This window comes from Hordeum vulgare, chromosome 7H (assembly GCF_904849725.1).
Source record: "Hordeum vulgare subsp. vulgare chromosome 7H, MorexV3_pseudomolecules_assembly, whole genome shotgun sequence".
NCBI lineage: Eukaryota > Viridiplantae > Streptophyta > Magnoliopsida > Poales > Poaceae > Hordeum > Hordeum vulgare.
This window is the reverse complement of record NC_058524.1, coordinates 225,021,536-225,093,624: the sequence shown is the minus strand read 5'-3', so window position 1 is coordinate 225,093,624 and position 72,089 is coordinate 225,021,536. Positions and strand designations below refer to the sequence as shown.

General features: G+C 45.4%; 2 protein-coding genes and 1 long non-coding RNA gene across 7 annotated transcripts; 2 read left to right on the top strand and 1 right to left on the bottom strand.

Moving 5' to 3' along the window:
• The first annotated feature begins 12,018 nt into the window (after positions 1 to 12,018).
• On the top strand, positions 12,019 to 12,999 carry LOC123412205. Its single transcript, XR_006613448.1, has 3 exons — positions 12,019 to 12,109; positions 12,179 to 12,433; positions 12,912 to 12,999. It is a non-coding gene; the product is annotated as an uncharacterized LOC123412205 (long non-coding RNA).
• Positions 12,579 to 26,216, bottom strand: LOC123412203 (ABC transporter G family member 45). The gene is made up of 22 exons (XM_045105142.1): positions 25,917 to 26,216; positions 25,553 to 25,673; positions 19,596 to 19,684; positions 19,341 to 19,425; positions 19,080 to 19,239; positions 18,849 to 18,925; positions 18,722 to 18,772; positions 18,563 to 18,653; positions 17,506 to 17,807; positions 16,698 to 17,293; positions 16,451 to 16,611; positions 16,261 to 16,364; positions 16,011 to 16,170; positions 15,766 to 15,929; positions 15,340 to 15,672; positions 14,959 to 15,249; positions 14,599 to 14,682; positions 14,394 to 14,527; positions 14,062 to 14,289; positions 13,798 to 13,969; positions 13,440 to 13,694; positions 12,579 to 13,203 (listed from the first exon to the last, which is right to left on the bottom strand). Exons 1-22 carry the CDS (start codon positions 26,033 to 26,035, stop codon positions 12,934 to 12,936), a joined length of 4,047 nt encoding a protein of 1,348 aa, XP_044961077.1. The 5' UTR covers positions 26,036 to 26,216; the 3' UTR covers positions 12,579 to 12,933.
• On the top strand, positions 16,117 to 25,380 carry LOC123412204. 5 transcript variants are annotated; one of them, XR_006613447.1, is made up of 6 exons: positions 16,117 to 16,196; positions 16,316 to 16,385; positions 16,483 to 16,625; positions 17,166 to 17,233; positions 20,113 to 20,226; positions 20,721 to 21,471. XR_006613447.1 is itself a non-coding variant. In XM_045105143.1 (3 exons), the coding sequence occupies exons 1-3, from the start codon at positions 19,147 to 19,149 to the stop codon at positions 20,874 to 20,876; spliced, it is 306 nt and encodes a 101-aa protein (XP_044961078.1). In that variant the 5' UTR covers positions 19,104 to 19,146; the 3' UTR covers positions 20,877 to 21,471. The 5 variants fall into 5 exon arrangements, 1 of the variants encoding a protein (XP_044961078.1); XR_006613446.1 differs by having other exon boundaries at positions 16,468 to 16,625; XR_006613445.1 differs by lacking the exons at positions 16,117 to 16,196; positions 20,721 to 21,471 and adding an exon at positions 25,068 to 25,380 and having other exon boundaries at positions 16,293 to 16,385; positions 16,468 to 16,625.
• Positions 26,217 to 72,089: the final 45,873 nt, after the last annotated feature.

Here is a 72,089-nt window from a genome sequence, read left to right as displayed (position 1 = left end):
AGTCCACACTTTGTTCTCATACATGGATCCTATCTCGGATTTCATGGCTTCTAGCCATTTGTTGGAATCTGGGCCCACCATTGCTTCTTCATAATTTGCAGGTTCATTGTTGTCTAACAACATGATTGATAAGACGGGATTACCATACCACTCTGGAGCAGCGCGTGATCTCGTCGACCTGCGTGGTTCAACAGAAACTTGAACTGGAGTTTCATGATCATCATCATTAACTTCCTCCTCAACCGGCGTCGCAATGACAGAGGTTTCCCCTTGCCCTGCGCCACCATCCAGAGGGATGAGAGGTTCGACAACCTCGTCAAGTTCTATCTTCCTCCCACTCAATTATCTCGAGAGAAACTCCTTCTCGAGAAAAGTTCTGTTCTTAGCAACAAACACTTTGCCCTCGGATTTGAGATAGAAGGTGTACCCAACTGTCTCTTTTGGGTAACCTATGAAGACGCATTTTTCCGCTTTGGGTTCCAGCTTTTCAGGCTGAAGCTTTTTGACATAAGCATCACATCCCCAAACTTTAAGAAACGACAACTTTGGTCTTTTGCCATACCACAGTTCGTATGGTGTCGTCTCAACGGATTTTGATGGTGCCCTATTTAAAGTGAATGCAGCTGTTTCTAATGCATAACCCCAAAACGATAACGGCAAGTCAGTAAGAGACATCATAGATCACACCATCTCTAACAAAGTACGATTACGACGTTCGGACACACCATTACGCTGTGGTGTTCCAGGCGGTGTTAACTGTGAAACAATTCCACATTGTCTTAAGTGAGCACCAAACTCGAAACTCAGATATTCACCCCCACGATCAGACCGTAGGAACTTGATCTTCTTGTTACGATGATTTTCCACTTCATTCTGAAATTGCTTGAACTTTTCAAATGTTTCAGACTTGTGCTTCATCAAGTAGACATAACCATATCTACTTAAATCGTCAGTGAAGGTGAGAAAATAACGATATCCGCCGCGTGCCTCCACGCTCATTGGACCACACACATCGGTATGTATGATTTCCAACAAGTCACTTGCACGCTCCATTGTTCCGGAGAACGGAGTCTTAGTCATCTTGCCCATGAGGCATGGTTCGCACGTGTCAAGTGAATCAAAGTCAAGTGACTCCAAAAGTCCATCAGCATGGAGTTTCTTCATGCGCTTTACACCAATATGACCCAAGCGGCAATGCCACAAAAATATGGCGCTATCATTGTTTACTCTAACTCTTTTGGTCTCAATGTTATGTATATGCGTAGCGCTATCAAGATTCAATATGAACAATCCTCTCACATTCGGTGCATGACCATAAAAGATGTTACTCATAGAAATAGAACAACCATTATTCTCAGACTTAAAAGAGTAACCGTCTCGCAATAAACAAGATCCAGATATAATGTTCATGCTCAACGCAGGCACTAAATAACAATGATTTAAGTTCATCACTAATCCCGATGGTAGCTGAAGTGACACTGTGCCGACGGCGATTGCATCAACCTTGGAACCGTTTCCTACGCGCATCGTCACTTCGTCTTTCGCCAGCCTTCGTCTATTCCGCAGTTCCTGCTTCGAGTTGCAAATGTGAGCAACAGAACCGGTATCAAATACCCAGGCACTACTACGAGAGCCGTTTAAGTACACATCAATAACATGTATATCAAATATACCTGATTTTTCTTTGCCCGCCTTCTTATCTGCCAGATACTTTGGGCAATTGCGCTTCCAATGACCCATACCCTTGCAATAGAAGCACTCTGTTTCAGGCTTAGGTCCAGCTTTGGGTTTCTTCGGCGGATTGGCAACAGGCTTGCCGCTCTTCTTCGAATTGCCCTTCTTTCCTTTGCCGTTTCTCTTGAAACTAGTGGTCTTGCTCACCATCAACACTTGATGCTCTTTACGGAGTTCAGACTCTGCGACTTTCAGCATCGCAAACAACTCGCCGGGAGACTTGTTCATCCCTTGCATGTTGTAGTTCAACACAAAGCCTTTATAGCTTGGCGGCAGTGATTGAAGGATTCTGTCAGTGATAGCTTCTTGCGGGAGTTCAATCCCCAGTTCAGCTAGACGGTTTGAGTACCCAGACATTTTGAGCACATGTTCACTGACAGACGAGTTTTCCTCCATCTTGCAAGCATAGAATTTATCGGAGGTCTCATACCTCTCGATCCGGGCGTTCTTCTGAAAGATAAACTTCAACTCCTGGAACATCTCAAATGCTCCATGACGCTCAAAGCGACGTTGAAGTCCCGGTTCTAAGCCATACAAGACTGCACATTGAACTATTGAGTAGTCCTCCTTACGCGCTAACCAAGCGTTCTTAACATCCTGATCAGCCGTAGCGGGTGGTTCATCTCCTAGCGCAGCATTAAGGACATAATCCTTCTTTCCAGCTTGTAAGATTAGCTTAAGATTACGAGCCCAGTCTACAAAGTTGCTTCCATCATCTTTCAACTTAGCTTTCTCTAGGAACGTATTAAAATTCAGGATGACACTTGCGTGAGCCATGATCTACAACACAAATATATTCAAAGTGGACTTAGACTATGTTCAAGATAATTAGAGTTCAACTTAATCAAATTATATGCTAAACTCCCACTCAAAAAGTACATATCTCTAGTCATTTGAGTGGTTCATGATCCACTTACACTATCCCAAGTCCGATCATCACGTGAGTTGAGTATAGTTTCAGTGGTAAGCATCCCTATGCTAATCATATCAACTATATGATTCATGATCGACCTTTCGGTCTCATGTGTTCCGAGGCCATGTCTGCACATGCTAGGCTCGTCAAGCTTAACCCGAGTGTTCCGCGTGCGCAACTGTTTTGCACCCGTTGTATGTGAACGTTGAGTCTATCACACCCGATCATCACGTGGTGTCTCGAAACGACGAACTGTAGCAACGGTGCACAGTCGGGGAGAACACAATTTCGTCTTGAAATTTTAGTGAGAGATCACCTCATAATGCTACCGTCGTTCTAAGAAAAATAAGGTGCATAAAAGGATTAACATCACATGCAATTCATAAGTGACATGATATGGCCATCATCACGTGCTTCTTGATCTCCATCACCAAAGCACCGGCACGATCTTCTTGTCACCGGCGCCACACCATGATCATCCATCAACGTGTTGCCATCCGGGTTGTCGTGCTACTTATGCTATTACTACTAAAGCTACATCCTAGCAAAATAGTAAACGCATCTACAAGCACATATGTTAGTATAAAGACAACCCTATGGCTCCTGCCGGTTGCCGTACCATCGACGTGCAAGTCGATATTTCTATTACAACATGATCATCTCATACATCCAATATATCACATCACATCGTTGGCCATATCACATCACAATCATACCCTGCAAAAACAAGTTAGACGTCCTCTAATTTTGTTGTTGCATGTTTTACGTGGTGACCAAGGGTATCTAGTAGGATCGCATCTTACTTACGCAAACACCACAACGGAGATATATGAGTTGCTATTTAACCTCATCCAAGGACCTCCTCGGTCAAATCCGATTCAACTAAAGTTGGAGAAACCGTCACTTTCCAGTCATCTTTGAGCAAAGGGGGTTACTCGTAACGATGAAACCAGTCTCTCGTAAGCGTACGAGTAATGTCGGTCCAAGCCGCTTCAATCCAACAATACCGCGGAATCAAGAAAAGACTAAGGAGGGCAGCAAAACGCACATCACCGCCCACAAAACCTTTTGTGTTCTACTCGAGAAGACATCTACGCATGAACCTAGCTCATGATGCCACTGTTGGGGAACGTCGCATGGGAAACAAAAATTTTCCTACGCGCACGAAGACCTATCATGGTGATGTCCATCTACGAGAGGGGATGAGTGATCTACGTACCCTTGTAGATCATACAGCAGAAGCGTTAGAGAACGCGGTTGATGTAGTGGAACGTCCTCACGTCCCTCGATCCGCCCTGCGAACAATCCCGCGATCAGTCCCACGATCCAGTACAGAACGGACGGCACCTCCGCGTTCAGCACACGTACAGCTCGACGATGATCTCGGCCTTCTTGATCCAGCAAGAGAGACGGAGAGGTAGAAGAGTTCTCCGGCAGCGTGACGGCGCTCCGGAGGTTGGTGATGATCTCGTCTCAGCAGGGCTCCGCCCGAGCTCCGCAGAAACGCGATCTAGAGGAAAAACTATGGAGGTATGTGGTCGGGCAGCCGTGAGAAAGTCGTCTCAAATCTGCCCTAAAAGCCCCATATATATAGGAGGAGGGAGGGGGACCTTGCCTTGGGGTCCAAGGGACTCCCAAGGGGTCGGCCGAGCCAAGGGGGGGGGAGGACTCCCCCCCCAAACCGAGTTGGACTTGGTTTGGTGGGAGGAGTCCCCCTCCCTTCCCACTTCCTCCCTCCTTTTTTTTCTTTTCCTTTGATTTCCTTCTCTTGGCGCATAGGCCCCTTTGGGGCTGTCCCACCAGCCCACTAAGGGCTGGTGTGTCTCCCCAAAGCCTATGGGCTTCCCCGGGGTGGGTTGCCCCCCCGGTGAACTCCCGGAACCCATTCGTCATTCCCGGTACATTCCCGGTAACTCCGAAAACCTTCCGGTAATCAAATGAGGTCATCCTATATATCAATCTTCGTTTCTGGACTATTCCGGAAACCCTCGTGACGTCCGTGATCTCATCCGGGACTCCGAACAACATTCGGTAACCAACCATATAACTCAAATACGCATAAAACAACGTCGAACCTTAAGTGTGCAGACCCTGCGGGTTCGAGAACTATGTAGACATGACCCGAGAGACTCCTCGATCAATATCCAATAGCGGGACCTGGATGCCCATATTTGATCCTACATATTCTACGAAGATCTTATCGTTTGAACCTCAGTGTCAAGGATTCGTATAATCCCGTATGTCATTCCCTTTGTCCTTCGGTATGTTACTTGCCCGAGATTCGATCGTCAGTATCCGCATACCTATTTCAATCTCGTTTACCGGCAAGTCTCTTTACTCATTCCGTAATACAAGATCCCGCAACTTACACTAAGTTACATTGCTTGCAAGGCTTGTGTGTGATGTTGTATTACCGAGTGGGCCCCGAGATACCTCTCCGTCACACGGAGTGACAAATCCCAGTCTTGATCCATACTAACTCAACTAACACCTTCGGAGATACCTGTAGAGCATCTTTATAGTCACCCAGTTACGTTGCGACGTTTGATACACACAAAGCATTCCTCCGGTGTCAGTGAGTTATATGATCTCATGGTCATAGGAATAAATACTTGACACGCAGAAAACAGTAGCAACAAAATTACACGATCAACATGCTACGTCTATTAGTTTGGGTCTAGTCCATCACGTGATTCTCCTAATGACGTGATCCAGTTATCAAGCAACAACACCTTGTTCATAATCAGAAGACACTGACTATCATCAATCAACTGGCTAGCCAACTAGAGGCATGCTAGGGACGGTGTTTTGTCTATGTATCCACACATGTAAATGAGTCTTCATTCAATACAATTATAGCATGGATAATAAACTATTATCTTGATACAGGAATTATAATAATAACTATACATTTATTATTGCCTCTAGGGCATAATTCCAACAAGATGTCCACGTCTGTCGCGAACATCGAGGGAAAGTAGAACATGGGAGACCGTTGCCGCATGGGTCCCAGAAAGGCCATCGCTGACGCATCGTCGGCGTGCTCGACCAGTGACTTGTCCGGTTCAACGCAGACCATCGTCGAACCCTGCCTCGGCTTCAAGGAAGCATAGTAGGCACCCTTCCCCTCCGGGTGAATCATCCCCTTTGCTACTCCGATGAGCGACAGTGCCGGACATAGGGAAGCTACATGTGAAGAATATACCTATGGGGCTCTCGACAATCTGCCAGACATAAGGGAGATACATGGGCAGAATATACCTTAGGGGCTCCTGACAGTCTCATGAGAGAGGTGCCGGACATGGAAAAGACAAAGGAATTCATCATAGCCGACCGTAGACTAGTGTAGTATATTTATGTCATGGTAATGAAGCTCCGTACGGTCAGACATGTATATAGCTTTATTTTACTTCGGTTTATATGAAATCTATAGTGTTTACATGAATTTGGTTCGATTAATTTAATTAATTATTGAAATATATGCACGGGGCTTTGGATCATCGGTCCTGGATGGAGCTTTGAAATATCAATCTTCATGAGGACTGCCGGTTTCTTCTTTCGATGAAGTAGCCTTGCCGTGTTCCTTGCGAACTTGAAGTTTTCGTGGATGCTTCTTTTGCCGACAAACGTGTTCTGGGCTTGTGAGATTAATGATGGCAACAAAGGGAAGAGCCTAACCGCCAATATTCATGTCATGGTAATGAAGCTCCGTACGGTCAGACATGTACATAGCTTTATTTTCTTTTGGTTTGCATGAAATCCACCGTGTTTACATGAATTTCGTTTGATTAATTTAATTAATTATTGAAATATACGCAGGCGGCTTTGGATCATCGGTCCTGGATGGAGCTTTGTAGATGCCCTAAGAGCAAGTCTAGTAGAGCCCTCAAACCCTCAAACCCTCAAACCTCTAAAAATAACTGCTTTTTTACAGTTTTCGCCGAAAAAAAGCCATAGACTAGAACCTCTAAACCCTCAAACCCGTAAAAAAAATTAGAGGTCCAACCCTCAAACTGTTTCCCAACCTGTAGAAGTGAGGGTTGGGAGGAAAAACTCCCCCAACCCGCACTCCTCTTTCCTCTCGCGCGGGACGGAAATTTCATCCCCGCCTCCCCGAGTCCTCCCGCCGCCTCGCCCCGCGCCGGTCATGGAGGCCTCCGCCGCCACCGCGCCCCCACCCGCCGCCGCGCCTGCCCCGCCTACCGCCCCGCACAACTTGGGCCCCGCCCCCGCCCCCGCACCCGCACCCGCCTGGCACCCGACCATGGCCGACGTGGTGGCGGCGACCCATGTCGGGGCCGAGCGGCGGGCGGGCGGGCCTCGCACTGCCTCCTCCCGCCTCCCCGGCTCCCGCCCCGGCCCCCGTCCTCGCCCCGGCGCCCGCCCCCGCCCTCGCGCCCGCCCCCAAGAAGAGCCGGCCGAAGGCGGCCTCCCGTGGGCTGCGAGGGGCTTCCTCCAAGGTCGCCGGCTCGTCCCCGGCCGTGAAGAAGCCGCGGAAGAAGCCCGCGGCCCCGCTCGCCGCCGTCGCTGAACCTCCTCCCGCCACGCACGAGGTGTTCGAGGATTGGGTTTAAGGGTTGGGTTTGAGGGTTCTAGTCTTTGCCCCTGTTTTTCAACCCTTAAAAGTGCCAAAAACTGACACTTCTCAACCCTTAAAACTGCTTTAAGGGTTTGAGGGTTCTAGACATGCTTAGAGCATCACTAGTAGAACCCTCAAACCCTTAAATCTAAAACCAGATTTAAGGGTTGAGAACTGCCCATTTTTGACACTTTTAAGGGTTGAAAAACAGGGGCAAAGACTAGAACCCTCAAACCCAACCCTTATAACGGAATATTCCGTTATAAGGGTTGGGTTTGAGGGTTCTAGTCTTTGCCCCAACCCCAACCCTTAAAACTGTCATTTGGCATTGCATAATTTTCACTAGACAAACATAATAAACCTTCAAACAAACACGGAAATAAAGATCATTGATGCATGGTTTAATAGTTTTTACATCACACAATCATCATCTTCCCCCTCTCATCGGCACCATCACCAAAAAGTTGCACTTGGCGCCATTTCCTAGACCACTTGCACGTCCATCAAGCACCTCCATTGTCGTCGGTGGTGGAGTCATCCACACCGCCATCGCCACCACCAATCATCGGAGTGTCACCTCGAAGAGTAGAGGACGCACCACGGAATATCCTCTTCCTCTCTGCGATGTCCTCTTTGTAGTCCTTCCACCATTGCAATTGTTCTTGATACATGTCCTTCTTGGACATCATCATGTGCTCCTTCTCTTCCACCATGAGTTCTTTCCATACCTTTGCCTCTTTCACCTTGATCATCCTCTCCTCCAAGTCGGCCTTCGCTTTGCTTCTTCACGTTTTGCTTCAGCTTGTGCAAGCTTGACCTCTTTCTTCTTCTCGGTGATAAGAATCTTTGTCTCCAATGTCTTCCTTGTCAATTCCTCTCTTGACTTCATCATTTGCTCCATCTTCTCCCTTAGGCTTGATGCCTCTCCTTCCATCTTTACCCTTTGCTTGCCCTTCTTGGTTCCCTCGGGCTTGCCCAAGTTCCTCTCCTTCTCCTCATCTTCACTATCATCCATCCTAAGCATTGCCGACTTCTTGGGTGCGGTCTCTTGATCCCTCAAACTTCCACTTGTCAAAGGTTTGAAGAATTGCCCAAGCATGCTTAAATGGGAATGGCTTGCCCTTGGAAGCGGCCATCTCCTTGTACCTCATGCCGGCAATTGTCTCCTATCAACCACACATAATCACATAAGAACCCACCAATAGCATAGTACACACACATAATCAAAATAGTGAAGAGATATGTACTCACATAGTCACTCTCCACGGTTCCACTAGGTGGTGCATCCGTCACTTGGTCCATGCCCGCACTCCAACGAGCACAAGCGGGCTTCATCAAATCCCACCGGCCTTAAAGCGACCGGTAACTGCGAGAGATGAACCCACTATTCTTAGGCTTGATCCTACAATAGTTGTCCTCGATCTTGTGCCAATACCTTTTACCGGTTTGATCGGTGCCGGTGGTTGCATCCATCCCCACAGATGCCCAAGCACGAACCAAGAGGATATCATCCGCTTCGGTGTAGTTTGTCGACCGCGCGTGTGGGCGGGAAGCGACGGTGAATGCCTCCTCCCCTATCTTGGCCACCTCCTCCTCGTCATCCCCTTCATCCTCCTCATCTTCCTCAACCTCCTCACCAAAGGGTTCTAGAGGCGGAGCCCTGAGGTCCACCTCCGCGTCTTGAAGGAGGTCCATGAACGAGGTTGGGGTTGCCATTTCCTCGAACACCTCGTGCGCGGGGGGAGGAGGTTCGGCGACGGCGACGGCCGGGGCCGCGGGCTTCTTCCGTGCCGCGACCTTCTTCCGCTTCGGGGATGCACGGGCGGCCTTGGAGGAAGCCCCTTGCGGCCCACGGGAGGAGACCTTCGACCGGCTCTTCTTGACGGGGGCGGGCGGGACGGTGGCGTGGGCGGGCGCGGCAGCGGCCGGGGCGGGAGGAGGCGGTGCGAGGCCCGCCCGCCGCCGCTTGGCCCCGACCTGGGTCACCGCCACCACGTCGGCCACGGTGGCCGTGGCATGCGGGGCGGGGGCGGGCGGGGCGGGCGCGGGGGTGGGCGCGGCGGGCGCGGCGGCGGTCGGGGCGGGCGGGGCCTCCATGGCGGTGGTCGGACGCGGGAGGAGCTGGGAGGCGGGGCGGTTTTTCCCTCCCGCGCGATGTGTGAAGTGGAGTGCGGGTTGGGGGAGTTTTCCCTCCCAACCCTCACTTCTACAGGCTGGGAAGGGGTTTGAGGGTTGGACCTCTAATTTTTTTTACGGGTTTAAGGGTTTAAGGGTTCTAGTCTACGCCGTTTTTCCGACGAAAACTGTAAAAAAAAGCGGTTATTTTTAAGGGTTTGAGGGTTTGAGGGCTCTACTAGAGATGCTCTAAGAGCATTTCTAGTAGAACCCTCAAACCCTCAAACCCTGAAAACAGTTTTAAGGGTTGAGAAGTGCCAGTTTTTGGCACTTTTAAGGGTTGAAAAACAGGGGCAAAGACTAGAACCCTCAAACCCAACCCTTAAACTGTTTTAAGGGTTGTATTTGAGGGTTCTAGTCTTTGCCTCAACCCCAACCTTTAAAACTATCATTTCATATATCACACATTTCATCATATGACATATCACAAATTCCATCACATTTGACATAAAAGAATAATCATTCTAGTTATTATTACACCACCGAATAAAACAATAATCATTCAAATTATTACAACAATGTTTGAGCAAATTACAATAATTGTTCGAATCAAATAGGACATAGAAAAGTAAAACAAAGATACATCATGGGCCAATGCGCCGCCCATCCAACTGCCAGTGGTGCTCTACTAGATCATCCCGGAGCCGACAATGAGTGGTTGCATCCTCAATCTCACGATGTGCTTGAAGAAAAGCGTGTATGCGAGAAGGGTTTCTTTCCGGTTGCACACGGGTACCAACATTGTCATAGAAACAAGGGAGGTTTAACCCTCTCTCATCCTCTAGGATCATGTTGTGTAGAATCACACAACATTTCATAATGTTCACCAAGGTTTTTTTGTCCCAAAACCGAGCTGGACCCCGAACTATGGCAAACCTTGCTTGCAAAACACCGAAAGCTCTTTCAATATCCTTGCGAGCTGCCTCTTGTGCCTTGGTGAAATGAGCCTCTTTTCTTGTTAAGGGCACCCCATTTTTCTCCTTGATGGACTTCACAAGAGTTGCCCATTCGGGATAGATGCCATCAGTGAGATAGTATCCCATTGAGTACTCATTGTCCATGATTTTGTAGTTGCAAGCTGGAGCATCCCCAGAAATTAATCTTTTGAACAAAGGAGATCTATTGAGGACATTGATATCATTGAGTGTTCCCGGCAACCCAAAAAATGCATGCCAAATCCATGTGTCCTCCGATGCTACGGCCTCAAGCACAATGGTAGCATCACGACTTTTACCGCAATACATTCCATGCCATGCCTTTGGGCAATTTTCCACCTCCAATGCATGCAATCAAGCATCCCCGGCCATCCCCTTTTTTCATTCATTTCCATTAATCTCTTTGTATCTTCCTCGTTTGGTGCCCGAAGATAATGCTCACCGTACAACCGGATGACCAACTTGGCAAACCTACGGACGGACTCTGTGGTTGTATCTTGCCCAATGCGAAGATACTCGTCGGTATAATCCGCGGGTATGCCATAAGCGAGTACCCGCATTGCCGCCGATATCTTTTGATATGCACTAAACCCCACGATACCGACGGTGGATCTACGACGTTTAAAATAATAGGAGGCGGCCTCACAATCGGTGACAATCTTCACAAACAAACTACGACGCATCCGGTACCTTCTGCGAAAGAGACGAGGAGGGTATGTAGGTACCTCCGCGAAGTAGTCTTGCATCAAATGCTCGTGTCCGAGAGCACGCTTCTGGTAGATGGTGAGTCGCCCCATCTTCGACCCTCTCCTCTGATCCATAAGCTTCACGCGGTCTTCAAATGCTTGCACGTCGACGAGGAGGCTCATCATCTCGATGTCGTCGTCTTGCAACAACTCGTCAATGTCCGAATCATCGGATGATGACCAATCCGACGAATCGGACAACAAGTCCATGTCGTCGTTGTTCACCTCCATCTACATACCAAGTGGCTACAATTAGTGCCAATGAAGCAAAAATTAAAAACTCAAAAAGTAAAAAAAAAAATCTCACCGGGGCGGGGCGGGGACGGCCGGCCGAGGCGGGGCGCGGGCGGGCGGCGTCCGGGGCGGGGCGGGGACGCGGCCGGGCGGCTCAGGCCGGGGCGGGGCGCGGAGGAGCGACGGCCGGGCGGCTCAGGCCCGGGCAGGGCGCGGACGAGCGGGGCGGGGCGGGGCGCGCGGAGGAGCGACGGCGAGCGGCCGGGGCGGGGCGCGCGGAGGGGTGGCGGGGCGGCGGACGGGTTGGCCGAGATGCGGAGCGGCGGGGCGCGGAGGGGCGGCGACCGGGGCGCGGAGGGGCGGCGAAGCGGCGGCCGGGGCGCGGAGGGGCGGCGGACTGGCGGCGGCGGCGGATTCGGGGGAAGAGACGAGCGCGGGGAAGCAACTTCCTTTCGCGCGAAGGTGGAAATGGAGTGCGGGTTGGGGGAGTTTTTCCTCCCAACCCTCACTTCTACAGGCTGGGAAGGCGTTTGAGGGTTGGACCTCTAATTTTTTTTACGGGTTTAAGGGTTTAAGGGTTCTAGTCTACGTCTTTTTTTTGACGAAAATTGTAAAAAACGGTTATTTTAAAGGGTTCGAGGGTTTGAGAGCTTTACTAGACTTGCTCTAGTATAGTACACTCACAAGCTTCCCCTCTTGTTTTAAAAAAAGAAACCCCCTCTCCATGCGGCCTCTTCCAACGAAAATCCCCCCGAAAAGCTTCCCCCCTTCCATCCAATCCAAGCTTCCGAAGGTAATAATCTGCCACGCATCTCGCATTTCGGTTCAAATTAGGGTTCAATTACTCACGTCTTTAGTGCAGGTTCCTCTCCTCTCCACCGAGTTCGAGCAGCCGCGGCAGCAGCAGCCATGTGCCGGCGCGCGGCGGCACCAACCGGGACATCGGTGCCAGGTCATACACGAAGCGGAGGGCATACCGTTGCTGACTTACAATGGGGGCTTCGTCGTGGTCTTAGTTCCCGCTAAACGTCTAGGGCAGCAGTAGCAGTATCAAGTGTACTGCCGATGCGTTTGATCCTTCTAGAGCCTCTGGGCCAGGTGGAACATGGAGTTGTCGGTGAGTCTGCTGTGCCGCTGTGCCCCAAGTTAAATGTCTGATTTCAGTATGTTGAATGTTCTTGTTGCATAGACAAATCCCCTAAAAACAATCCTGTCATTAGATCGCTGAGTTTCATCCGAACTGGGCAATGTTGGAAGCCAAAGATCACAATTCGTTAATCATTCGATATGCTGCATTACCATTGCAAGATGATATGCCTGCCACTCAGAATAAACTTTTTGATACGCTTTTACACATTCTAATCACATGTACATTTTGCAATTTGATCTTTTGATCAACATGTGGCTATAACAACAATCCTGTAAGGCTGCACTAGTAGTACATATACAAATTCTCACACAAATCATGTGGTTATTTACACACTTCATCCTGCAGCAGCAAAATCCTTGTGGTCTTGTGCTTATTTATGATTGGGTGTTTCTCTTCTCTTAGCTGTATACAATTATAAGGAATGTACTGATTAGTGTATTTGCAGTTTGCAGTTCAATCTGTCCATGCTACCTCCGCTGGAACTTTAGGTGCTTGATGAAGATGAAGAAGAGGAAGGCGAACAGGGCGATGATGGCCAGGTGCAGGCAGGTGACAAGGTTGAAGTAGCGGTTCTCGAGGCCAAGGTAGCCCTCGAGGAACTCACGCACCGTCTGGTCTGGCTGCCCTGGCACGTGGATGATCTCTGTCCGGTCGCCCAGCTGTGAGAACATGAGCCCGTACACTGTCCATGCCGCTGGGTTAGCCCAGTACACCCACCTCCACCATATCGGGATCAGCTGCATCCACGTTGCCACATTGTTGTTATTCATTAGGTTAGGCATGCACACCTATCCTTTTTTTTATTGGTTGTTGTCTTTCAGGAAAAGTCCAAATCTGGATTAAATATGCAACCTATGGGTGGTTTATATAGGAATTAAGTGATGCCTAATTTGCCTTATGTTCTCTCTAGTCTCTAGTTAGAGTTGTAATTAAAGTGAAAAAGGTTGGTTAATTGACAGGGTCAGACTAGTACCTCTCTTCCAATGATGAAGCCGGAGAAGACGTTCCAAAAGATGAAGATAAGGAAGGACAATCCGGCAGCTATCTCAAGGTTAGGTGTTAGTGCGACTGTCATCATCCCGTAGAGTGTGTAGTACATGAAGCTTAGCACCATGTAAAGGACAAACCAAAAGAACTTGACGGCTGTCATCTCGAACCCAATCATTGGGTATACGATTGATGCGAAGATGAGCACTTGGACAAGCATGTAAGGCAATTCAATTGCCATCTGCAAACAGAAATCCAGCATCGGAGTTTAGAAAACATGTGCCAATCATTTTAGGTCCAGATTATTTGTTTTACTTTTGAAGAGAATGATAAAGTAGTATTACCTGAGCTATGGCGTAGGCCAAGGTACAGTACATGCCTGCTGCCTTTTCTCGGTAAAGAACAACTCTCTCCATTGTCACAACTGGCTGTAAGATGCTGCAATTCATGAAGCCCAGAAACAGTGCTGATCCATATACAACCCCTAGTATGTTGAATACATCTTGCTGTCCTTTTCTGTTGCATAGGAATACAAAGTTATGAGTTAATTGAGGCATGATAAGTTTGCATGATTTTTTTTAATCTCTCTTGTCGTCATTCCTGCTTACATGATTGAGCCAATTTTCCAGAATACAATTCCAAACATAATTGATACAGCAAACGTGTTTAGGAACCGAACAACATTGTGTTCTGAGTTTTTCCAGTATGCACATCTTTGTTTCCACAGGCAAGCCATGCACTGCGCCCTAAAGTTCTGCCAATATCCTGGGGGGAAATGTAGATCCTCGGTGTTTGGCGCTGGTTGCCCCAGCTCATCAATTAGAAGCATGTTCTCCCTGCAGAAACAAGGTACATATTCATTGTGTTTTATCTTTTCCCCTATTGCTCAAACCAGTTTAACAGTACAGTTGCTGTAGCTTTACTATCTTATCTGGCTTACCTGTATAGGGAGGAGCTCCGGTAAATTTCTGCATAGTCCACTCCAATCTCATATTCTGTTATGTGTGAACTTATATCCAATACCCATGCTGCTGGGTTTTGTCCCTCTTTTATTCTAGGAACACCAGGTATAGCCTATGACAAAGCAATTTTAGTAATTTTTATCTCCAGCTTATGCATAGATGTTGAATATCAGACAATCTTACCTCAAAATACTTGATCATGTTGCTAGATAGCGGACCTAATGGACCACTGTATATGATCTGACCACCTCTTTTCATAAGCAAAAGCTGCATTTAGTCAAATTGAACTCAAGTTTAGAAAGTTAACTCTGTATTAGTTAGACATTATCATATAAAAGGCTAATTGATCGTCATTTTTGTGAGCTATTAACAAAAGGGAACCCAAGGGGTAAGGGCTAATTGTATTTGATGCTTTATTTATGAAAAGATTATGCTGGTTTGGTTTTGCGTAATGAGTAGTTCAATACTCTTTTTGGTCTCTTGGTCTTGACACCACATGACCATGTTTTTTTGGATATATTTAAAATTTGGATTTATTCATACCTCATCAAAAGATTCAAATATCCCAATGCTTGGTTGATGAATTGTGCAGACTACAGTTCGTCCAGTGTCTACTGTCTTTCTTACTGTTCTCATCACAATTGCTGCAGCACGGGCATCCAAGCCAGTGGTTGGCTCGTCCATGAATATAATGGAAGGACTAGCTACCAGCTCCACTGCTATTGTTAGCCTTTTTCGTTGCTCAGCTGACAAGCCAGTTGCTCCTGCTATTCCCACCATGGCATTCTTCAGTCCAGTCAATTCAACTAGGTCCATTACTTCATCTATAAACATCTGAAACATGTTTGAAGAGAAATCTTGTTAATTTATTGTTATATATTAGCTTCAAAGATGATAAAGATTGCAAAAGGTCAATGCTTATACATCTCTTTGGCGAGAGTTAACGTTCGAAGGCAGTCGAAGCCATGCCGAGAACTGTAGTGACTCATGCACAGTGAGGTTAGGGGAGTGAATGTCACTCTGTTCACAGTAGCCCGAGATCCTTGAGAATGTGTCCTGCTTCTTTGGGTATCCTGCTATCCTAATAGTACCTTCAATATATCCTCCAGTTTTTCTTCCAGCCAATACATCGAGCAATGTTGTCTTTCCAGCACCAGTGACCCCCATCAGAGCTGTTAACACCCCTGGCCTGAAAACACCACTGACATCTTGCAGCAGTTGAAGCTTTTTCTCTGTTACTCCATACTTCATCATTTCCTGGTGGAACATATGCATATGTTTGGTCAACGCGTGACTGGAAATGGAATGGATGCAAGTATTCAGTAAGGCACTATGTGCTCAAGATCATACCTTAGGCATGTCAACAAAATAGTTGATATGATCAAATACAAGGGAAAGAGGCTGAAACGGGAGGACAACTTGACCAGTTGATGCATTGCCAGTTCCAACTTTCTGTTTCTTGCACTCCGTTTTTGTCTTCGTGGAATCGATATTAACTTGATGCTTGTGTGGAGCTACAAATTATGAACAAACATGATGGATTTTGTTTGCATTTATGTTTCAATACTTATGAGGATAGCTTTGGTAATACATACATTTCATGAACTCCAGTGCAAATATAGTGAGGATGTTGAAGACCAGCGAGAATCCAAATAAAATGCCGACACAAATCCAGTACCAATGCCACTCCATGAGCAACCCCCTGATCTTCAGGATAGCTTCGCCAACTGTTTTAGCATTTGCATAGTGAAATTCCTGTCAGCATGAACAATCATCATCAGGTCATAACTAATTGCACGAGTTATATACATTGGATCAAGAATGCTAGTTGAAAAGATTGCTTACAATAGCCCATCTTTCGTCAAGGAACTCATTTAGGGCAACGGCATTCTGTGCGTAGGTGAATGGGGATGTCCAGTATCCCCACTGCAACCATGGTTGGAGGTTATCTATTTCGATGTACAAAACTGGTAAGCATCTTTGTTGCACACAAGTCCTCATACATCTTATGTTATTCTGAGATAAAACATCTAACCTTTTGATATGACGAAGCCTCCAAATATGTAGATTGCTATGAGAGCTGCGGTGCCTAGCATGTTGGCCATTACTTGTGTCCTTCCTATTGCTGCCAAGAAACGATAGAGGCCCATTGACATTTGATGCATGGCAAAAAGTACCAAAAACTGCTGGATGAATCTGCAAGAAGCAAGGTAACTCTTTCTGTTATTCCAGCTTATTCAAGTATTTTGATCATTAGATATTGAATTGACTACGAGGGGTACCTGAGAAAGGAAGGTGCGTAGCCAATCACATAGTAGGTTAAGCTGGTCCACAGACCTGTCTCTAGAAGTGACATTGGGAGGCTGATAAGGAATACCGAAGAAAGAAGTGCCCATCCTGGCAATGCTAGTAACTCTCTTTGCTTGTAGAAAGTGGGGAGCCGCTTTATTGTCATTGCAATTTCAGTCATGCCATTGAAGTTTACTATCACAACAGCCATAAAGAGTGATCCCATGTACTTATTGGCATCGAGTACAGTTTTATGGTTCATATTTGTTCGAAGGAAAATCGTTGAGATCACCAAAGCCATAACAGTTATCTGTACAGTCTTGAATATATGAAGCGGGGAGTTTCTTTTAAGAAGCAGTACTTCCCTTGAAAAGCATGCCTTGAAAATATTCCATCTGGAGATCCTGCGAGTTGCACTTGTTATAATCTCCTTGCTCTTTCCTGTATTGTTTGTCCTGCAGAGATCGTCTTTCGCAAATCGAGGGAGATATGATGAACGGAAAGATTCTGCGAATTTTTCGATTGGCCGGTATTGATACTTATTTTCATCACCAATCCAGTATTGCTTTTGATCCATCTTTGAGGTCACCTGGTCAAATGAAGAAACGTTGCTGTCAGTTACTTGCATTATTATGCACGAACGAGTAGATATAACATAATAGTGAATTTTGTGGATGAAATTGCAACTCATGTACCGCATGCTACATTGTTACTTTGTGATATTTATGCACTGGTTGTCCTCAAGTTTGCAATATAGATTTATTCAGTAGCTCCCTCTTATTAGAGTTTATAATCTAATACCTCTTGAAGGAAATCAGCTACATTCTTCCTGCTGGGGCATTTGAATCCCATAATTTCAAAAAAGTTGGTAGCATTTTCTCGAGGACCATGATATATAATTTGCCCCTCGCATAAAAGGATTATGTCATCAAATAATTCCAACGTCTCAGGAGGTGGTTGAAGCAAGGATATAACCATTGTGAGATCCATCAGATGTGCCATTTGTTGGAGAAATTTTACAATCTCGTATGTGGTGGAGCTATCTAGACCTGTTGATATGTCATCCATAAAGAAGCATCTTGCTAGACCAACTAGCATCTCTCCTGCATTAATGAATTCATCTTAAAATATAGCAACAATGATAAATTGATAAAAGAAAACCAATGTTGATTACTTTGGCATTGGCACCATCTTCTGTATAACTGGCATATTCGTAAGCAGAATAGGCTATGGAAAATATATACTCCCTCTGTCCGGAATTACTTGTCACACAAATGAATAAAAATGGATGTATCTAGAATTAAAATACATCTAGATACATCCATTCCTATGACAAGTATTTCCGGACGGAGGGAGTATTATATATGCAGCACATTGCAGAGTGGGGACCTTCCAGACATCTACGTAATTTCTAGTTACATCTGACATATTCAGAGTTGCCCTTATTCAGTAGAATAAATATCAGACCTGATTTTTTTTCTTCTGTAGAACAATGCAGAGTTCAGCAGGAAGAGAGCATTCTATAGTATCGTGACTGGCTCACTACAAAAGTACACATATACTGTTTTCATAGTCCATTTAATCAAACATGTCAAGAAATTATGGTTTCATTTTGACATTTTGTTACTTTACAATCTTTTCATGGTGGGTTTAACTAGGAACTTTGTTTCATCAGGCAATATTGTACAAAATATAAGTTGTTGAGGTGATAGAAATTTAATTGTGCTAAGGACTATGACATAAACCCTAGTTTCCTTTTACTATAACATAAGGCTGGATCAGAAAATGCACTCTATAAAGTGGGAACAGAGGGTGATAAGAGGAACGAGATACATAGTAAAAATCATAGAATGCTTACCAATCGTGGCTCTTTTTTTTTGTCCTCCTGATATGCCTCTTCTCAGCTCATCCCCCACCATGGTATCTGCACACTCGGACAAACCAAGTATCTGCATTTACACAAATTTGTGATTATGTTATGAAGACAAATGTATAAATTGAAAAGTTATGAATTTACCTTGATAATATAGTTTGTTGTAAGGTTGCTTCCTTCTCCGAAGGTGGTGGCCTGCAGAAAACAGATTTAAGTAATTGGGGAACTCGATGCCGGTGTTACCAAAATTGGCGGAAATAAATTTAGTAACCTTAATAAATGAGTCAAGATCTTGGTCCACTTTGTTGATGACACCTTTTTTCCTTCTTATTGCTTCTCCCAGCATCTCTAAGTTGACCATTTCAAACAGGAATTTTGCATTAGTATTTATGTCATGCAAAGGAAAAAGATACCTTGAAAGAGTGCTTCTTGATTAGCACTGTCTGGGTTTGGATATAAATTAGCTCATTCATATACTCCTATACCCAAGAGGGTGTCTCACCAAATTCATTATTGGTTCCCAACATCTTGGAAGAGAAATCAATCGTCTCTCTGACGGTCATCTCAGCATGATGAAGATCATATTGGCTAATGTAGGCATGCAGGTATTGAGGTGTTGATGATTTCACTTCTTCTCCATTGTACATGACCTTTCCTTTGAGCTATTAAAATATGCAATATCAAGAAAAAAAAGCAATGCTAGTTAATCAATGATTGTATTGTTAGTTAGTGGTTTCGGTGGTAAGTAGATAACTCAGTCTACCTTCAAAGAGGAATCCAACTTTCCTGCCAACGCTTTTAAAAAAGTAGTTTTCCCAGAACCAGGTGCTCCTAGAAGAAGTGTCATCCTGATTATGTAATGGGATCACAAAATTTGAACATGTCAGGTGAGTAAATTAATGAATGATGAACTCTTGATATCGAGTGTTACATGTTTTTCAGTGGTACACTTATTCTGAGATAAACAGCATCAAAAGATAACCATTGTCCATTTAGTAAAAAGTAGACGGATTCTTACCGTGATGGGCGAATCGTCCCGCTTGCTCCATTTATAATTTTGATGGGTTTTTTCCTTGTGGTACACATGTGTGAAGATGTTGCCAATTCCTGCACAACAAACAAATTTAGAACTATGATTTCGAATGTGACTTGCCCAATAGTATCCGTATTAAATGAAACTTCTGGATTTAAACATACATATGTGATACTATAGAGATGTTAAACTGCATGAAAATATGCACTGTTGTTTTGGTTGAAACAAACCTACGAACATTGTTCCATGTAAGTCCTGGGATTCAGGGTCCGGAGATGTGCTTTGATCTCCATTTTTTGTTAGATTGTTTTGGTCAGTTTTATACTAGGTTGATGTACACAATCTCAACTTGCGAGCCCCAGAACTATTGCTGCACTCTCTTTATTTTCTCTTATCTATTGTCAGGCATACCTGGTGCCGTTTTCCTTTCTATGGGGTGCTGTGACTTGCAAAGTAATCTTTCCGCTCCGTTTTGCGTTACAGTTTCCAACCTTTTGTGCAGGTAATCGTGGATTGCTTTGGCTGTGTTAGGGGTGTTCTCAGGCTCTGCTCTGTAGGAAATGCTGGCGCGTGCTGTACTTTCTGTACATCTAATGAGAAATCAACTACTAGCAAGGTAAAATTCTGCTTAGGTTATCAGATGCTGTCAAAACGAACCTCGGCTAAACTGCCCGTGGAACACTTTTCAGAGTTTCCACAAAAATGTGTAGAATACTGCCAGTGCATAATCAATATTCATACCCCTAAGGTATACAATCCATATTTATTTATTTATATTTGAATCCGCCAACCACAAAAAAACAACCGCAATTCTAATTATGCTTAGTTGATCAATGCTGTTCTATTTATATTGCTGTTCCTAATAGATGCAGCACCAAGAAAGTTGGTTAACTAGAGTAGGCACGTGGCGTTAATTCTTCAGTCAACTGCCTACAATGCAGCTAAATAGCTATTTAGCTGTAGCAACATGGCCATTAATCTTGATGCTTTTGGCCTTACTTAGGAGTTACTTTCTTTTTCTTTCTTAGAGTGATGTGATGTGATCACAGAGACGTATGGGACCAGCGTTTGATCTGCTTCTTTCCTTTTTCTTTCCTCGTCATGGCAAAGGAACACGATTGCATTAAAGCCGTCGCCGTCATCCTCATCGCTGCTATCCTCTTCTATACCGAATGCTACCTCAAGACTAGCCAGGCTACGTTCATGAAAAATGTAAAGACCCGGTACCAAAATGGAAAACTCCCCCAAGTTAGATCTGTGCTATGAGGGCATGTCCATCGGGTGCTGCCCCACAGGTTCGGGTGGTCCAGCTAGGTTCGGTTGATGTTTCAAACATGTCAGGGAATCTTCTGCAGGAGGCAGCCTCTTGGACAGAAAAAGTTAAGAGAGATGAAAAAATATGAGAGCAAAAGATTATGACAGTAGGACCCATAATATGAAAGACATGAACTTTTGATCATGGGACTGAAAAAGTCATTTTCCCATACCTAGCTGGATGCATCGGGGGCTGCATCTACCGCTGCCCTCATTGCTCGTGCCCTGATGTCTCTGCTGTCCAGAAGACCCTGCCTACGGTCCAGCAATACAGTTCTATTTAAGGTAGGCTTAGTTGGGGCCAACCTATTTGTACCAGCATTCATTTTAGCAACTGCTCCCTCCGTTCACAAATATAAGATGTTCTAACTATTTTCTGAATCGGATGTATATTAGACACGTTTTAGTGTGTTTGTTTACTTATTTCGGTCCATATGTAGTCCATAATAAAATATCCAAAACATCTTATATTTGTCAACATAGGGAGTATTTGTGTAAACATATGACCATGTTTTTGTTCTTGATGGACATAACGCCATGTTTAGTACTCGCTTCGATCCATATTACGAAAATCAGATATTCCCTTTAAAAAGCTGAATTAGTACAACACACAAACAACGGCTTCATTGATTACACAATTAATGCTGGGAGTAATCGTTGATTCCTTGATTAGGACATAAAGCTGAATTAGTACAACAAACAACGGCTTCATTGATTCCTTTTAAAAAGGAAGGGCTTATTGGAGAATACTTGGATGCTGTTTCTTTCTTTGGTACTCCCTCCGTCCGGTGAAGAGTGTACGTTTGTCTTTAAATTTTGTCCACAAAAGAGTGTACTTTTATCTTTCCAATGCATTTTAAAGTAGGAAGATCAATAACATTATACAAATGCTTCTCCTTCATCACACGGTAATCAAGATCAATAACATTATACAAATAGTCTTCTTAATTTTTACATGCACTTAGCTCATTGGGGGTTAGATAATTAAAGAGGAGAGAGATGATAGCTTGCACCTTTCCAATATTTTTTTTGCTCCATTTTATAATTTGTCTTAAAATATCTATATGTACACTTTACACCGGACGGAGGGAGAGGGAGTAGGCCTTACCTAATCCATCAATTCTGGATCTAAGAAAGAAACAGGACTATGTTTGATGATGTCAACATGATAGCGGATTAACAAGGACGGCAGCTAAAATACTCAAGTGACCACTAGGATTTTCCACATAGCAACTTCACTAACCATGCGTTCCAATTTGAGCGAGGATTTGGTGCTCCCTTGTTTCTCACCGTTAGATTTAGATCCTAGGTGGTGTGTTTTTTTGAAGATAAGGTGGTATGGTAGGCGGACCGTGTGGCCAAGGCACAGCATGCCTTGCCCCATATCATCCACCGTCCGAATCGATTCTACGGCTAGCAACAGTTCACAGCCAAATGAAACTGAATTCTTAGGTGGGTAGGGGAAAAGGGCGCGGGCCGGGAGAAAACTGCGGGGGCAGGCCGCCGCTCGCTCGCCCCGTTGCCGCCACCGCTCGCTCGCCCCGCCTTTGTTGCTGTTGCCACCTGCCCCGTCGTCGCTGCCACTCGCCCGCCCTTCGTTGCGGGCGACAACGGCGGTGGCGGGCGAATGGCGGCCTGCCGGCGCAGTTTTCTCCTAGCCCGCGCCCTTTTCCCCTATCCCGCTTGAGAATTCAGTTTCGTTTGGCTGTGAACTGTTGCTAGCCGTAGGATCGATACAGACGGTGGATGATATGGTGCAAGGCACATCAAGGCACTGGATCTCGGTCCATGGCAGGTAGTCTTTGCATGTTTCCCATGGAAATGAAGATGGTTAGGCTGGTCGTAATGGGAGTATCATAAGTAGTATAATGCATGCCAACTAGGCATATTTAATGAGGTGGCATGAAATTAAATGAAGGAAGAGAGGGTTGATTATCATATTATGATACCATATCATATTAAATGTTGTGCTATTATGTGTCATGCATGACAATAAATGAACTCTTCCATGATACTAGCACATGATACTACGCATTACGGATGTAGTATCATACACTAGTATCATATGCATGATACTAGTATATATGATCCTCCCCATTACAACCAGCTTAGGTTGAACATCTGTGCGGCCATGTACTCCCTCCTGTCTTTTTACTCCGCATATAAAATGATTTGTTTGAAGTCAAACTTTGTAAACTCTGACTAAATTTATATAAAAAAATCAACATCTACAATACTAAAGTTATATAATATAAAAATTAAATCCATAATACATATAATAATATTGATTTCGTATTGTGAATGTTAATATTTTTCGCTATAATGTTGGTCAAACTTTATGAAGTTTGACTTGAAACAAAACGAGAGTAAAAAAGACCGGAAGAAGTACTTTAATGATTTCACCTAGAAGGGGGGCCCAAACAAATGTGTGTTGGTAGTTGGGATGCATGAAACATTGACAGGTGCGCGCTGTGAAAAGATTTGGCAGCCAGTTTTCAAAATTGGACTGAAAAACTGAAAGAATGTAACATGCAAATTCCTTCAGTTTTGGGGCAGTCATAGCAAATTTGCAATTTACAATAATATAAATATGAGAAAAAATCATATTCTTTTCATCTTCTTCACAAAACGTGCCTTTTGAAGATGTACGTACAGCCAGTTGCCTTGTGCGCGTTGGTCTAATGCCTGCATATTAACAGTGTTGGCCGGCTACCATAGATAGTACGTACTTAATCTTTACCTCTATCCCTACTAATAAAGCATCTATTGCTTTTGTGGTACGTCATTAAAATTGTCTTTAAAATTGTCTAATATTACCCACCAATGCCATCTATGAGTTATAAAAAACGTTTTGCAGAGAATTCTCGCATGGGCCGGTCCAAGCATAGGGACCAGCTATACTACGCTCTGCTTGTTGGAAAATAAACAACACGCCCATTTGGGCCAGCCCATGGGCGGGGACCTGTTTTTTTAGTTTTTTAATTATCATTTATCTGTTCCTTTTTATTTTTTCTAATTCAAATAAACAAAAAAAAATCGAAATTCAAAAATTATATTTACATAAATGTTTGATAAAACATTAAATGTTTGCGAATTCAAAAATTGTTCAGGAATTTTGTAAAAATGTTTGCATATTAAGAACATCAAAATTTTGGAGAAAACATTCGTGAATCAAAAAAGTCCATCATTTTGAGCAATTTCTTTAATGCGATTAAAAAATGTTTGATAATTCAAAAAATGAATTATTCGCCAATTCACAAGAAAATACTTGAAAGCAGTTCGTAATATAAAATATTGTTTGGAATTTTAAAAAAATGTTGTCGATTCTAAAAATGTTTACGAATGATCAAATGTATGCAGTTCAACAGTAATGCTTCTGAGTCTTTCAGACTGTATACCTGAGTGAATTTTGAAGAATTAATTGTCAGGGTGGATCGGAATATTATAGTATATTTTAAAAAATGTTTCTTGAAATTCAGAATAATTCTTTAAGTTATCAAGTTTTTTGACAACCATGATATTTTTTTAAAAATATAAACATTGTTTCAAGTTGTGAATTGTTAATAAAATTAAAGGAAGAAATATTTTCTTGTATTTATGAATAAATTTTCAAAATCATGCGATGAAATATGAACATAATGTGGTCATTGCCATTGAAGATGGTGGTTTTTTTTTCCGTTGCAACGCACGGGCTTTTTTGCTAGTTAATAATCATACGAGACCTGCGTACTAGACCTGCTGCCGGCTGCCAATGTTATCTACCATGGTACTGCGGTTGTAAATGTTTAGCTAGGGATTACCCCCAGTGTTCACTAGTCAGTACTCCTAGTGTGAACACCAGATGAACGTTCGGTAGACGGTGTAGTGACCCAGAGCAACGGATGATTTCCGTTCCATTTCCACCGTTTTTCTTAGGCCCTGCTTGGATGGTTTGATATTTTTTACCCGTGTAAATCTATACGCCTGTAATTTACAGGTCACCAACAGAATACCCCCACCAGTTGTATTTATAATATAGATGTGGGGAGAGGTGTATCACATACCAGCCTAATACCGGCGAATTTGAAAAAACCAGCGTAATTATTACCTCCTAAAACGACGTTTCAATCGTATGACTGATCCAATCATCGGTGACTTTTACAGGTGCATATTTTACGGATGTAATGGGCCAGAAAACGACATCCCAAGCGCAGCCTTAACTGCCAAATGCAGATGCTGGATGGAGGGTTTCCACATAGCAACTCATCTGTTGATCCATCAACAGCAAGCTAGGGAAGAAGAGAGTACCCCGCAGTCGCATCTACTCCTTTTAACTTTGTACTAAATCAGGCGTTTTACTGACAAACTGGTATTTTTCCGGCAAAAAAAAGGGTGTTTTTCTCAGAGAACAAACAAACAAATGCCGCTAGCTAGCTGATCCAAGCACTGCTTGATGTGACTTGGTTAATCAAAAAAAAAGAAAGCACTGCCTGATCTCACAACCCCTTGTACGTGTCTCACCAGATCTCCCTTGGCTGCAATGCATATCCCATGCATATGCATGCATCCAACTACATGTATATCCAGGCGCTTTTGTCTTTTGCAAATGACGGCATGAGGATATACAATATATTTATTTATATGCATACCTGGGCGGCGTTGACGGCGCAGTTGAGCAGCGTCGGCAGCGCGCGGCGGCCCACGCGCACGTCGGCCTCCACGGTGAGCTCCTCGAACTGCACCTCCACCTTAGCGGCGTCGACCCCCAGCCTGCATGCATGAGCAGTTAATTTATTATGCTGCTGCTGCTGCCGCTGCCGGCCGGAATCTGCAATCAAGGGGACATCAATCTCCTCTTGAATTTATTTGTGGTTTCGTCTGGGAAACTCTCAGCCCGAACTGAACTGATCGCCCGACAAAAGCGGCCGATCCTGCATGCGACCCGCATGATCGAGAAGCCAGGCACACACGTACGTACCTACAGATCGCTGCATCATATGCATACGTACGTACCTTTCCTTCTTCTCCCGGAGCATCTGGAGGAAGCCGCGGTTGTCCTCATGGGTGAGCGGCGGCGGCGGCCTGGCACTCATCGCCGGCGGCGCCTGCTCGGCCTCCCAGCTGTGCTCCATCCTCCTCCTCTCGTTCGCTCGCTAGCTTCGCGAGCAACGGCGGCTGGCTAGCTTGTCCTAGACTAGAGTCTAGAGGGCGGGTGAATGGGCGTGCACATACATGGGCATATAGCAGCTGCTTGTACCGGAACGAAACGAAACGAGATACTAGTAGAAGAAGCAAGGGAAGATATATATTGGCGTTGCGTTTAAAGGTGTTGGTACTACCCATCTCGCAGTCGTATATATAGCGGAGTTCTACGGCCCAACGCCACTCCGGCCATTACTACATGCATATCCCATTTAATTTCTAGGACACCTTCTTCTTTTTATCTTTTCTTTTCTTCGACAGGCTCTGATCGATTCCGTTATATCTTTAATTGTACAGTCATTTCAAATAATCTATGGCGCAGGAGATAAACATACGTACTAGCACTGTGTGCAGTCCGTTATACTGCCATGCAGGCAGGCATATATATTCAAATGGTAATTACGGATCAAGTAGGAGTGCGCAAAAAGAAATATACAGATATTTTAACCTTATCTTCAATGCTATACTGTGGTGCACACGGCCATGCCGGCGCCGGTGCATGAATGCTATACTCTAGCTAAGGTTGTGCTGTACAGTAGCATGCATGTCACTGGCTTTGAATCTTCAATGCATTACCACTTCATTAGTGTACGTCGTCCCCCAAGGACAAGCTCCTCGCAGCAATGTTTTAATGTATTTAGACCCGTTTCTTCGCTAAGAGCATCTCCAACAGTCCGTATGTTCAATCGTTGGTATAAGTATCCACATCATCAACCAACAACACATTATACAAGCTCTTCAATAGAGTGTATGTTAACCGTATGTAAAATAACTAAGTGGGTTCATTAAATGTTGAAGAAATAACCATGTTTGCCTCGGAGCTTGTGCATGGACCGTTGCTTCAAGTTCATACGGTTTCATTCTCTCTCTTCTTTTATTATGTGCCATGTCATCAAAATCATCTATGTGACAATTTTACCAACGATGATCATACGACCATTGGAGATGCCCTAATGATGTACTCCGCTGTTCACAAGATGTTCTAACTCTTTGATGAAAAAGGGTTTCCTCCGCTTTGTATTACAAAACAATCAATCAGAACATCGATCATAGGTGTTGGGACAAAAACAACACAGTCACACTTAAAAGAAATGAAAAAATATATATAAAAGAAACAAATGCCGACACCGACGGATTGACAGAAAACACAGAAGACTCCATGACTCCACCAAGCTCCAGGAGTCCGAAGCGTCGGTACCCATCAACACCTTCAAGAAGGAATGCGACGATGACGACGCTGCTGCCAAGGGTTTCCCCTGGTACGCGGCGAGGCGCGAGGAAGGGTAGCCCGGCGCCCTTCAAGAAGGTTTGGCGACACCCAAGGGCTTCACCGCGTCAGTGTAGGCCAGGCCGATAGGGGTTTCCCCCCATCCCAACCCGCACCTCGGGCGCTTCAGAGTCTGCCACCAAACCAACCAACACACTGCACCAACACGGTCTTGAGGCCCCTGCGCCGTCTCACCACGACACCGAAAGGAGAAGCCTGCACATCGATGAAGATGAGCTGGGACAAGGAGCAGCAGCACCGTCGGCACGCGAGAAGGCTCAACCTCCACCATCAACGACGGTAGCCGACCGGGCGCAATAGCAGGAGCATACCAGGCCAGTGGGCCCGACCAGGACCCCCTAAAGCTCCCGCCATCATGCTGCAACAGGCATGCCGTCGGCAACGTCGCCCCATGTCCAAGCTGCTCCGCCTCACCACCATGCAGAAGACACCACAACCACGCCGCCCCCTGTCCAAGCTGCTCCGTCTCACCACCATGCAGAAGACACCATAGCCACGCTGGGAGCCGACCCGCTAGGACCCAGATGGGGCCCGTAAGGCCCAGATCTGGGCCGGGGGCGCGCCGCCGGCCACCCCGCACCACCACACCGCCCTGCTGTCAAGGAGCAGCGCCGCCACCTCACCCGTCGCCGGCCACCATCACCGGGTCGCCGGACCGCATCCGGCCGAGTTGCACCGCCGCCGCCCTTGCCCTGGGAAGGGGGAACACGCGCGGGAAAGGAGCGCCCGCCGCCGGCGGCACCACCCGGGCCAGCGTCGGGGGCGCCCGCCGGCGACGACGGGGGAGGAGACGATGGAGGAAAAAGCCTGCGGGGGAGGAGCTCGCGTGCCGCCCCGGCCACCTCCCGAGGAGGCGGCACGAGGGCGGATCTGGGAGGAGGGGGGAGGGACCGGGGCGGGGGAGGGGGAGGGGGGCCTGACTGGCGGCCGGCGGCGGCGGGAGGGCCGATGACGGCGGTAGGGGAGGGCGGAAACCCTAGGTCGCCCCTGGTCGTGTATATAGTTACACGTTCTAGTGTGTGTATTCATTCATTTCATTCCGTATGTAGTTTATATTGAAATAACATAATATATTTGTGGACAGAGGAAGTGGTAGTTTTTTTAGTTAGGTTCTACTTTGAATGAATTACTCATGGATCAATCCTAGACTGGCTCCGGGTATGAGCATGTATGCATGTGGGTACAAAGGCAGAAACAGATGCCATCTCTCTCGGTGTGGTGTATGTATGTACATGTCATCCGGAGACGACGGAGGAAACAACCAGTAGAGCATGCATAGATAGCTGATGTCTTTTGTTCTTAATCCCGTTGTCTCGTATCCTTTGAAAGTCCTGCGGTGTGATCCATCTCTAGCTTCTCCGTGTCACTAAATAAGCTTAGTGGCGTGGCGTGGCGTGTCGACTATATAGATGACTAATGGCACTGGGATGTACAACACGGGGGATGATGTCAGTCTTTGTTGGTGATGACAAATAGGACATTTGCTCACTTGCAAGAGAAGAGGAGACCAACCCCGCAAAAAAGAGAGAAGAAAGAGAGAGATAAGATGAGACGAGACCAGACAATCTTGCCTTGTCAAAGGATGGCTCAGGACCTAATGTGTTAAGAGTTAAGAAGACGTACGAAGCATCGGACCAGGCAGCGTGATCCCTCTGCAAATTGCTGCCATGAAAGACGACACTCCATCAGCGAGCCATGCTCGCCTAACATGTCTCATTTAATCACCGGCCGGCCTTCTGCACCTATAGCTATCCAGGCCCAAGATACGTCACGAATACTCCTATACTAGTGATCAGTACAACAAGTCAATGCTTGCATGGGGCAACATTTAAGGTCTGCTTGGCCGACTGAAAAAAGATTGCTACCAGTAGTGTCATTTTTTCCAGAAAGGAGGATAACCTTGGCTTCTACATGGAACAATGCTGTCGGGCCCGTGGAACTGGGGTGTCCAGGCCCGTCTGCCTGCAGGCCCAGACGTGACGCATATCGGGGGGGGGGGGGGGGGGGCGAGCATGATCCTTCTTGGGACTTCACCGCCAAGGCCTTTGCGGGGGACCCGCCAAGGCCTTTGCGGGGGACCCGCCTCGCGAGACGGATGTCAGCAAACGTCGTCGGGGGCCGTGCCAAGCCCCCTCGCGAGGGCACCTCTCGAGGCTGCCGCCGAGATCCGCAGGGTGGACTGACCAAAGGTGGCTCGGCAAGGTCGAACTTGGCAAGGTCGGACAGTCTTGCAGCGTCACGTGGGTGATGCGCGCTGCGTCAAGCGGTGCGAGTAGGTGTGCCAGGAGGCACATATGAGGAGGCTTTCCCCTTTTATTCTAAGGGAGCGGATCCACAATCAGTTCCCAAAAGCCATCCCTAAAGCTTTCCTCTTTGGTGCAAGAAGACTAGGACGGGAGGATCATCAGGACACAGGTCATCCCCGAGCCCGCCAAGGTGTCACGGCAGGAAGCTTTTGCTGGCGAAGACCGCTTTTGCAAGGATAGGGTGCAGCCCTGCCCCCCTTCAAACTAGGTGTTGTCGCAATCCTTCTGTAACGACTAAGATGCGGTCCTTTCTGATTTGGGGAACGAGGCCCCAAATTGGAAAGAAGCGCATCTAAGCGTTTCGCAAGCACAGTAACATAGCACATACATAATAATAGAAGAATGACAATAAGGGATTCGACTGCCATCTCATAAATATATCAGAGTTACATCACGCATCCAAACAAGGTAGTTCCGCTACGGACTACAAAACATGAGAAATGACTATGCTACCCTGCATGCTAGCCCATGATCACGACCACGCCTCAGTCTTCTGGATAGTTCACGTACAGACGGTCGTTCTCCTCATCGTACTACCACGCCAGCTGCGTGCCGTCGGGATCACCTGTCTCGGGGGTACCTGAACCTGTTGGTGTTGTGAAGGAATCTGTGAGCCACGGGGACTCATTAATCTATGACCTCGGTGCCAGAACTAGTCAAGTTATTAGGTGAGGAAGGTGGAGTATTGAGGTCGCAACATCCTAAGCTTTATAGTGGCTATCTTATTTAGAACATGTATTGAAGGTGGTTTATACTAGCGATCGATGAATAGATGATCACTAAGTGATCCTGAACACCTACTTACGTCAATCATAACCCCACCGTGTTCCCGATTGAAGAGCGGTCTTCGAAGGGGGCAGTCACGGTTACGCACACAGTTGGCAATTTTATTAGAGTTATGTTTAAGTTGTCTATTACCGGATGTTAACAAATATTCCAAGTTGCCACATAACCGCGGGCACGGCTTTCCAAAAGATTAAACCCTGCATTGGTGCTCCAACTAGTCCATCACAAACGTACACGGGCCGCAAAGTAATCCTCTATCACGAATCTCGTGATCTCGTCGGATTCCTTAGAGGAAAACCTCAACTCTGGGGAGAACCAAAGCTTCACCGGGATTCCTATACGCAAGATATATCGCTAAGGTAAGACAAAACTAGCAGGACCTCCCGTCATGTCGACGACCCTGATAAGAGACGCGTATCTCAGTCTCAGGACACGACGGATGAGCTAGACGTCGGGATGGCTAAACCTCTAGGTGACCAGTGGGGCCCCGGACATCGCTCAGGTGGGACCAACACTCATGAGGAGCACTGGCCCGGGTTGTTTATTAAATTCCTCGGGGTAGCTATTCCCTATGCAGATGATTATTAAGTGATTAGCAGATTAAAACCAATGATGGGTCCTGCCGGACAAGTCTTAACACTACGCGATTTATCGAGGGGGTCCCCATAACAACCCCGAACGTGTTAGGAGCGATCATTATGGAATCAAACACCGGTAGCCGGTAACTATGGCGGCAATAACGGAACAAAACACCCGGCAAAAGGATAGGTCTTCCGTTATTAACCAAGTATATAGGTGCATTAAGTAAATAACAGATTAACATAATGATATCAAGCTCATGTTATCACATGAGACAAAGCACCTGCAACTAGCAGCGCTATCATTAGAAGCTTAGCAAGCTTACTTAGCCATTCAAGGTTTGCTAGGAAGGGATAAGTGTTTGGGTTTCATGGCAATTCAGGAGGCAATTATTTCAGTGTAGGCAGCGAGCATATGACGAAGAAAACGTAAACTAGCATAACAAGTCTAGAGCTGGAATCAAGGTCATATCATCTTGCCTGTGATGTCCTCAGCTTGGAACTGCTCTTGTTCGTCCTGCACGTACTCTCCCGGATCCACGTACTCGTTCTCCGAACCCGGTGCTACCCAACATAAAAAATAACATCCAATGTACAACAACACCTCAAGATGCAACAAGCACATGATGCATGAGATGAATATGAGCATGCATCTCTATCTTACTCACTAGCACAAGCATGAGAAGTAAATACATGTTCCTGGACAGAACTGCACTCTAAGCTATCTTGACATGCATGAGGATGACATGATTAGATGCGTCATGTGAAAATGATGCAAAAGCATATAAAGAACATTACAAACGGAGCTACGGATCAACGGGAAACAACGAAACAAGAAATGAAGTGCTACGTGTCAAATACATCACAACACACTCCAAAGGCATAACTCTGGTGTTTCCAGGTTGCCAAGACATAAGACAAACCAACATGGATGGGGTGGTGCAAATAATATCACCACACCATCATCTATGCACTCCCAAGCATCGAAACATCAAAACTATACAATCTGCCATAAACAGCATCACAGCCTTTTGAGAGCTACATGCAAGTCACCTACAACCACCCAAATATGCCAAACAAGATATGTGGTAGAAGCTATCCAAGAGTACTACAAGCACAAGCAAAAAGATCACACAAGGGAGTATCACACAGAAAGTTACACAACTGCTAACTTGGCCAAAATTATCAGTTTTCAGGGACTTAGTGAAAATTCCAGATTCTCATTAGCTGTTTATGCTCTGAAGCATTTTGAAAGCACCCAAAACAATATCTACAGGGCTCCAAATGGAATGAAAATTTACAAGGAGCTAGACAAGCATAAAAGCTACAACTTCCCAGTTGATAGCGAAGGCTGAATCACAACACATGGACCTCTACAAGCACAACAACAGGAGAAGAAAATATGAGTAGATTCTCAGACTTAGTGAAAATCACATATTTTCACTAAATTGGAATTTCAGCCACATGCCTACTTTGACTAAGCACAACTTGCACAAATGAATTCCTAACCATGAAACAAAAGCAACAAGTGGTAGAGGGGGTCACCCTCTAATGCCACAACAAGGAATCAACCTCTTGGGCTCACCACAACTCATGAGACCAAGCTCCAAACATCGAACAAATCCGTAATATGTCATCTCGAATGTTCCAAAGGCAAAACTGACTTAACCAATGGAATCCTGGGATGTTTCTACCCCAAAAACATACCCCTCCGTTCCGAATATAAGACCTTTTAGAGATTTGACTATAGACTACATACGGAGTAAAATGAGTGAATCTACACTCTAAAATTTGACTACATACATCCGTATGTAGTATATAGTGGAATCACTAAAAGGTCTTATATTTAGGAACGGAGGGAGTATATAATAACTATGTAATTGAATAGAACAAAAGTGCACAAACTAGAAAAGAAAACCTACATAGAATCACATATAGTGAATAGTGCATCATCACATGTGCAAATCACTAGATCAACAACTACATAAGCTATTGCGCACTCTCACAAGGCCAATGGTGACATGAGGGTTTAGACCTCATGCATGTGTGCCATTGCACATCACCATTCCCACACAAATACCACAAGCACAAGCATCACAACACCCACACATGCTAAATATAATTCACTTCTACATTGCACTCACATAAGCACTTCTACACCTACTCATATAATGTACTCATGTGCTCTCCAAGGCACTTCATGCCTTGGGCATGTGTGAAACACACACACAAACACCAAAGAGATACGCTCAACTATCTACACACACACACAAGGGCACCTACGCAACACACTCACAAGGTATGTGGGGGAACCCACACACACACATCACCACACTTGCACTCACTAGTGCAATCATCATCACCATGAGGATGAGCTGCTCACAAACATACACCACACTAGGCTAGTAAAACACCCACAAGGTATGCACCTCACAAACTTTCATACTTCACCAATGGTCACACAACATACTTCCCCTGAGCCCCTGGACATGACGGCGGCGCCGGACGACGACGGACGCATGTAGACGACGGCGGGGCTCTTCCTCTCTCTCTGTGCCACCTAACTACAGCAGCCTTACCTGAGGGGGAATAAGAGATGGAGGGAGATGGAGAGAGGTGGCTGCGGCGCAAGAGGGAGGCGCGGAACCCTAGGAGAAGGAGGGCATGGACGCCAATGATTTATGGGGGGGCCTCGACGTCCGTAGCCCTCACGACGCTCTCTCTCTCTCGGTTGTCTGACGAAAAGCGAGCACGGGAGGAACAGCGTCAGGAGGTGTAAGGAGGGACGCGCTAGCTCGGCTACCGCACGGTGGAGAGGAAATGGGCCACGCAGGAGGGAGGGAGCCCACCTGTGGCGCAATATAAGAAGAATAAACTCCTCGGGGTTTTCTATTTACTAGCAACACCAGGAAAACAAATAAAAGCACAACGTAAACTATAGATGCTAAAAATAAAAGAAGCACACCCCTGGACATAAGAAATTATGCCCTATTTAAGAAAAATAGAAAAGGAATTTTAGTAGCAACTAAATATTTACAGAATAGAATATGTTAGCTCTGTTTTGTGAATATTTACACCTTTTAAACTTGGATCAAAGCAGCAATTTCACATCTACAAATCCACCACAAAAATATGCTAAACCTTGGGCATTTTAAAACAGAAAAGGATCAAGTGAAACTTGGCCTTGGTATAAAAGGGAGAGAGAAGGGCTTAAAACCTAGTGCAACCACATAGCATTACTACTAGCAATCCACCACTCCCACTCTCACACACACTATCATCACAAGACATAATCATCAATGCACATACACACATATATTCACAAGGCACCAACACAAGACAAGGTCATGAAATGATATGGCATGCATGCATGCAAAGGAAGAGTAAACAAGTGACACATGAAATCATAACACATAGAAGCTCTCATATCATTGACAAGGTGGACTCACATAGAGAAGGTTCCAAAAGGGGAAAGATACACTCTTGGGGCATTATACCTTCCCGCCTTATCTTTCAAGGGAAGAGGATCGAGGCGAGTATAAAAGAGGATAGGTTATCACCATAGAAGGGGATCGACCCTTGTACTCTCTTTATCGCTCTCGACAATCCAAACAAGAAGGAGTAGGGTTTTACACCGCAAGGTGGCTTGAACCCGGATAATCGACCGTGTCCATTTTTCTTCCTCCTTAGCTCGACCATGCCAGAGTGCTGCGGTGAGGTTGCTCTGTTGAGTAGGGCAGAAGAACCTGTGCACCCCAGAGTTTGAACCTCTTTGGGTCCCCGAAGCCCTGATTCTAACATTTGGCGCGCCAGGTAGGGATGCCCTGCGATTCTTCAGGTTCATCTCAACTCCAGGTTCGTCTCGACTCCAGCTTTGCCGACTCGATGGCTGACGCCCGTCGTGTGCGTGCCGAGCGTTGGGCGGCCCGCGTCGCCAAACTACGCCGGTTGGCCATAACAATGATGACCGCCGCCGCTCTGTCGGCTAGGCGACTGGCACCGCCGCCGACCCTATTGGCCGCGAACAACATGACTTCTCCTTCCACCCATGCAGCAGGATGGACGCACCGCCACGACTTCCTCCTCCCATGCCCGCCTTGAACACGTGAACGCGCAAGCTATGCTACTCATGGTGCATGAGCTGCTTTGCTACCGCCTCGCAAATGCCGGCTATGGCGCCAGGGTGGGCCGCATCACCGAGCTCGTCACTGCCGTCGGGGAGGCCCCGACACCCTCCCACTCGCTTCACCCTCCTACATCTCGTTTTGGGGACGTAGCCCACGGAGCCCCTCCGCCACCTCCCTTGCACAACGACCCGGTCGAACCCCGGCACGACGCGAGCCCGCTCAACTAACATGGTGGAGCCCCTCAGTGGGCTCAAGATGACGCCAGGTACCAGGTCATCTGCCGCATGCTGCTAGGTCCCTCCGCGACGAGCGCGTAGGCCGGCGCCTGGACCACAAGGATTGTGGTACCGGCCGTGGCGGCGACCGTGGAGGTGGCAGGTGGGACTGCCGCAATGGCAACCCTCGCCAAGCTTGGCGCGAGCAGCCTCACGAGGAGGACTGGCGCGAGGAGTCCCGCGAGGATGCTTGGCATGATCGCCCTCATGAGGGAGCCTTTCATGAATAGCCCCGGAAGGCACACCCTCAAGACAACATGGCTCTTCCGCCGTTGTTGTTGCGCCAAGGAGGTTCGGCAACAACCAACGTGAAGAGGAGGACGGTGGCTACCAGGAGCCCTGCACAGTGGCCTACATCCTCGGTAGAGCCCATGCCCCTGCGCCGAACTGCCTGTTCAAGCAGTTCTCTCGGGAGGTGAACACCGCCCTCCTGAAGCCGAAAGCCGCGCGACCCCTCAATTGGTCGTAGTACGCCATCACTTTCGACTCCAACGACGACCACCGGTCCATTACCGTCGCAATCGCGCTCCCCATGCTGTGCACCCCCACCATCAGCAACGTCTCGGTCATCAAGACCCTCATCGACGAAGGCGCCGGCCTCAGTGTGCTCTTTGTAGAGACCTTTGAGACACTCCATGTGTCCTACGACCAGCCGATGCCTACGAGGCCATTTTCAAAAGTGACCGACAGTTCTAGTGTTCCACTGGGGCAAGTCTGCCTCCGTGTGACCTTCGGCATGCGGAACAACTACCACACCAAGCTCATCGACTTCGACGTAGCGCACATCGGCCTACCATACAACACAACCCTAGGATACCCGGCACTGGCCAAGTTCATGGTGGCGATGCACTATGGCTACAACGTCCTCAAGATGCCTAGCTGCAGTGGCATCATCACCATCGCCTACGACGAAAAGGACGCGACTCACTCCCTTGAGCGCACCTACAAACTGCCATGGTCGAGCATTCGGATGGCGAGAGAGATGTTGGGCCTCGCGAGGCGGCGCCCCCCAAGAAAGAAGCAGTCATTGTGTGCCCCAAGCCCCACCGAGGCAAGGAAAGCACTGTACGACACTGGCGCCGCGTGCCCCACGCTTGCGGTCGGTGCCGGCCTTGCCCCAGCATAGGAAGGTGCACTCGGCGCCTCCTTTGGTCAGGCTCGGGGGTTTCCATAAAGAAAGATTTTGACCTGACTGGCGTGACGAGGGAGGTGCTCGGGAACCACTTGGAAGCGTGCTTCGACACGCACCCCCACGAGCGGGAAGTACGGCACCACGGGCACGAGAATTCATCGCCCAAGAGATTGACAAGCCGCGGGAGGTGCGTGCCATGCATGCCGAGCATGATACGTCTCCGTCGTATCTACTTTTCCAAACTCTTTTGCCCTTGTTTTGGACTCTAATTTGCATGATTTGAATGGAACTAACCCGTACTAACGCTGTTTTCAGCAGAATTGCCATGGTGTTGTTTTTGCGCAGAAATAAAAGTTCTCGGAATGACTTGGAAATTTACGAGGATTTTTTGTGGAATATATAAAAAAATGCTGGCGCAAGAATCAACCGGAGAAGTGGAGCGTGGAGCCCACAAGCCCACCAGGCGCGGCCCCCTGGCCGCGCCTAGCAGGCTTGTGGGGCCCACGGAGCTTCACCGCCTCCAATTCCATCTCTATTTAGTCCCTTCCGTCCAGAAAAAAACAAGGGACAAGAGTTCATTGCGATTTAGAATACGGAGGCGCCGCCACCACCTGTTCTTCCTCTGGAGAGCAGATCTGGAGTCCGTTATGGGCTCCGGAGAGGGGAGATCGTCGCCATCGCCATCACCAACCTTCCTTCATCGCCAATACCATGATGCTCTTCAACGTTCATGAGTAATCTCATCGTAGGATTGTTGGACGGTGATGGGTTGGATGAGATCTATCATGTAATCGAGTTAGTTTTGACGGGGATTGATCCGTAGTATCCACTATGTTCTGAGATTGATGTTGCTACTACATTGCCATGGTTAATGCTCGTCACTAGGTGTAACGACTAAGATGCGGTCCTTTTAGGTTTAGGCAACGAGGCCCCTAAGAGGAAAGAAGCGCATCTAAGCGTTTCGCAAGCACGGTAACATAGCACATACATAATAATAGAATGACAATTAGGGATTCAACTGCCATCTCATAAATAATATCAGAGTTACATCACACATTCAAACTAGGTAGTTCCGCTACGGACTACAAAACATGAGAAATGGCTATGCTACCCTGCATGCTTGCCCACGATCACGACCACGCCTCAGTCTTCTGGATAGTTCACGTACAAGCGGTCGTTCTCCTCATCGTGCTTCCACACTAGCTGCGTGCCGTTGGCATCACCTGTCTCGGGCGTACCTGTACCTGTTGGGGTGTTGAAGTAATCTGTGAGCCACGGGGACTCAGCAATCTATGACCTCGGTGCCAGAACTAGCCAAGTTATTAGGTAATGAAGGTTCAGTGTTTAGGTTGCAGCATCCTAAACATATATGGTGGCTAACTTACGTAGAACAAGTATTGAAGGTGGTCTATACTAGCGATCGATGACTAACTGGTCAATAAGTGATCCTGAACAACTACCTACGTCAATCATAACCCCACCATGTTCTCGATCGAAGAGAGGTCTCCGAAGGGGACAGTCACGGTTACGCACACAGTTGGCAATTTCATTATATTATGTTCAAGTTATCTATAACCGGATGTTAACAAATATTCCAAGTTGCCACATAACCACGGGCGCAACTTTCCAAAAGATTAAATCCTGCAGGGGTGCTCCAACTAGTCCATCACAAACGGTCACATGCCGCAAAGTAATCCTCTATCACGAATCTCGTGATCTCGTCGGATTCCTTAGAGGAAAACCTCAACTCTGGGGAGAACCAAAGCTTCACCGGGATTCCTATAGGCAAGATATATCGCTAAGGTAAGACAAGACTAACAGGACCTCCCGTCGTGTCAACGACCCCGGTAAGAGCCGCGTATCTCAGTCTCAGGACACGACTGATGGAACTAGCTACGAGAACCAAACCTCAAGTTTCCTTGTGGTGGCCCCGCAGGCAGACCAGGTTGGACCAACACTCATGAGGAGCACTGGCCCGGGTTGTTGATTAAAGTTCCTCGGGGTGATCATTCCCTCTGCAAATTATTATTAAGTGATGAGCAAGTTAACACCAATGTTGGGTCCTGCCGGACAAGTCTTAACACTACGCGATTTATCAAGGGGGTCCCTATAACAACCCCGAACGTGTTAGGAGCGATCAGTTATGGAATCAAACACCGGTAGCCGGAAACTATGGCGGCAATAAGGGAACAAAACACCCGGCAAAAGGCTAGGCCTTCCGTTATTTACCAAGTATATAGGTGCATTAATTAAATAACAGATTTAACATAATGATATCAAACTCATGTTATCACGTGAGACAATTGCACCTGCAACTAGCAACGCTAACATTAGTAGCTGAGCAAGCCTACTTAGCCATTCAAGATTTGCGAGGAAGGGATAAGTGTTTGGGTTTCATGGCAATATCAGGAGGCAATTATTTCAGTGGTAGGCAGCGAGCATATGACGAAGAAACATGAATCTAGCATAGCAAGTCTAGAGATGGGGTCAAGGTCATATCATCTTGCGTGTGATGTCCTCAGCTTGGAACTGCTCTTGTTCATCCTGCACGTACTCTCCCGGATCCACGTACTCATTCTCCGATACCAGTGCTACCCAACATAAAAATAGCATCCAATGGACAACAACACAACCAGATGCAACAAGCACATGATGCATGAGATGAAAATGAACATGCACCTCTATTCTAGTCACTAGCACAAGCATGAGAAGAAATATAAGTACTGGACAGAACTGCACTCTAAACTATCTTGACATGCATGAGGATGACATGAACAGATGTGTCACGCGAAAATGATGCAAAACCATATAAAGAACGTAACGATCGGAGCTACGGATCAACCGGAAACAACGAAACAAGAAATGGAGTCCTACGTATCAAATCCATCACAACACACTCCAATCGCATACTTAAGGTATTCCCAGGTTGCCAAGACATAAAACAAACAAGTATGGATGGGGTGGTGCAAGAAATATCACCACACCATCAACTATGCGCTCACAAGCATCAAAACATCAAAACTATACAATCTGCCATAAACAGCATCATAGCAGTTTGAGAGCTACATGCAAAGCACCTATAGCCACCCAAATATGCCAAATAGGATATGTGGCAGAAGCTATTCAAAAGTACTGCAAGCATGAGCAAAAAGATCACAGAAAGTTGTTTCACACAGAAAGTTCTACACCTGCTAACTTGGCCAAAATATCAGTTTTCAAGGGCTTAGTGAAACTTCCAGATTCTCACTAGCTGTTTAGGCTCTGAAGCATTTTGACAGCACCCAAAACAATAGCTACAAGAATCCAAATGGAATGAACATTGACAGAGACCTAGACAAACACAAAAGCTACAACATTCCAGTTGATAGCAAAGGCTAATTCCCAACACATGGACCTCTACAAGCACAACAACAGCAGAATAAAATATAAACATATTCTTAGACTTCGTGAAAATCTCAGATTTTCACTAAACTGGAATTTCAGCCACATGCCTACTTTGACTAGGCACAACTTGCACATATGAGCTACTAAGCATGAAACAACACCAACATCTGGTAGAGGGGTTCACCCTCTACTGCCCCAACAAAGAATCAACCTCTTGGGCTCATCACATCACATGGAACCAAGCTCTAAACATTGAACAAAACGGAAATATGACATCCCCATAAAGTGTTCCAAAGTGGAATCTGAACCCACCATTAGATTTCTGGGATGATTCTACCCCGAAAACATATATAATACATAGGCACTTGCATAGAATAATTGGGCACAAAGCTAAGAAGAAGATTAACATAGAATCACATAGAGATGAATAGTGCATTATCACATGTTCTTCTCACTAGAGCACCACCTACACAAGCACTTGCACACTCTCACGGGTCCAATGGTGCACATGAGGGTTCGACATCATGCTCAAGTGCCTTAGCACACCACCACACACACACATGCATCAAGCACAACATATAACAACACCTACACAGGCTAGATAGAACACACAACTAACTTATACTCACATCATGATTCTACACGTACACATACAAGCACATGTGCTTATCAAGGCACATCATGCCATGGAATGTGTGTGACACACACACATAAGCACACACACACACACTCACATACACCATCACATGATCAACTATATATTCACACACACACCACAATATCACATGCACTACTCACAAGGTATGTGGGGGGGGGGAACCCACACACACACTCACATCACATACTTGCACCATATAGGACATAAGTCCATAAACATGCACATGAGAAACACACAGACATCATCCTGTAGTGCAAAATACACACATACACACACACAAATACCCTACATGCATTTCTACACATACTAGATAAACACTAGGGGCACCTACTGGTTGTGAGGAGAAAATTATCACACAAGGGTACCTAGCATCTGCAGCATTAAACTAGACAGCAAAAGAAAAATCAGCAAGGAAGAAATAGACAGCAAAATATAAAGGGGCTTGGGGTGATTCGAACGCCAAACCTGCTGGCATGCCCACTGATCCAACACCACTGCGCTACTAGCACTTGCTCGACAGTACAAGGGGGGACAAGCAAGGTAAGGTTGCCCCTGCTTCTACAGAGGCTACTGTGCGAAACAGGGAATTAAAAAGGGGGTGGCAGCACTGGGACTCGAACCCACGATCGACTGAACAACGCACCATACTGCACACCACTAGCCTACGAACATGAACTTGACAGCATTGAGGGGATTAACAAGGTAAGCCATCACCAGAGCATAGCTCGCCCTGCTCTGCCATGCACAGAGGGACAACGACAGAGATGTCGCTGGAGCAAGGTCGCCTACCCTACTGCTGCTCTACGCCGCGGGAAGCATCTACCCTACTGCTGCGAGGGGAGCCGATCCCCTGAGCCACACGAACCGAGCACAACACACAAACCACACAAGCAACAACACCCGCACCTCGTTCTCATCTCTGAACAGAGAGGAACGACCTCGATCCTTGGCCGCATCTACAGAGGGGGAAGGGAGCAGAGGCTAGGCTCACCTAGGGGGAAGAATAAGAGCTCGATCCGATCGGAGGAAGGCGCCTGTAGATGAACTGATGACGCCTGATGAAGACTGAAGAAGCTCTTCGCTGAACCGAAGCAGGGATGGGCCCGCCGGGAACACGCCGGAGACGTGGAGCTCCACGTCGGTGTGGTCGCTCCCCGGCCTCACTGAGGACGGGAATGGAGCGCGGAGGCTACCCGCGAGCCTCCTAACATGCTGGCCGGCGCCGGAGACGAGGGACGCACGGGATCGACGGCGGCGCACTTCTACTCTCTCTGCTACCTAATCTACAAAGTGATTACCTAGGGAGGAAGAAATAGATGGAGGGAGGAAGTGGCGACACAAGGAGGGCAAAGAGGAACCCTAGGCTCAAGGGCACGGCCGCCAAGGCTATATGGGGGCCGCAAATGGGACGGCGCCGTCAAACCTCTCGGCCTCTCTCTGAAGCTCAGACGGAAAGCAGACACAAGGCAACGGCGTCAGGAGGAAGGGGACAGACGCGCAAGGTAGGCTTCGTTGGGGAAACAGCGAGAGCGATGGGCCTGAGGAGGGGAAGCTGGCCCATCTGGCGACAGGTAAGAGAGAAAAGAATCCCTGGGGGTTTTCTATTTAAAACCAACACCAGAAAAACAATTAAACTCCCAGGGAAACCTATGGCACCAAAAATATAAATAAAAATACCCCTGGTCATAAGAAATTATGACCTATTTGAATAAAATAGAAAAGGGATTTTTGGAGCAAATGAATATTTACAAAACAACATTAAGTTGATCTGTTTTGTGAATATTTGCACCACTGAGACATAGTTTCAAAACACTAAAACCCTACTGCCACATCCACCACAAAACATGCTAAAACATGGGCATTTTAGAAATAATGATGGAAAAAGTGAAAATTGGGTTTGAGATAAATAGAGAAAGGGGAGGTTTTGAAATCCTAGTGCAAACCAACATAGCTTCCTACTTACAAATATCACCCACCATCATCTCACATGCTATCACATCCACATCACCACATGACACACCACAACATAGAACACAAGAACAACAAACACACTAGGCATGGAAGTATGGAATGCATGCATGCAAAGGAAAAACAAACAAGGTGACACATGAAATAACACATGCATTAAGCACTCATATCATTGACAAGATGGACCCACATACAGAAGGTTCCAAATATGGCAAGTTGCACTCTTGGGGCATTACAAACTCTCCCACACTACAAAAAGATCTCGCCCCGAGATCTAAGACTGAAAGAACTCCGAAAATTCAGAACGGAGGTGATCCTCGCGTTCCCAAGTAGCCTCATTATCGGAATGGTGTGACCATTGCACTTTGAGAAATTTGACAGTCTTGTTGCGGGTCTTGCGCTCAGTCGCCTCGAGACCCGCGACTCGATGCTCACGATAGGATAGGTCGGGTTGAAGGTCGATGTCTTGAAGATGAACAGTGCGCTCGGGAGTCTTGAAGCACCTCCGAAGCTGAGAGACATGGAACACGTCATGCACATTTCCAAAGTTTGACGGAAGCTCGAGCTGATACGCAAGGTCATCTCTCTTGCCAACCACTCTGAAAAGGCCAACGAAACGAGGCGCAAGCTTGCCTTTGATGCCAAAGCGCCGCGTACCCTTCATAGGCGACACCTTGAGATAGACGAAGTCATCGAGCTCATAATACATGTCACGATGCTTGCTATCATAATAGCTCTTCTGACGGGACTGAGCTGCTCCGAGATTGTCCTGAATGACCCGACACATCTCTTCAGCTTCTTCTATCAAGTCATTCCCAAGAATCTGACGCTCGCCGGTCTCGGACCAGTTGAGCGGGGTACGACACTTCCTGCCATATAGAATTTCAAACGGAGCTTTGCCTGAACTAGCTTGATAACTGTTGTTATATGAGAACTCATCGAAAGGCAGGCAGTCTTCCCACTTCATGCCAAAAGAGATAACACAGGCTCTCAACATATCCTCAAGGACCTGATTGACTCGCTCCACTTGACCACTAGTCTGAGGATGAAAAGTTGTGCTGAAGCGTATCTTCGTGCCCATCACAGACTGAAAAGAGTCCCAAAACTTGGAAGTGAAGATACATCCGCGATCCGAAGAGATCATCATAGGCACGCCGTGCAAAGACACTATCCTGGAAGTGTACAACTCTGCAAGCTGAGCTGCCGAAATGGATTCCTTGACTGGAAGAAAATGAGCCACTTTACTCAACTTGTCGATGACGACAAAGATGACATCATTACCCTTCTTGGACTTCGGAAACCCGGTGACGGAATCCATCTCAATATGGTCGAACTTCCACTTGGGAATGGGCAATGGATGCAAAAGATCTGCTGGACGTTGATGCTCTGCTTTCACCCTTCGATATACATCACCTTCATTTATGAACTGAGCAATCTCACGCTTCATGCGAGTCCACCAGAAGGTCTGTTTCAAGTCCTGATACATCTTGGAGCTTCCAGGAAGAATAGAGAGCAGAGAGTTATGAGCTTTTTCCATGAATACCTTTCTGAGATCACCTTTCGGAACGACAAGACGATCCTCAAATAACAACGTGGTTCTAGCATCAACACTGAAGCACTTATATTTGGGAAGACCCTTTGCCATGCCAATCTTTACTTTCTTCACCATTGCAGCAAGAAGCTGTGCTGCTTGGACCTGATATTACAAGGTAGGAGAGATCTGAAGATTTGCAAGAAATCCCTGAGGTACTAACTGAAGGTTGAGCTTTCTGAAAGACTCACAAAGGTCAGGCTGGAGAGGTTTCAGAATGAGACTGTTGCAGTACGCCTTCCTGCTCAAGGCATTTGTCACGACATTAGCTTTGCCTCGCGTGTACTCAACACTCGAATTAAAATCTTGGAGCATGTTCACCCAACGAGTTTGCCGGAGATTCAGGTTAGGCTGGGTGAAGATGTACTGGAGACTCTTGTGATCGGTGAACACTTCAACCTTTCGTTCCAACAAGAGGTGTCTCCAAGTCATCAGAGCATGTACCACCGCTGCTAGCTCAAGATCATGCACAGGACAATTCTTCTCCGCTGGCTTCAACTGCGTGGAGGTATAAGCAACCACTTTCTTCTCTTGCATCAGAACTGCACCAAGACCTTGAAGAGAGGCATCGCAGAACACTTGGTAAGGCTTGGAATCATCAGGAGGAACCAAGACAGGAGTAGAGGTGAGCTTCTCTTTGAGTGTGTCAAAGGCCAACTGACACTCTGGAGACCAAGAATACTTCACACCTTTCTGAAGAAGATTTGAGAGAGGCTTAGCAATCTTGGAGAAGTTCTCAACGAACCTTCTACAATAGCTTGCAAGCCCGAGAAAGCTTCGAAGCTGCTTCACATTCTGTAGAGGCTCCCATTCAACAATGGCCTGCACCTTCGACGGATCAACTTTGATGCCCTCGGCAGAGATGATGTGCCCAAGATAGACGACTTCTTTCAACCAGAACTCACACTTGGAAAACTTGGCATACAATTTGTACTCCCTCAGCTTATCAAGCACCAATCTGAGATGTTCTTCATGTTCTTCCTTAGTTTCAGAAAAGACGAGAATATCGTCGAGGTAAAGCAAGACGAACTCATTCTTGAACAGAGAGAATATGTAGTTCATCAATCGACAAAATGTCGGAGGAGCGTTTGCCAGACCAAAAGACATGACCGTATACTCATACGAGCCAAAACTAGTCTTGAAAGCAGTCTTCGGAATATCCTCTTCGCGAATGCGAATTTGATGATAGCCCATTCTGAGATCGAGCTTGGCGAAGATCTTAGCCCCTTTCAATTGTTCGAACAACTCATTTATGTTCGGAAGTGGATATTTGTTCCTGATTGTCTTCTTGTTCAATGGACGGTAATCGACACACAACCAGTCCGTGCCATCCTTCTTCTTGACAAACAGAACTCCACAGCACCACGGAGACGAGCTCGGTCTGATCAAACCCAAACACTCCTTCTCATCGAGTTGCCTCTTAAGTTCCTTCAACTCTTCTGGATCCAATTTGTACGGCCGTTTGCACACAGGCTCAGTACCTGGTTCAAGCTCAATGACAAATTCAACTTCTCGGTGCGGAGGCATTCCTGGCAGCTCTTCTAGAAACACATCTTCATATTCGGAGACCACTGGGACTTGTGAAATAGGATTAATCTCACCCTTTTCATTCAAAGAGAACAGACGGATTGTATCATCGTGCGCCGCGAATATAATCACATCCTCCGAAGAGTGAGTAAGCTTCACTTCTTTAGCTTCACAATCAATCGATGCCTTGTTCATGGCCAGCCAGTCCATACCAAGGATCAAATCAATGTCGGAATTGCCCAAGACAATAGGAGACGCCAGAAAAGAATAACTCCCTATCTTGACAGAAGCACCCGGAATGAACAACTGAGAGCTCATCCGCATACCTGGAGACACAACTTGCAATGACTTGATTAAAAACTCGGTCACAATATTATTACCAGATGCAAAGGGATATGACATGAAAGAATGCGATGCGCCAGAATCAAACAACACTTTTGCAGGAATATCATTGACGAGGAGGTTACCCATGATCACATCTGACGAGTTTTCTGCCTCAGCCGCATTCACCATGTTGACTCGAGCAGACCTGGGGTTGAACTTCACGAGAGCATTGCTTGGAGGTTTTCCTGGAGGAGGAGGCAGAAGATGGAGCTGAGAAGTGCACTTATTGGCATAGTGACCCTTCTGCCCACACTTGTGACAAGTAACATCTGCTGGCTGACGGTACTGTGTCTGAGGAGGCCCTTGCTTCTGTTGCTGGAATCTCTGCTGAAAAGCTGGGTTGGGTGGGTGGGAAGAACCACGACCACCAGAATGCTTGAAGTGTTGCGTGTGCCGAGGAGGAGGAGGAGACACCCAATACTTCTGTTGCTTCTAAACCACATGAGTTGAGGAAGACGAACTGGAATCTCTAAAGCGCTTCGTAGAAATCTCCACCCTCAGCAAGGCTGCCTCAGCCCTGAGAGCTAAGTTGGAGAACTTATCGAACTCCTCAGGATCGCGCAAAGCGAGAGCTAACTGCAAATCTTCTTTCAACCCACCTCTGAACTGATAAATCTTGCTCTTCTGATCAGGGATATCCTGCAAGGCGTATCGGGCTAGCTCGTGGAACTCGACATTGTACTTGTACAAGGAGTTACCACCTTGCTTCAAGCGCCTGAACTTCTCACATATTTCCTCCATGAAGCTGGACGGAATGTAGTGGGATCTGAAGTCATGGCAGAACTCATCCCAAGTGATCACTCTAGCACCCGTGGAATCCTTCAACTGTTGCCACCAGATAGATGCTTGCCCCTTCAGCTGGAATGTTGCAAACTTGACGAAATCCTCAGGACGAACATTGCTGCATTCAAAGTGCTTGTTCATGTCGCGGATCCAATCCTCAGCATCAAACGGCTGGTCAGAGGAAGTGAAAGTCTTCGGCTGATTTGACAGGAACTGACTTAGTTTAGCAAAATGATTGCCACCATACTGGAAATTGCCTTGCTGCTGATTAGCCCTCTCTTGCAACAACTGTAGCAGCATCTGAGTGTTTGCATTTGTAGAAGCCATCACCGCTTGCCAAGCCTCTGCAGGAGGAGGCGACGGCGGAGGAGGATTCTCCGGAGGAGGAGGTGGTAGCGGCACATCCTCACGGCCTGGATTCTCATGAGTTGGTGGAGCCATCCTGAAGATGGACAACACATTAGATTACAGAATAAATTGGCGGGATAGCTGCTACGGTAACAAAAGTCCTTCCTTGGCGCTAGGAATTCTTCTTGCTACTTCTCTTGTTTGCGCCGGTTTTTCCCTCGAAGAGGAAAGGGTGATGCAGCACAGGAGCAGTAAGTATTTCCCTCAGTTTGAGAACCAAGGTATCGATCCAGAAGGAGGGTCTCGTCAAGTACAGAGTACTTGCGCAAACACAAACAAGCTTGCACCCAACGCTTCAAAGGGGTTGTCAATCCCTTCAAGATTGTTTGCAAATTGAGATCTGAAGGCGGAAAGTGCAATGAAGTAAAAAGTGTAAGGCTGAAAATATGGTTTGGAGTAGACCCGGGGGCCATAGTATTCACTAGAGGCTTATCTCATAATAGCAAATATCACGGTGGGTGAACAAATTACTGTCGAGCAATTGATAGAACCGCGCAAAGTCATGACGACATCTAAGGCAATGATCATACATATATGCATCACGTCCGAGACAAGTAGACCGACACTTTATGCATCTACTACTATTACTCCACACATCAACCGCTATCCAGCATGCATCTAGTGTATTGAGTTCATGACGAACAGAGTAACGCCTTAAGCAAGATGACATGATGTAGAGGGATAATCTCAAACCAATGATGAAAACCCCATCTTTTTTACCCTTGATGGCAAGAACATGATGCGTGCCTTGCTACCCCTTCTGTCACTGGGTGAGGTCACCGCACGGTATGAACCCAAAACCAAGCACTTCTCCCATTGCAAGAATCATAGATCTAGTTGGCCAGACAAAACCCACAACTCGAAGAGAATTACAAGGATATGAAATCATGCATAAGAGAGATCAGAAGAAACTCAAATAAGATTCATAGATAATCTGATCATAAATCTACAATTCATCGGATCTCGACAAACACACCGCAAAATAAGATTACATCGGATAGATCTCCATGAAGATCATGGAGAACTTTATATTAAAGATCCAAGAGAGAGAAGAAGCCATCTAGTTACTAGCTATGGACCCGTAGGTCTATGGTGAACTACTCATGCATCATCGGAGAGGTCATGGTGTTGATGAAGAAGCCCTCCATGTTTGAATCCCCCTCTGGTAGGGCACTAGAACATACCCTAGATGGGATCTTGCGGAGACAGAAGCTTGCGGCAGCGGAAAAGTACTTTCGATGATCTCCTGATTTTTTGGGATTTTTAGGGAATTTATAGGCGCAACCCCTAGGTCAGGGGGCGCTCAAGGGCCCCACAAGCCTGTAGGCCGCGACCTCCCCTGCCTTGGCTCTCAAGCTTCCCGATCTTCTTCCATTACGAAAAAATCTTTTCGGGGATTTTCTTCCGTTTGGACTCCGTTTCAAAATCTCCTCTCGAAGGGGTCAAAAACATGGAAGAAACAGGAACTGGCACTTGGCACTGAGTTAATAAGTTAGTCCCAAAAAATATATAAAAGGCATGCAAAACATCCAAAGTTTGACAAGATAATAGCATGAAACCATCAAAAATTATAGATACGTTGGAGACGTATCAAGCATCCCCAAGCTTAACTCTTGCTCGTTCTCGAGTAGGGAAGTGATAAAGAATGAATTTTTGTTATGGAATGTTACCTAGCATAGTTGTCCTTCGCAACTTCTTTCACGTGACATGGATGTTCAGATCCGTAAGATTCGAAAAAATAGTTTTCTATTGACATGAAAACAATAATACTTCAAGCAAACTAGCAAAGTAATCATGAACTTTCAAAATAACATGGCCAAGGAAAGTTATCCCTACAAAATCATATAGTCTGGCTATGCTCCATCATCCTCACACAACTAATGTAAATCATGCACAACCCCGGTATTGGCCAAGTAATTGTTTTCGCACTCTTACTTCCTCAAATTTTTTATAACTATCACACAATACATGAGCGCGAGCCATGGATATAGCACTATAGGTGGAATATAGGGTGGTGGTGGTTGTGAGACAAAAAAGGAGGAGATGGTCACATTGACTCGGCATATCAAAGGGCTATGGAGATGCCCATTAATAGATATCAATGTGAATGAGTAGGGATTGCCATACAAGAGATGCACTAGAGCTATAAGTATGTGAAAGCTCAAAAGGAGAACTAGTGGGTGTGCATCCAACTTGCTTGCTCACGAAGACCTAAGGCAATTTTGAGGAAGCCCATCATTGGAATATAGAAGCCAAGTTATATAATGAAGATTCCCACTAGCATATGGTAGTGACAAAGCAAGAAGCTCTCAATCATGAAGAACATGGTGCTATTATGAAGCACAAGTGTGGAAAAAGATAGTAGCATTATCCCTTCTTTTTTTCATTTGGGCTCTTAGGCCTCTTTTTTTTCTTTTTTTCTCCCTTTTTTTGTTTTTGGGCTCTTTGGGCTCTTTTTTTTATTTCCTCACATGGGACAATGCTCTAATAATGATGATCGTCACACTTTTATTTACTCACAGCTCAAAAATCACAATGATGACTCCATAGGAAATGCCTCCGGCAGTGTACCGGGATGTGCAACGATCTAGCATGGCGTATGACGTTGAAACATCTCGCTAGCTATCATACGATCATGCAATGGCAATATGAGAGTGACGGCACAAGTCATGAGACGGAACGGTGGGAGTTGCATGGCAATATATCTCGGAATTGCTATGAAAATGCCATAGTAGGTAGGTATAGTGGCTGTTTTGAGGAAGGAATTTGGTGGGTTTGTGCACCGGCGAGAATTGCGCGGCACTAGAGAGGCTAGCAATGGTGGAAGGTGAAAGTGCATCTATACCATGGACTCACATTAGTCATGAAGAACTCACATACTTGTTGCGAAAGTTTTTATTAGTAATCGAAACAAAGTGCTAAACGCATACTCCGAGGGGAAGGGTTGGTAGGTGTAAACCATCGCGCGATCCCGACCTCAACACAAAGGATGACAATCAATAGATCAATTATGCTCTGACTTCCTAACATAGCGGTTCACCATACGTGCATGCTACGGGAATCACTAACTTCAACACAAGTATTTCTAGATTCACAACACCCTACTAACATAACTCTTAATATTACCAAATCCACGTCTCAAAACTATTTGAGAGGAATCAAAACTTCTCTTTCTATTCAATGCACATGAAGATGGAGGTTTTTGCATCCTCTTTGGGTATCTATCACCTTTTGGACTACTTTCATAGCATAAGCTAACTACCAAATCACGCACCGCTGTGCTCTAAAAGATATAAGTGAAGCACTAGAGCAAAAGTATCTAGCTCAAAAGATATAAGTGAAGCACTATGAGCATTCTAGCAAAATCACGATGAGTGAATGTATCTCTCTCTCAAAAAGGTGTGCATCAAGGATGATTGTGACACAACAAAAAGAAAAGACTCCTAAGATACAAGACGCTCCAAGCAAAAACACATATCATGTGGTGAATAAAAATATAGCTCCAAGTAATGTTACCGATGGATTGAAGACGAAAGAGGGGATGCCTTCCCGGGGCACCCCCAAGCTTAGGCTTTTTGGTGTCCTTGAATTTGGATTGGGATGCCTTGCGCATCCCCAAGCTTGAGCTCTTTCCACTCCTTATCTCATCGTCCATGAGAACATCACCCAAAACTTGAAAACTTCACAACACAAAACTTAAACAGAAACTCGTGATAACAGTAGCACAAGAAAACAAACTACCACTTCTTTTGGTACTGTAGAAAACTTGAATTCTATCTATATTGATGATAGGCTACTGTATGCTCACTTTTCCATGGCTAGTACCCCCCGATACTAACCATAGTTTCATCAAAGCAAGCAACCAACTCAACAAAAACAGAATCTGTCAAAAACAAACCAGTCTGTAGCAATCTGTATACTTCGTATACTTCTGGTACCTAAAAAAATCTGAAAATTTACGACGGCCTGGGAAAAAGCATATCTACCAGCAGAAAAAAATAATCAACTCAAAAGATCTTTCTGAATAAAAATGAAAAATCATCTCGTGAGCGAAAAGTTTCTGTCTTTTTCCAGCACGATCAAACAACCATTACCAAGACTAGTCATAAAGGTTTTGCTTGGCTCAAACATAAAAAGAAACACAAAAAACACAATCACAACAGAATTGTGAAAGTGTGGACGCAACAAAATAGAAAGGAAAAGATAAATTCATTGGGTTGCCTCCCAACAAGCGCTATTGTTTAACGCCCTTAGCTAGGCATAAAAGCGATAGAATCACGTATCGTCGTCTTTGGTGCTCAAACCATAAGTGGCCCTCATCATGGATTCATAAGGCAATCTTATTTTCTTTCTAGGAAAGTGTTCCATGCCGTTCCTTAAAGGAAATTGAAATCTAATATTCCCTTCCTTCATATCGATGATAGCATCGATAGTCCTTAGGAAAGGTCTACCAAGAATAATAGGGCATGCAGGATTGCAATCAATGTCAAGCACAATGAAATCCACGGGTACATAGTTCCTATTTGCAATAGTAAGAACATCATTGATCCTTCCCATGGGTCTCTTGACAGTAGAATCAGCAAGATGCAAATTAAGAGAACACTCTTCAATCTCATTGAAACCTAGAACATCACATAAAGACTTTGGAATCGCAGAAACACTAGCACCCAAATCACACAAAGCATTGCATTCATAGTTTTTGATTTTTATTTTGATGGTAGGTTCCCACTCATCATGAAGCTTTCTAGGGATAGAGACTTCCAATTCAAGTTTCTCTTCAAGAGATTTTAGCATAGCTTCGACGATATGATCAGTAAAGGCCTTGTTTTGGCTATAAGCGTGTGGAGAGTTCAACATGGATTGCATGAAAGTAATGCATTCAATCAAGGAGCAACTATCATAATTGAATTCCTTGAAATCCATGGTAGTAATTTCATTACTACTCAAAGTTTTAACATCTTCTACTCCACTTTTAATGCTTTTAGGATCAAGATAGATGGACTCCGAATCGTTGGGGCACTTTTCAACCAAAGTGGATTCATATCCAGCCCCATAATCATTAGGGTTGACACAAGAAAACAAAGATTCAATGGGAGTCACACCAAGCACTTTAAGATCTTCGTGATTCTCATCACGAGAACACGCCTTTTTAAGCCATTCATGTCTAGCATGAATTTGGGCGGTTCTTTCTTGGCTCTCAATCATGGAAACACGCATAGCTTTCAAAGTTTCATCCATGTTGATTTTGGGAGGAGCACATCTAACTTTCAAAGCATCAACATCACTAGACATTCAATCAACGCTCTTAGCCAAATCGTCAATTTTGAGTAGCTTTTCCTCTATGGACGCATTGAAAATCTTTTGAGAGTTAATGAACTCTTTGATATTACTCTCTAGATCAGAGGGTAATCTATTGTAATTTCCATGAGTATTGTTGTAGGAGTTGCCAAAATTATTAGAGGAGTTACTAGGAAAAGGCCTAGGAACATAGTTTCCTCTAAAAGCATTGTTGTTGCCAAAGTTATTCCTACCAACAAAATTAACGTCCAAGATAGCGTTGCTACTCTCAATCAAAGAAGACAAGGGCATATCATTAGGATCCAAAGGAGCACTTCTACTAGCAACCAAATTCATTAACTCGTCCATCTTAGCACTTAACGAGTTAATTTCTTCTATAGCGTGTACCGTCTTACTAGTAGGTGACCTTTCAGTGTGCCACTGAGAGTAGTTCGTCATGATGTTGTCTAAGAGCTTTGTGGCTTCCCCTAACGTGATTTCCATGAACGTTCCACCTGAGGCGGAGTCCAAGATATTTCTAGAAAGAAAAATTCAAGCCAGCCTAAAATATTTGAATAATCATCCAAAGACTCAAGCCATGAGCGGGACAATTTCTAATCATTAATTTCATTCTCTCCCAAGATTGTGCAACATGCTGATGATCAAGTTGCTTGAAATTCATGATATCCTTACGGAGAGAGATGATCTTAGCCTGCGAAAATACTTGGATATATAAGCATCTTTGCGCTTATCCCAAGAATCGATACTATTTTTGGGCAAAGAAGAAAACCAAGTTTTTGCGCGATCTCGCAACGAGAAAGGAAAAAGCTTCAATTTAATCACGTCATTATCCACATCTTTTTTCTTTTGCATATCGCAAAGCTCAATGAAGGTATTGAGATGGGATGCGACATCTTCACTAGGAAGGCGAGAGAATTGCTCTTTCATAACAAGATTCAGCAAAGCGGCATTGATTTCGTATGACTCCGCACTAGTGGCGGGAGAAATCGGAGTACTAATAAAATCATTATTATTAGTATTCGAGAAGTCACATAGTTTTGTGTTTTCGTTCATGGTGACTTCAGCAAGCAAGTAAGCACACAAGCAAACAAAGAGCAGGCGAGAAAAAGGCGAACGAAAAGGCGAACGAAAAAGGCAAACGAAAAAGGAAAATTGGTGAAGTGGGGGAGAGGAAAACGAGAGGCAACTGGCAAACAAAGTAAATGAAAGAGATGAGTTTGCGACACCTACTTGGATGAGTCCTTGACTTGATCTTCCTCCCCGGCAACGGCGCCAGAAATTCTTCTGCTACGGTAACAAAAGTCCTTCCTTGGCGCTAGGAATTCTTCTTGCTACTTCTCTTGTTCGCGTCGGTTTTTCCCTTGAAGAGGAAAGGGTGATGCAGCACAGGAGCAGTAAGTATTTCCCTCAGTTTGAGAACCAAGGTATCGATCCAGAAGGAGGGTCTCGTCAAGTTCAGAGTACCTGCGCAAACACAAACAAGCTTGCACCCAACGCTTCAAAGGGGTTGTCAATCCCTTCAAGATTGTTTGCAAAGTGAGATCTGAAGGCGGAAAGTGCAACAAAGTAAAAAGTGTAAGGCTGAAAATATGGTGTGGAGTAGACCCGGGGGCCATAATGTTCACTAGAGGCTTCTCTCATAATAGCAAATATCACGGTGGGTGAACAAATTACTGTCGAGCAATTGATAGAACTGCACAAAGTCATTACGATATCTAAGGCAATGATCATACATATAGGCATCACGTCCAAGACAAGTAGACCGATACTTTCTGCATCTACTACTATTACTCCACACATCGACCGCTATCCAGCATGCATCTAGTGTATTGAGTTCATGACGAACAGAGTAACGCCTTAAGCAAGATGACATGATGTAGAGGGATAATCTCAAACCAATGATGAAAACCCCATCTTTTTACCCTTGATGGCAACAACACGATGCGTGCCTCGCTACCCCTTTGGTCACTGGGTGAGATCACTGCACGGTATGAACCCAAAACCAAGCACTTCTCCCATTGCAAGAATCATAGATCTAGTTGACCAGACAAAACCCACAACTCGAAGAGAATTACAAGGATATGAAATCATGCATAAGAGAGATCAGAAGAAACTCAAATAAGATTCATAGATAATCTGATCATAAATCCACAATTCATCGGATCTCGACAAACACACCGCAAAAGGAGATTACATCGGATAGAGCTCCATGAAAATCATGGAGAACTTTGTATTGAAGATCCAAGAGAGAGAAGAAGCCATCTAGCTACTAGCTATGGACCCGTAGGTCTATGATGAACTACTCACGCATCATCGGAGAGGTCATGGTGTTGATGAAGAAGCCCTCCGTATCCGAATCCCCCTCCGGCAGGGCACCAGAACGTGCCCCAGATGGGATCTTGCGGAGACAAAAGCTTGCGGCGGCGGAAAAGTACTTTCGATGATCTCCTGATTTTTTTTGGGATTTTAGGGAATATATAGGCGAAAAACCTAGGGCAGGGGAGCCACGGGGAGCTCACAACCCTGCTAGGCCCAACCCCCCTAGGCAGGGCCTGGTGGGCTTGTGACCTCCTCCAAGGTCTACTGCCTTGGTTCTCAAGTCTCCCGCGTGTCTTCTGTTATGGAAAAAATCATTCGACAAATTTTATTCCGTTTGGACTCCGTTTAAAATTATCCTCCGAAAAGGGTCAAAAACACGGAAAAACAGGAACTGGCACTTGGCACTGAGTTAATAAATTAGTCCCAAAAAAGATATAAAAGGAATACAAAACGTCCAAAGTTTGACAAGATAATAGCATGAAACCATCAAAAATTATAGATACGTTGGAGACGTATCAAGGGCGCGTTAGATACGTTACTAGCTATGGACCCGTAGGTCTATGGTGAACTACTCACGCATCATCGGAGAGGTCATGGTGTTGATGAAGAAGCCCTCCGTGTCCGAATCCCCCTCCGATAGGGCACCAGAACGTGCCCCAGATGGGATCTTGCGGAGACAGAAGCTTGCGGCGCCGGAAAAGTACTTTCGATGATCTCCTGATTTTTTTGGGATTTTTAGGGAATTTATAGGCGCAACCCCTAGGTCAGGGGGCGCTCAGGGGGCCCACAAGCCTGTGGGCCGCGGCCTCCCCCTTGGTCGCGGGGTGGGGGTTTGTGGCGCCCTTGAGGATCCCCTGCCTTAGCTCTCAAGCTTCCCGATCTTCTTCCCTTACGAAAAAATATTTTCGGTGATTTTCTTCCGTTTGGACTCCATTTCAAAATCTCCTCTGAAAGGGGTCAAAAACATGGAAAAAATAGGAACTGGCACTTGGCACTGAGTTAATAAGTTAGTCCCAAAAAATATATAAAAGGCATGCAAAACATCCAAAGTTTGACAAGATAATAGCATGAAACCATAAAAAATTATAGATACGTTGGAGACGTATCAATAGTTGAATCAAAAAGGCAGGAATATCTGAACAAGAATATTAGCAATTGCACTCGAACAAAATAGTAAGAATGCTTCCTCAAAGTGACAGTCGACAAAATTTTGATTAAGACCACTTGCAAACAAGTATGAGCTAGAACTGCTCGGAACAAACATATGATCGAGATTTCATCCGATATCTTCGTGGATAAGATCGCACGAGCTCGAATTTGTAGTAGCCATCCTGTGCAAGGTAGTGCACATGACTTACAAAGTATCCCCGAGTCGTAGCGAGCTACAAGGACTCTTTAAGACACAACGAGAACCACTGTAAGATGACCGTGAACAAACATACCCACTGAATATTGAACCCGAACCTCACATCATGCATTTGTCGGAAGATTGTCCTATAAGTCACTACTTGATATCCCACCTATGATTTCCCGAAATATCTGGTCATGCAATCTGGTACACGGATACAAGGAGTAATATTCACACAACTCCTATACTAACCCGTCCACTGTATCACATCCGTCAACACATAACCAAATCTCAGACCTTCATTTACAACAGACCCTCGTGATCACAATGATACCAAGTATGTCAGTACTCCCGAACAATCTGCACCAGTAATGGGGACATCGGGGTTATCTTGCCAGTACTAGTATTGAAGCAATGACGAACATGCTTCATTCTTAGATACTCAGAAATCTGAATGATGGCGATGTGCACAAGAATCCCCTGGAGCTCAACTCCCCGGAAGAAATCAAGGCAGACAGGAGGCACCAAGACAGAACTCCGTCACATCGAAATCATAGATATTTCAAAAATACTCGCGTGATCCTAAATTTTTTTTGAGCGAGAAGAGGAGTAGAATTAAGATTTCATAAGACAGGAACCTCACCAGAGCATGGAAGAGGAGAAAAAAGAATCCTACTCTCCGATATAACTAAGACTCAAAACATTTTACTAGACTCGACTCGGCCAAGTACGATCACACAAAGGCTCCTATGGTGGTAAGGATCTGATTACCAACTTGTAATGACTAAGATGCGATCCTTTCCGGTTTAGGTGAACCAGGCCCCTAAGAGGGAAGAAGCGCATCTAAGCGTTTCGCAAGCACGGTAACATAGCACATACATAATAATAGAATGGCAATTAGGGATTCAACTGCCATCTCATAAATAATATCAGAGTTACATCACGAATAGAAACAAGGTAGTTCCGCTACGGACTACAAAACATGAGAAATGGCTATGCTACCCTGCATGCTTGCCCACGATCATGACCACACCTCAGTCTTCTAGATATTTCATGTACAGGCGGTCATTCTTCTCATCGTACTGCCACGCCAGCTGCGTGCCGTTGGGATCACCTGTGTCGGGCATACTTGTACCTGTTGGGGTGTTGAAGTAATCTGTGAGCCACGGGGACTCAGCAATCTATGACCTCAGTGCCAAAACTAGCCAAGTTATTAGGTAAGGAAGGTTCAGTGTTTAGGTTGCAGCATCCTAAGCATATATGGTGGCTAACTTACGTAGAACAAGTATTGAAGGTGGTCTATACTAGCGATCGATGACTAGCTGATCAATAAGTGATCCTGAACACCTACCTACGTCAATCATAACCCCACCATGTTCCCGATCGAAGAGAGGTCTCCGAAGGGGACAGTCACGGTTACGCACACAGTTGGCAATTTTATTATATTATGTTCAAGTTATCTATAACCGGATGTTAACAAATATTCCAAGTTGCCACATAACCGCGGGCACGGCTTTCCGAAAGATTAAACCCTGCAGGGGTGCTCCAACAAGTCCATCATAAATGGTCACGGGCCGCAAAGTAACCCTCTATCACGGATCTCGTGATCTCGTCGGATTCCTTAGAGGAAAACCTCAACTCTGGGGAGAACCAAAGCTTCACCGGGATTCCTATATGCAAGATATTTCGCTAAGATAAGGCAAGACTAGCAGGACCTCCCATCATGTCGACGACCCTGATAAGAGCCGCGTATCTCAGTCTCAGGACACGGCGGATGGAACTAGCTATGAGAACCAAACCTTAAGTTTCCTTGTGGTGCAGACCAGGTTGGACCAACACTCACGAGGAGCACTGGCCCGGGTTATTGATTAAAGTTCCTCGGGGTGATCATTCCCTATGCACATTATTATTAAGTGATTAGCAAGTTAACACCAATGTTGGGTCCTGCCGGACAAGTCTTAACACTACACGATTTATCAAGGGGGTCCCCATAACAACCCGAACGTGTTAGGAGCGATCAGTTATGGAATCAAACACCGGTAGCCGGAAACTATGGCGGCAATAACCGAACAGAACACCCGGAAAAAGGCTAGGCATTCCGTTATTTACCAAGTATATGTGTGCATTAATTAAATAACAGATTTAACATAATGATATCAAACTCATGTTATCACATGAGACAATTGCACCTGCAACTAGCAACGCTAACATTAGTAGTTGAGCAAACCTACTTAGCCATTCAAGATTTGCTAGGAAGGGATAAATGTTTGGGTTTCATGGAAATATCAGGAGGCAATTATTTCAGTGGTAGGCAGCGAGCATAAGACGAAGAAACGTGAATCTAGCATTACAAGTCTAGAGATGGAGTCAAGGTCATATCATCTTGCCTGTGATGTCCTCAGCTTGGAACTGCTCTTTTTCGTCTTGCACGTACTCTCCTAGATCCACGTACTCGTTCTCTGATCCCGGTGCTACCCAACATAAAAATAGCATCCAATGAACAACAACACAACCAGATGCAACAAGCACATGATGCATGAGATGAAAATGAACATGCACCTCTATTCTAGTCACTAGCACAAGCATGAGAAGAAATATAAGCTACTGGACAGAACTGCACTCCAAACTATCTTTACATGCATGAGGATGACATGAACAGACGCGTCACGCGAAAACGACGCAAAACCATGTAAAGAACGTAACGATCGGAGCTACGGATCAACCGGAAACGACGAAACAAGAAATGGAGTCCTACGTATCAAATCCATCACAACACACTCCAATGGCATACTTAAGGTATTCCCAGATTGCCAAGACATAAAACAAACAAGTATGGATGGGATGGTGCAAGGAATATCACCACACCATCAACTATGCGCTCACAAGCATCAAAACATCAAAACTATACAATCTGCCATAAACAACATCATAGCAGTTTGAGAGCTACATGCAAAGCACCTACAGCCACCCAAATATGCCAAATAGGATATGTGGCAGAAGCTATTCAAAAGTACTACAAGCATGAGCAAAAACATCACACAAAGGAGTTTCACACAGAAAGTTCTACATCTGCTAACTTGGCTAAAATATCAGTTTTCAGGGACTTAGCGAGACTTCCAGATTCTCACTAGATGTTTATGCTCTGAAGCATTTTTACAGCACCCAAAACAATAGCTACAGGAATCCAAATGGAATGAAAATTGACAGAGATCTAGAAAAACACAAAAGCTACAACTTTCTAGTTGATAGCAAAGGCCGATTCCCAACACATGGGCCTCTACAAGCACAACAACATGAGAAGAAAATATAAACATATTCTCAGACTTAGTGAAAATTTCAGATTTTCACTAAACTAGAATTTCAGCCACATGCCTAATTTGACTAGGCACAACTTGCACATATGAGCTACTAAGCATGAAACAAAACCAACATCTGGTAGAGGGGTTTACCCTCTACTGCCACAACAAAGAATCAACCTCTTGGGCTCAGCACATCACATGGAACCAAGCTCTAAACATTGAACAAAACAGAAATATGACATTCCCAGAAAGTGTTCCAAAGTGGAATCTGAACCCACCATTGGATTCCTGGGATGATTCTACCCCAAAAACATATATAATACATATGCACTTGCATAGAATAATTGGGCACAAAGCTAAGAAGAAGATTAACATAGAATCACATAGAGATGAATAGTGCATCATCACATGTTCTTCTCACTAGAGCACCACCTACACAAGCACTTGCACACTCTCACAAGTCCAATGGTGCACATGAGGGTTAGACCTCATGCTCAAGTGCCTTAGCACACCACCACACACACACATGCATCAAGCACAACATATAACAACACCTACACAAGCTAGATATAACACACAACTAACTTATACTCACATCATGATTCTACACCTACACATACAAGGACATGTGCTAACAAGGCACATCATGCCATGGCATGTGTGAGACACACACACATAAGCACACACACACTCACATACACCATCACATGATCAACTATATATTCACACACACACCACAATATCACATGCACTACTCACAAGGTATGTGGGGGGGGGGGAATCCACACACACACTCACATCACATACTTGCACAATATAGGACATAAGTCCATCAACATGCACATGAGAAACACACAGACATCATCCTCTAGTGCAAAATACACACATAAACACACACAAATACTCTACATGCATTTCTACACATACTAGATAAACACTAGGGGCACCTACCAGTTGTGAGGAGAAAATTATCACACAAGGGTACCTAGCATCTGCAACATTAAACTAGACAGCAAAAGAAAAATCAGCAAGGAAGAAATAGACAACAAAATAAAAAGGGGCTTGGGGTGATTCGAACCCCAAACCTGCTGGCATGCCCACTGATCCAACACCACTGCGCTACTAGCACTTGCTCGACAGTACAAGGGGGGACAAGGAAGGTAAGGTTGCCCCTGCTGCTACAGAGGCTACTATGTGAAACAGGGAATTAAAAAGGGGGTGGCAGCACTGGGACTCGAACCCACGATCGATTGAACAACGCACCATACTGCACACCACTAGGCTACAAACAGGAACTTGACAACATCGAGGGGATTAACAAGGTAAGCCATCACCAGAGCATAGCTCGCCCTGCTCTGCCATGCACAGAGAGACAACGACAGATACGTCACTGGAGCAAGGTCGCCTACCCTATTGCTACTCTACGCCGCGGGACGCATCTACCCTACTGCTGCGAGGGGAGCCGATCCCCTGAGCCACACGAACCGAGCACAACACACAAACCACACAAGCAATAGCACCTGCACCTCGTGCTCATCTCTATACAGAGAGGCACGACCTCGACCTTGGCCGCATCTACAGAGGGTGAAGGGAGGAGAGGCTAGGCTCACCTAGGGGGAAGAATAAGAGCTCGATCCGATCGGACGAAGGCGCCTGTAGAGGAACTGACGACGCCTGATGAAGACTGAAGAAGCTCTGCGCAGAACCGAAGCAGGGACGGGGCCGCCGGGAACACGCCGGAGACGTGGAGCTGCCCGTCGGTGTGGTCGCTCCCCGGCCTCATCGAGGACGGGAATGGAGCGCGGAGGCTACCCCCGAGCCCCCTGACATGCTGGCCGGCGCCGGAGACGAGGGACGCACGGGATCGACGGCGGCGCACTTCTACTCTCTCTGCTACCTAATCTACAAAGAGATTACCTAGGGAGGAAGAAAGAGATGGAGGGAGGAAGTGGAGGCGAAAGGAGGGGAAAGAGGAACCCTAGGCTCAAGGGCACGGACACCAAGGCTATATGGGGGCCGCGGATGGGACGGTGCCGTCAAACCTCTCGACCTCTCTCTGAAGCTCAGATGGAAAGCAGACACAAGGCAACGACGTCTGGAGGAAGGGGACGGACGCGCAAGGTGGGCTTCGCTGGGGAAACAGCGAGAGCGATGGGCCTTAGGAGGGGAAGTTGGCCCATCTGGTGACATGTAAGAGAGAAAAGAATCCCTGGGGGTTTTCTATTTAAAACCAACACCAGATAAACAATTAAACTCCCAGGGAAACCTATGGCACCAAAAATATAAATAAAAATACCCCTGGTCATAAGAAATGATGACCTATTTGAATAAAATAGAAAAGGGATTTTTGGAGCAAATGGATATTTACAAAACAACATTAAGTTGATCTGTTTTGTGAATATTTGCACCACTAAGACATATTTTCAAAACACTAAAACCCTACTGCCACATCCACCACAAAACATGCTAAAACATGGGCATTTTAGAAATAGGAATGGAACAAGTGAAAATTGGGTTTGAGATAAATAGAGAAAGGGGAGGTTTTGAAATCCTAGTGCAAACCAACATAGCTTCCTACTTACAAATATCACCCACCATCATCTCACATGCTATCACATCCACATCACCACATGATACACCACAACATAGAACACAAGAACAACAAACACAATAGGCATGGAAGTATGGAATGCATGCATGCAAAGGAAAAACAAACAAGGTGACACATGAAATAACACATGCACTGAGATCTCATACCATTGACAAGATGGACCCACATATAGAAGGTTCCAAATTTGGCAAGTTGCACTCTTGGGGCATTACACTAGGGCCCGAGTGCCATGATTTCAGATCCGAACCTATTATGTTCTCATTAATATATGTGTGTTCTTGATCCTATCTTGCAAGTTGTAGTCACCTACTATGTGTTATGACCCGGCAACCCCGGAGTGACAATAGCCGGAACCACTCCCCGAGATGACCATAGTATGAGGAGTTCATGTATTCACTAAGTGCTAATGCTTTGTTCCGGTTCTATATTAAAAGGAGAACCTTAATATCCCGTAGTGTCCATTAGGACCCCGCTGCGATGGGAGGCATGGACAATAGATGTCATGCAAGTTCTTTTCCCTAAGCACGTATGACTACATATGGAATACATGCCTACATTACATTGACGAACTGGAGCTAGTTACATATCTTTCCGTGTTATAACTGTTGCATGATGAATATCATCCGGCATAATTATCCATCACCGATCCAATGCCTACGAGTTTTTCCTACTGGTCCTTGCTATGTTACTTTGCTGCTACTGCTGTCACTACTGCTACTGTTAGTCCGTCACTACTGTTGTCACTGCTGCTACTGTTACTCTGTCGCTACTGCTGTCACTACTGCTACAGTTACTGTTGCTGCTGTTGCTATCACACTACTCTGCTACTGATACTTTGCTGCAGATACTAAGTCTTTCAGGTGTGGTTGAATTGACAACTCAACTGCTAATACTTGAGAATATTCTTTGGCTTCCCCTTGTGTCGAATCAACAAATTTGGGTTGAATACTCTACCCTCGGAAACTGTTGCGACGCCCTATACTTGTGGGTTATCAAGACTATTTTCTAGCGCCGTTGCCGGGGAGGCATAGCTCCATTCTCTGAGTCACTTGATATTTACGTCTGCTGATCACTATGAGGAATCCGAAAGATCCAAAAACTAAAGTCTTGCCCTCAACTACGAGGACAGGTAAGGAATTGCCATCTAGCTCTGCACTTGATTCACCTTCAGTTATGAGTAAGTTTGCGACACCACGTCCTGCTAGAAATTTTGATGTGTCGCATGTGCTTGATGATGCTACTTCTGCTGTCCATGATGCTTGTGATGATGCGTTGCTTGATACTGCTTTGCCACTAGGTGCATTCCTTGATGCACAAATTGCTAGAGTTGCAGCTAGATGTGATGATACTTCTGAAACTGCTGAGATTATTGAAGTAGAACCTGCTATTTCGCCTGTTAGAACTAGATCTCCTAGATATGAATTGCGTGATATGCCTGAGGGTTATGTTATGGAGGGAGAGATAGCTGAGGACTTTATTGCTTGTAAGGATAACTATGATGTTGAGAATTTACTGTGCAAGTGGAAAGAAAAATATTTGAACGCTAGGATGAAATACGACCCGAAGTTTGCTACTTCGCCTATCTTTGTGACCGATAAGGATTATGAATTCTTTGTCGACCCTGAGTTAATCACTCCGGTCAAATCTGATCCTTTTCACGGTTATGAGTCTGAAACGGTTGTAGCACATCTTACCAAACTACACGATATAGCCACCCTATTCACGAGTGAGGAAAAGATCCACCACTACTATATCCTTAAGCTGTTTCCTTTCTCACTAAAGGATGACGCTAAGACTTGGTTCACTTATCTTGCTCCTGGTTGTGTGCGTAGCCCCCAGGATATGTTCTACTACTTCTCTGAGAAATATTTCCCTGCCCATAAGAAGCAAGCTGCCTTGCAGGAAATATACAACTTTGCGCAAGTCGAAGAAGAGAGTCTCCCACAAGCTTGGGGGAGGTTCGTCCAGCTACTGAATGCTTTGCCTGATCACCCTCTTGAAAAGAATGAAATATTTGATATCTTCTATAATGGACTAAGCGATGCTTCTAAGGACCACCTTGATAGTTGTGCCGGTTGTGTTTTTAGGGAATAAACTATAGAACAAGCTGAGATCCTATTGAATAATATCTTGTGCAATGAGAATGCTTGGACTATTCCTGAACCACCTCTGAAGCCAACTCCGAAGAAAAGAGGTATTCTATTCTTCAGTCCTGAAGATATGCAAGAAGCTAAGAAATCTATGAAAGAGAAAGGCATTAAATATGGAGATGTCAAAAATCTACCACCTATCGAAGAGATCCATGGTCTTGATAACCCGATACAGGTAGTAGAAGTAAATTCTCTTCGTAGATTCAATGAGAGTGATATTCCTTTTGATAAACCTGCTAGCTTATGCCTAGATGAATTTGATAACTTTGTTGCCAAACAACAAAGTTTCAATGATTATGTTAGCAGAAAATTGGAACAGAATGCTCGCATGCTTAGTCACTTAAGTGCTTGTGTGGACAGAAACATCAATGATCTTAAGCTGTTGAGTAAACATGCCTCTATGGTTACTACTCAAGTAGAACAAGTACTTAAAGCTCAAAATGACTTGCTCAATGAGTTGAATGACAATTCTGTTAGAGTCGTCACTAGAGGCGGTAGAATGACCGAGGAACCTTTGTATCCTGAGGGTCATCCTAAGAGAATTGAACAAGATTCTCAAGGAGTTAGCACTGATGTACCTAGTCATCCTAGGAAGAAGAAGAAGGAATATAGGAACTTGCACGCTAGCAACCCTGTTGCCATTACACCCGAGAATCCAAACGATGTCTTTGTTTCTGATGCTGAAACACAATTTGGTGATGAACATGAGCCTAATGATAATATCGATAGTGATGCTCATGAAGATGCTCAACCTAGCAATGATAAGGATGTGGAGATTGAACCTTTTGATCTTGATAACCCACATCCTAAGATTAAGAGATACGATAAGAATGAATTCACTGCTAGGAAGCATGGTAAAGAAAGGGAACCATGGGTTCAGAAGCCCATGCCCTTTCCTCCCAAACCATCCAAGAAAAAGGATGATGAGGATTTTGAGCGATTTGTTGAAATGATTAGACCTGTCTTTCTGCAAATGCGTTTGACAGATATGCTGAAAATGTCTCCGTATGCTAAGTACATGAAGGATATTGTGATTAATAAGAGGGGGATACCTGAGGTTGAGATTTCCACCATGCTCGCTAATTATACCTTCAAGGGTGGAACTCCTAAGAAACTAGGTGATCCCGGAGTGCCCACTATACCTTGCTCCATTATAGGAAACTACGTTAGAACTGCTTTATGCGACCTTGGAGCCGGTGTTAGTGTTATGCCTCTGTCTCTTTATCGTAGACTTGAACTGGATAAGTTGACACCCACTGAAATCTCTCTTCAAATGGCCGACAAATCAACTTCTTTCCCTATCGTCATTTGTGAGGATGTGCCTGTTGTGGTTGCTAACGTCACTATCTTAACATACTTTGTTATTCTGGATATTCCCGAGGATGATGCCATGGCGGTCATCCTTGGAAGACCATTTTTAAAAACTGCAGGGGCTGTTATTGATTGCAACAAAGGCAATGTCACTTTCGATGTCAACGGTAATGAGCATACGGTGCACTTTCCGAAAAACAATATCGAGTACATTGCATCAATGCTATCGAAAAAACTTCATCGATGCTTATTGGGAATTCCCTAGACCTACTGTTAAGATGAAGTATGATTTGCCTGTTGGGGATATGCACATCCCCATTGAGGTAACCTAGTGACTATTCGAAAATTCTGCGTTTTCTTTTGCGATTCGAAAAAGTTTGTCAAGGAGACTTGATCAACCTCATTGATGGATTTCTTTCGATGACCATGACATGGATGAATCGAGGAGTCACAAACCTCTGTTCCAAGCTTTCACCTTCGGTTGCTTAGAAGAAAAATGATAGATTTAGCTTTAGTTTTCCCTGTTTTCTACTTTTTGCGTCCCGTAGAAAAGTGTCCCAAAAATAAAAGTTCTCCGAATGCCGTGAAAATCAAGTATGATTTTTTCTGGAATTTTTGAAAAATTCTGAGGCGGAGAGCTAGTCAGGGGGATGCACCAGTGGGCCACAAGCCGTGGAGGCGCGGGCACCCCCCTTGGCCGTGCCTACCAGGCTTGTGGGGCCCACGTGTCCCCCTCCACTTATTCTAGCTCCCATCTCCTTCTCCTACCTCCAAAAAAATCGTTTCGCAGCTCAAACCCGTGTTCTTGCTCTTCTTGTTGCGATTTTCGATCTCCTTGTGCAAAGCCCCATTCACCAAACTGTTTTCGGGAAATTGCTCCTTGGTATGTGACTCCTCCATTGGTCCAATTAGTTTTTGCTCTAGTGCCTTATTCGTTGCGTATTTTTGCCGCCTTGGTGACCCTGTTCTTGAGCTTTGCATGCTAATTTTAGTTGGTCCCAAGTAGTTTTGATGCGTTATATGGCCTCTAGGCACTTGTTGGAGTAGTTGCTATGAGTTTCGTTGAGACTTGTTCACTTTTCCTTTGAGTCACTAAAAATTTCAGAAATTTTCAACGATAGAAAAAGGAAAAGATGAGGAGGTTCTTAAGAGGCTCTTCAAGCCGTGACCCCAAGGATGATGAAAATGAGAAGAAGAAATCCAAGTATCCGGTCCCCCGAGTTGCAGAAGTTCAAGCGTGCGAGTGGCCAAGCGATGTGTTCTTACGCGCGGCCGGACTTTATAAGGACTTTTACTACTTGGTGGAGAACGCAAGCCTTACAGCCTTCGTTGAACATAAGTGTCTGCAATACCTCCTCCTCACTAATATTTTCGTGCAAAGCTTTAACTTCAATCCAAGGAAGAACCCTCCTATGGTTGAGTTCAAGTTATATGATATCCCCCAGCGCATGTCACTTCAGGATTTTTGCAATGTTTGCAAATTACCTTAAGTTGGGGATATTCATGAACCTCATCCACGGGACTTGGAGGCTTTCATTGCCACTATTGCTGTAGGAGAGGAGAGAGGAGTGTCTTGCGCTAGAGCTGCTAGCATACATTTTCCCGTGCTTCGGTACTTCTCATTATTCGTGGGAAAATGTTTGATTGGCCGTGGGAAAGCTGGGGCCCTTAGCTCCCCAGATCTTGCGGTTTTGCACGAAGCCCTTTATAATGATAAAACTTGTAGCTTGGGCGCTATAGTAGCTCAACGGTTGAACACGAACCGTTCTAAAGGCGTTGTTTATGGAGGTATCTATGCTACTCGTATTGCCACACATTTTGAGATACCTATTAGACTGCACGAGGAAGAAGAGATTCTTCTTCCTGAGAGATATCTAGATTATGATAGCATGGTTCGCCATGACTTTCTTGATAAAGATATAAATAAGAGGATGATTTATAACCTGGTATTTAGTCAGGGTACTCGTGAGACTATTACCTTGCCTGCTCCTTCTTTGTTCAATATTCATCTAGGCAGGTACATTATTATGCTCTCGGACATCTACACATATTGGGGAATAACCCAACCACAGGCGCCCGCGCCCGAGCTACTAGTCGAGTACCAGACGCCAATTTATCAGTGGGAGCCAGAGGAGCTCACCCAGTAGTGGCACGCTCAGTACACTCCGGAGTACCCCGAAGACGGTTATTTCCCTCCATGGGAGTAGACCAACTCAGGCCAAAAGCCTAAGCTTGGGGGAGTACGTGTCTCTCACCGACTTTATATTCTTGCTTACGCTTTCACTTTGTTAGTCGGTGTTCACACTTTGCCACTGTATCATCCATGCTAGTTTATTTCTTTTTCTCGTTTTCTTCTTGTGTGTTTGTCTAGTTTGAGAAAACCTAAAAAGATTTCTTATTCTTCTTTTGCTTGTTGGGAGCTTTCCCATGTAAATAGTTTTCTTTTTCTTTGGGTCAAGGTAGAAGACCATGGTTATACTGTTCAGTGGCTCTCGCATGCATATTTGTTTATCTATCAAAGAGCCATATTACTTTGTCTTCTCCTTTGTGTTTGCTTGCAGATTCCAGCGTAGTCCAATGCACGAGCACTCTTATTATTGTTCACATAATTCGGTTGTGCAAGTGAAAGGCAATAATGACAATAAGATGAAGTGTCTGAGCCTGGAAAAGATGGTATGAACTCGATCTATTTTGTTTTTGTAAATATGACTAGCTCATCGTTCCAGATTCAGCTTTGATGTGAGAGAAACATATTTGCAATGACAACTTAGAGATCATAGTTTCTGATGCCATGCTTAATCAGCTAGGAGCGTATAATGGTTTGTCTTGGATGCCAACATGAATTTTGAGATGATTATGATGTAGTATGATAGGATGGTATCCTCCTTTGAATGATTCAAGTGGCTTGACTTGGCGCATGTTTACGCATGTAGTTGAAACAAAATCAACATAGCCTCTATGATATTCATGTTCATGGTGATTTATGTCCTACTCATGCTTGCACTCAATATTGCTTAATTTCAATGCATATTGATGACTGTTGTCGCTCTCTAGTTGGTCACTTCCTAGTCTTTTGCTAGCCTTCACTTGTACTAAGCGGGAATACTGATTGTGCATCCACTTCCATAAACCCAAAGTTGTTTCGTATGAGTCCACCATACCTACCTATATGGGGTATCTACCCGCCGTTCCAAGTAAATTTGCATGTGTGACTCTCTAAACCTTCAAGAAATAATCTGTTTTGCATGCCCGAACTGCTCATGTGGTGACAAGGGGCGATCAGTATCTTCCATGCTAGGCATGTTATCCTCGATATGTGTTTATTCACTATCATTCACGAGAAAGGGGACGGTAATTGGAATGCCCAGTTCCATGCTCAAATCGGAAAGACAATTGCAAACAAAACTCCCCCTAGACTGTTGTTGGTATGGACGGCACCCGAGTATTCGACTAGTCGTGGAGTGTGATTGATCGGTGGTGGGGGAGTCAAAACTTTACTTTTTTCTGTTTGGGAACCGCATATAGTATGTGTAGCATGGAAGATGGTGAAAACTCTTGGTCATTGCGTTGACAATGAAAGCATGCCACCCAAAATTATTTATCTCTGTCTTCAAAATCTTGAGCTGTGGAACCTCTGCAAATCAATGCTTCCCTCTGCGAAGGGCCTATCTATTTATGTTTTTGTTGAGTCATCATCTTCTTATAAAAGCACCAATTAGAGAGCACCTCCGTCATTTTTATGCTTTGCTTTTGACTGATGTTGAGTATGACTGTGACTGGAAATTCTTTGCCATGAATTACATTGTTCAGTCAGCCCTTGGTCTTTGAAGGTGCTCCGCATTTATGTTTTGCGGTCTCAGAAAGAGCTAGCGAGATACCATCTGTTCACACTGCTTCATGATTGTTTTGATTGAAGTGTTGACGTTTGGAACCTATTGTTATTGCTCGCTAGTTGATTATGCCTTTGATATGAGTTTACCATGAGACCTAGATGTCATTGCTTATGTGGTTTGCTTATGATCTTGCTGAAAATCTGAATATGAGTTAGACATAATTGCAACAACAAGATCAAACAGAGTTCGTAAAAGTTTTTATTTTTTCTCTTTCAGTTTGTCAACTGAATTGCTTAAGGACAAGCAAGGCTTTAAGCTTGGGGGAGTTGATACGTCTCCGTCGTATCTACTTTTCCAAACTCTTTTGCCCTTGTTTTGGACTCTAATTTGCATGATTTAAATGGAACTAACCCGGACTAACGCTGTTTTCAGCAGAATTGCCATGGTGTTGTTTTTGCGCAGAAATAAAAGTTCTCGGAATGACCTGAAAATTTACGAGGATTTTTTGTGGAATATATAAAAAATACTGGCGCATGAATCAACCCGAGAAGTGGAGCGTGGAGCCCACAAGCCCACCAGGAGCGCCCCCTGGCCGCGCCTAGCAGGCTTGTGGGGCCCACGGAGCTCCACCGACTCCAATTCCAGCTCTATTTAGTCCCTTCTGTCCGGAAAAAAATAAGGGAGAAGAGTTCATCGCGTTTTACGATATGGAGGCGCCGCCACCACCCGTTCTTCCCCTGGAGGGCAGATCTGGAGTCCGTTCTGGGCTCCGGAGAGGGGAGATCGTCGCCATCGCCATCACCAACCTTCCTTCATCGCCAATTCCATGATGCTCTTCACCATTCGTGAGTAATCTCATCGTAGGCTTGCTGGACGGTGATGGGTTGGATGAGATCTATCATGTAATCGAGTTAGTTTTGACGGGGATTGATCCCTAGTATCCACTATGTTCTGAGATTGATGTTGCTACTACTTTGCCATGCTTAATGCTTGTCACTAGGGCCCGAGTACCATGATTTCAGATCTGAACCTATTATGTTCTCGTCAATATATGTGTGTTCTTGATCCTGTCTTGCAAGTTGCAGTCACCTACTATGTGTTATGACCCGGCAACCCCGGAGTGACAATAGCCGGAACCACTCCCGGAGATGACCATAGTATGAGGAGTTCATGTATTCACTAAGTGCTAATGCTTTGTTCCGGTTCTCTATTAAAAGGAGAACCTTAATATCCCGTAGTTTCCATTAGGACCCCGCTGCGACGGGAGGGATGGACAATAGATGTCATGCAAGTTCTTTTCCCTAAGCACGTATGACTACATATGGAATACATGCCTACATTACATTGACGAACTGGAGCTAGTTACATATCTTTCCGTGTTATAACTGTTGCATGATGAATATGATTCGGCATAATTATCCATCACCGATCCAATGCCTATGAGTTTTTCCTACTGGTCCTTGCTATGTTACTTTGCTGCTACTGCTGTCACTGCTGCTAGTGTTACTCTGTCACTACTGCTGTCACTGCTACTACTGTTACTCTGTCGCTACTACGGTCACTGTTGCTACTGTTGCTATCACACTACTCTTCTACTGTTGCTATCACACTACTCTGCTACTGATACTTTGCTCCAAATACTAAGTCTTTCAGGTGTGGTTGAATTGACAACTCAACAGCTAATACTTGAGAATATTATTTGGCTTCCCCTTGTGTCAAATCAACAAATTTGGGTTGAATACTCTACCTTCGAAAACTGTTGCGATCCTATACTTGTGGGTTATCAGAGCGCAGCCCGCATCATGCCGCCAGGTCGCCCCCCCCGAGAAGAACGACTAGGTGCGAATGTGCATTGACATCGCATGCCTCAACATGGACGACTCCCGGGGCCTCTTATGGGCATCACACATGCCCTTCGGACTCGCTTGTGCACGGGCATCGCTGCCAGATATGCCCGCATGCCCTTCGGCATGGAAAACACCGCGCCACTTTTTGAAGGCTAGCGCGGCTCATGGTGGCGCATCGCGAGCCATCGTGCCCTGGCAAGCCCCGAAGACCTCGGGCGGAGGCCGACCCTGAGTGGTGAGCCTCCGCGGTCTGCCTCGCCAATCATCTCGATGCCCCAGCAGTGGCTTGAGTACGAGGTGACTTTTTGGTTGTCGAATGAAGGGCGCCCGTTGGGTTGCATTTACCTCGAGCCGACAAGGTTTCATCCTTGCATCGTCCTTGCTTTTTGGTTGTGTACTGAAACTAATTATATTTTGGTTGAGTTTATGTTGTCCGCCTAAATCTTGTGCTTGATGTCTCAATGCCATCTAAAGTCAGCGCGCCCTCATGATTATCCCCTTGGCTTCCTCATGACTGGGGCTGGACACGGCGTCCGTGCTTGTGTCCATCCCTGCAGCATTGGTAAATCCAACGGGCCGAGCTCTGCCTCGCGAACCAGCCCCCATGCACGCCACCTCATAAAGGTCCTTGGTGTCCCGCCCTCTCATGGGACCGTCACGGGTAGGTAAGTAAGGGCGCTGCCAAATTTGTATAACTACCAGCTTGTTGTTTTGCTAGCCTAGGTGCCACGTACTCGGCGATTTTTCCCGTGATCATTTCATGGGAGAGTTCG

What these genes read in the sequence shown, in the direction of transcription:
- LOC123412204 (XM_045105143.1), top strand. Translation starts at nt 19,147, where the DNA reads ATGATGAAGATCATATTGGCTAATGTAGGCATGCAG. An exon ending in TGGCTAATGTAGGCATGCAG is followed by an intron (nt 19,183 to 20,112) that starts GTATTGAGGTGT and finishes CCTTTTGTGCAG; the next exon opens with GTAATCGTGGATTGCTTTGG. An exon ending in AGAAATCAACTACTAGCAAG is followed by an intron (nt 20,227 to 20,720) that starts GTAAAATTCTGC and finishes GTCATGGCAAAG; the next exon opens with GAACACGATTGCATTAAAGC.
- LOC123412203 (XM_045105142.1), bottom strand. Translation starts at nt 26,035, where the DNA reads ATGGAGCACAGCTGGGAGGCCGAGCAGGCGCCGCCGGCGATGAGTGCC. An exon ending in CGGAGCTCCTCCCTATACAG is followed by an intron (nt 14,290 to 14,393) that starts GTAAGCCAGATA and finishes TTGTTTCTGCAG; the next exon opens with GGAGAACATGCTTCTAATTG. An exon ending in TGGCCTACGCCATAGCTCAG is followed by an intron (nt 13,695 to 13,797) that starts GTAATACTACTT and finishes TTCTGTTTGCAG; the next exon opens with ATGGCAATTGAATTGCCTTA.